Here is a 72,089-nt window from a genome sequence, read left to right as displayed (position 1 = left end):
TCAGCTGGAGTCAAGCTCCATTCAGAATACAGGGTATTACATATTCTTCCTTTTCAAGTCTTTTTTCTTTCATTGCTTCTTTGTTTGTTTGTTTTACCTTTTTCATTTTTGAGATTATTTTTTATGATTATTATTTTATTTATTTTTACACTCCAGATTTTATTCCCCTCCTGGTCCACCCCAGAGGGTTCCACATCCCATACCTCCTGTCTGCCCCTGCCCCCTGTACTACCCCTCCAAATGTCTCCACAAGGATGTCCCCACCCCACCCCTATCCCTACCAGACCTCTAAACTTCTTGGGGCCCCCAGTTTCTTGATGGTTAGGTGCATCTTCTCTGCCTGAACGCAGACCCGGGAGTCCTCTACTCTATAAGTATTGGAGGCCTCATCTCAAGCTGGTGCATGCTGCCTAGTTGGTGATTCAGTGTCGAAGAGATCTCAGGAGTCCAGATAAATTGATACTTCTAGTGCTCCTACAGGTTTAACCTCCTCAGCTTCCAGAGCTCTTCCCTTATTCAACCAGAGGGGCAGCAGCATCTGTTTATTGGTTGGGTGCACATATCTGCATCTGACCCTTTCGGCTGCTGGTTGGGTCTTTTGGAGAGCAGTCGGGGTAGGTCCTTTTTTTGAATGCAACATAGCTTTGTAATGGAGTCAGGTCTTAGGGTCTTCCCCTGAGCTGGATCCCACTTTGGACCTGTCATTGAACCTTCTTTTCCTGGGGCTCTTCTCCATTTCCATCCCTGCATTCTTTGAGATGAAAGAATTATGGGTAAGAGGTTTGGCTGTGGACTAGCATTTCCATCCCTCACTTGATGTCCTGTCTTTCTGCTGGACATGAGATTCAATAAGTTCCCTCTCCCTACTGTAGGGACTTTTTTCTAGGGTTTGATATCCAAGTCTTTATAATGTCCCTGTTTTTCTATCCTACTTCACACCCAATGAATTGAGTTTCAAAATATATTCGTCAAAATCAAATAGCAATTCTGTTTTAAGAGAATAGGATAATAGGCTTTCTTTTCTTTTTCTTTTTTAATTTTTATTTATTTATTGTTTATTTATTTATTTATATTTTTACTTTTGTGAGCGACCATGGCACCAAAACATGAATTCAAATTTTCTTAAATTGTATGGTCCCTAAATTTGCAATTAATGAAGAGGAATGGTAATATTTTTCATTGTTGTTTTGTCAGTTAACCAATTTATTTTTAGGGTTTAAAATATTATTTGATTATTTAACATCAAATAATCGAACATAATTGATGTATCTTTTTAAAAAATATTTTTATTATATATTTCTTTACATACATTTCAAAAGTTATTCCACTTCCCAGTTTCCTTTCCAGAAGCCCCATTCTCTCCCCTCCCCCATACGGGTGTTCCCCCTATACATCCCTTATTGCTCTGCCCCATAATCTTCTGCACTGGGGGTTCAACCTTGGCAAAAACAAGGACTTTCCACTGGTGCCCCAACAAGGCTAGTCTCTGCTACATATGCAGTTGGAGCCCTGGGTCAGTCCATGTATAGTCTTTTGGTAGTAGTTTAGTCCCTGGAAGCTCTTGTTGTTTTTATGGGGTTGCAAGCTCCTTCAACTCTTTCAATACTTCCTCTAATTCCCCCAAAGGAGTACTATTCTCAGTTTGGTGGTTTGCTGCTAGCATTGACCTCTGTATTGGACATGGCTCTGGATGTGTCTCTCAGGAGAGATTTATATCCCGTCCCTTTCCACATGCATTTTTTAGCTTTATCAATCTTATTTAGTTTTGGTGACTATATAGATATGGGCCACATGTATGTCAGGCTCTGAATGGCCATTCCTTGAGTCTCTGCTCTAAACTTTGTTTCCATATCCCTTCCTATGAATATTTTTACCCTTTTTAAGAATGAGTGGGAGCATCTGCATTTTGGTCATCCTTCTTCTTGAGTTTCCTTTGGTCTGTAGATTGCATCTTGGGTAATTTGAGTTTTTTTGGCTAATATCCATTTATCAATGAGTGTAAACCAAGTGTGTTTTTCTGTGATTGAGTAACCTCACTCAGAATGGTATTTTCTAGTTCCTTCCATTTCCCTATGAATTTCATGAAGTCATTGTTTTTGATAGCTGAGTAGTACTTCATTGTGTGGATATACCACATTTTTTTGAATCCATTCCTCTGTTGAAGGGCATCTGGGTTCTTTCCAGCTTCTGGCTATTATAAATAAGGCTGCTATGAACATAGTGGAGCATGTGTCTTTTTTATATGTTGGGGCATCTTTTGGGTATATGCCCAAGAGAGGTATAGCTGGGTCCTCAGGTAGTGTAATGTCCAATTTTCTGAGGAAATTCCAGATTTTCAGAGTGATTGTACCAGTTTTCAATCCCACCAACAATGGAGGAGTGTTCCTCTTTCTCCACATCCTTGCCAGCATCTGCTGTCACCTGAGTTTTTTATCTTAGCCATTCTCACTGGTGTGAGGTGGTAAAGGTGGCCATTGTGCCAAAAGCAATCTACAGATTCAGTGCAATCCCCATCAAAATTCCTACTCAGTTCCTTATAGAGATAGAAAGAACAATTTGCAAATTAATTTGGAATAACAAAAAACCCAGGACACTGAAAACTATACTCAACAATAAAAGAATATCTGGGAGAATCACCATCCCTAGGTTAAAGAAGTATTACAGAGCAATAGTGATAAGAACTGTGTGGTATTAGTACAGAGACAGGCAGGTAGATCAGTGGAACAGAACTGAAGACCCAGAAATGAACCCACACACCTATAGCTGCTTGATCTTTGACAAAGGAGCTAAAACTGTTCAATGGAAGAAAGATAGCATTTTCAACAAATGGTGCTGGTTCAACTGGAGGTCAGCATGTAGAAGAATGCAAATTGATCCATTCTTATCACCATGTACAAAGGTTATGTCCAAGTGGATCAAGGACCTCCACATCAAACCAGATACACTAATAGAAGAAAAAGTGGGGAAGAATCTCAAATACATGAGCACTGGGGGAATTTTCCTGAACAAAACACAAATGGTTTATGCTCTAAGATCAAGAATCGATACATGGCACCTCCTAAGACTGCAAAGCTTTTGTACAGCAAAAGACACTGTCATTAGGACAAATGGCAACCAACAGATTCGGAAAAGATCTTTACCAATCCTACATCTGATAAAGGATTAATATCCAAAATAAACAAAGAACTCAAAAAGTAAGGCTCCAAAGAGCCAAATCACCCTATTAAAAATGGGGTTAAGAGCTAAACAAAACATTCTCAGCTGAGGCTTATCAAATGGCCAAAAAGCACCTAAAGAAATGTTCAACATCCTTACTCATCAGGGAAATGCAAATCAATCAAAGCAACCCTGAGATTCCACCTCACACCATTCAGAATGAATGAAATACATACATTGTGAAGAATCAAATACATGCTTGAAAATTATTTTTCTTCTTTCGTGACAACTTTGATTCTATTTTTTGTACCATAACTCAGCTCTATTCATTCCTTTCACCTATATTTTCACCCTTTCAGTATGATGCATAGTCTATATCTATCAAACACAAATCTTATAGATAGTATAAAATACATGTTCACAAATTTCTATAAATTTTTACTGTAAAATTCTCATTCTTATGTGAATGTGTTTCACTCCTTTTATATTCCTCTTCCTTCTAGAATTTCTATAACATGTATATTAAAGATGTGCTATTTATATCGTATATGTTTGTCATATTGCATCTTTGTTTCATAAAGTATAACTACCTTAATTAGAACAATTATTGTTTCTGATCACAGGGTGGTCAACATATATATTGATATTTTTAAATGAAGTCATTAAATGTATATACAGTTTTCTTATATTTGTTAGGCAATCTTCATTAACTCAACTAGCATGGAGTTATGAAATATATAAAGGCTAATTAGATCAAAGTTATCTTCTGATTCCTTATCACCTTTTCTCAAGTGTTAGCTATTCACTTACTAAAAATTCTCCCTGAATTCATTATGCTCAAAGGCTGTTGTTCTGCAACTATTTTTCAAATATCTGTTTGTGAATTAGTTTTTTTTTTTTTTTTGTCTTCATAAGTCATCATCCAAGACTGAGACATCAAGCTATCTTCTGGCTTAGAAACCTGAACCTTAGCTTCAGGATTACTTCACAAATCATTTGTTAATTCTTCAATTAAATTAAAAAATGAGAAGTCTCCATTTATTTCTAGTATGTGAAGAAGCTCACAACTATCTACTGTAAATTGATTTTCTTCCTTTAAAGATTGTCTTTAATACCTCTGAAATCTGAGTTTGTCACTATTTTTTGCTCATTCTAATCATTGTTGAACATATTTTTACATTTCTTCAAAAATTCTACTTTATCAATGTTGTTAATTTTGATGTTTCCACATCAGGCCTGATGCCTTCTATATTCTGTCTTAAACATTTTTCAAGTAACACACAACTTTAAAAGTACATGAAAAAGATTCAAAAGCATCGACTTTTATTTTTTACTGAAACAGGACAACAAAAATTCTGCCTAAAATTTTAAAACACTTAATATACTATTGAGTGGTAAATTGTTCCAATATGGCCCAAGAACATGTTGCTATATTTCTTTCCAAAATTCATGAACACTTAGTCTTTGTTTGGGAATATCATTAAGTATATTTTTAAATGGATTTAAGTGTCAACATAATTGGAACATATAAATCTACCAGTTTAAATGTGGTGCTACCTACCTTTTGGAGAACTTAAAGTTATATAGTTATGGAGCAATTTATTAAAATAAAGTTTGATAAATTTTCAATGGAAAAAACTTAAGAAAGCATAGTAGAAGCTATTTGGAGTGCTAAGATATGTTAGAACTTATTATGTCAACATAAAAAATATAATTCTTGAACCTGCTATGCCTTTATTATTATTTCTGCATGACTCTAACAAAAAATAGGTAACAATTTAAAAATGTATTGTGTTCATAATTCAGACTTCTTTGTCATTGGTCCCATTGACCATGGCTTTGTGTATTAAAGTATAACAAGATATTATCAGTAGATTTGGTAGAGGAGCTTTACCACATTATGGATGGGAAGCAGAGAATGAGTAAGAGAACTGGGGACTTCTTATTATAATATACATAAATGTATATATTTATTTAAATAAATTTAGCATATACCCATAAAAAGCTTAGTCTCAAGTATCCTATTCCTCCACTATACCTCCATCCCCTAAAGTTTCCACTATCTTCCAAAATAGCACTACAAGTTGGAAAAAAAAAAAACGATTAAAAATACTGAACATATACAGAGTATATTCTATAATCAAATCATAACAAATATTAACAAATAATAATGCTCTTCAGTGTTTTACTAGGAACAATTTAATTAGGAGCAATACATGGAACAGTGAACTTTATTTCAAAGAGTGCATTTTCATGGTATTTCTCTGCGGTGATCTCTGGCATTGTTCTTGTTAACAGATCCTTCAAAAACATCAGGCTCCTTTTTGTCTTAATGTTTTACTGACTCAAAAATTGTGGGAAATGTGAATTCTTTAAAGAGTGTTTTAAATAAGGTAGATGTAAAGGACACTAATGAGGCACTGCACTCATTATGCAGCATGTGGACACTGGCTGGCGCTTCATTCACAGAGCGCTTTGGTCACTAGGTCAGTCAGCAAATACATTGAAAACTGCAAAAGATGTAGATGCTTGCTACATTCAGCTCTGGAGATTATAAAAATCAAAAGTGTTAAATAAGCTAAAGTGTCCTGACAGAGTAGACAATGGACATATTATTAAATGTGTTTGATAAATGTTATGGGACTGTGAACCAGCCATTTCCCACAAGATAATGGATTAGAGCAGATAACATTCCTAGCTCCAAGACTCTGGATGTGGACTGTTAATAAAGTATCCCAACACCAGGTCACAAAGGTAATTCCTTATAAATAATTTTAGAATTCAAAGAAGTTTCTCTGTGAATTGATTAATTACAAGTGCTGTTTTATGAAGTCTCCAATATGCAGACACAGCCATCATAAAACAAAGCCTTGCCACAAAATGCCATGATATCAAGGGATGATTTGCCATAAAAAGTTTGAAGAGCACAATTTTCAGTTCTTTCTGTGCCTCTATTCTTAACTCCAGCTCAGTTCAGTCAAGTTTACATTTACATTAGAAGTCTACAAAAGCCTGAACAGTAATATCTGCAGGTAGGTTTTGGCATAAACTATGCATTATAAACCCATGCATATACATACTACTATATTACTTTGACCTAAACAAACAAGTAACACACATGTCATAACACTATTACCATTGTCTTCTCATAACTATGAATAAAGTACTTGTCAGAAAGTACTTGATGGAGGAAAGGCTGATCATAGTGTTTCAGAGTCCACTGCTTGGCTTTATGCTCAAGGGCATGGTAACCCTAGTATGTACTTGGGTGGAAGACATAGAATCCAAGATAAGACCCAGTATAACTTTAATGTTTTTAATCCTTATTTTTAATGGGGGTTTTTAAATGCTTTAACCGCCCTTGTAGCCCATCACCCATGAGAGGTAGTAGAAAAGAAAGAATACAGGGGAAGTTGACCTGTTTAGAAAGTTTCTTTGAAACAACTCCTGTCTCTATGATCTGGAAACTGGCAGGTTAGTTCAGAGGTTAGCAGGCAGCAGCAGCTTGATCCACTCATAACACTTTATAGATACATTAGCAGTCCAGTTTGGTAGAGTCAGATAAAACAGCTGTGACATGAGCTAGCAGAGATAGGGAGGCTTCGGCCTCTACTCAAGTCAGCAGGAGGGACCACCTGAACAGTAGAAATTCTTGGCTGTGCCTCTCTCAAGGGAGCAAAGATGATCGACCCACAAGCATTGCATAGCTAGCTGTACTAGCAACCCAAGCTCTGTCTGCATCACTCCTTCGCATTCTATTTATACCCTCAAAACATCAAACATTGTCCACCTGCCTTTTCTCAGCATGTGTCTTGCTTTAGCATGTGTCTTGCTTCAGCATGGGCCTTGTGTTAGCACATGTCTTGTCTGAGTATGTACATCCAGGCACCCCGAGTGAATGGAGTCGTAAACATGGAGTTAAACTAAACAATATAAGGAGGACCAATATATGTGTGTTATTAGAAAAGAGTTCTTTATCTCATGTCCTTTCATGCTCTTGCTTTAGCAGAATATCCTCTCTCCTGTGTCTACTTCAGTAAAACTTTCCTTCTTGAGTCTGCCTTAGTCTTTCTCCTGTATCACTTTGGAAACATATCTCTTCATGAGTTTGTCCCAGCAAAACACCTTCCACCACAACTGACGCTCCAAATAACCCTTAAGTTTTCACTTCAACCCAGTCCCAAAGAGTTCTAGTGATCCCTTGCTTCTAGGTTACCATAACTCTGAGATATCCCCAAAGAAACTCATCTGCTGGGGAGAATTCTCTCAGTGTAGAAGCCATTAATGAATGTCTATTCCCTTCCATGGCACATCCTGAAGTTCCCCCCAAAAGACAAAATTTGATGAAATATTCTGTGTTCTATGTTGACATCTACACAATTCTGCCTTTTCATTGCTGAATTACAAACAAAAAAATATAATATATAGCATGCCCCTTATTTGCTTTTTCATTGCATTGAGTAATATTTCTTCAGAATCACAATGAATATATTTCTGTAACAAAGAAAAATTGAATAATACATAAAAATCTGACAGTCAAATGAATAAATAAATTCTGGTATTCTTTTTCAAAAGTAGAAAACCTAATAGCAATGGGAATAAATAAATGATTATTATGTACTGTGGCACGAACGGACCTCTAAAATATAATGTGGAGTGAAAGAAACCAAGCAAAATAGATGACATAGTTAAATTCTGTAGGCTTTATTTTTACATTAATGTGGCAAATATGCATAACAATATGATTTTAGAAGTCAGAAAGTTGAGCACCTCTTTATGCAGCAGTGTGAGCTCGGGAACAACTAGTCTTCTGTTTCTCAATATGAAAGCTAACAATGTACATGTGGAATATATGAAAAGCATTTGGTTTTAAGCTTTTATGTTGAACTTTAACTAAACTGTGCACTTAAAAATACTATCCAAAGTAAAGAGCAGAGAGTAACACAGAAGCAAAGCAAACATACTCTACCAAAAACATTTCCTCTAAGCCAAGAATTGCAGATGATTATGTCCCATCAGCCAAAATGCTCCTTGAAATACGTTATGAAAACAATTAAAGATGCTCTTCTGCCATAAATCACAGAAAGAAATAATAAAGTAATGTTTAAGATATCAAAAACAAAGTCAGAGAATAATTAACAATGAGCAAATAGTTGTTACTGGAGTGTATGTACCAAAAGAGACTAATTACACCAAGTATTTATGATTTGGAAGTTTAATAACATGCCAAGAATAAAGATTGTACAAAAGCGTTGAAAAGGAAAAATGAGAAGTATGGGTTCTAGTGAATTCATCAAAGATGTGCATGTTGTTTGAACAAATTAGGGAAATTTATTAACTTTAGACTACATGAATATATCTGTCAACATTAGTTGACCTAAGTAATAGAAATATGCAATTACTTGTGAATACAATAGAATGGGAAAGTAACATAAAGAAATACGGATATTGTATAGGAAGTCAGAAATAAGTCAAAGTTTGTTTTTAAAAAATTAAAAGTATAGAAATAAGTCCTAACTCCTGATTAATTAAAAACTTATTTGAGACCACAGATATTCAGTGTGGATAGGTGAAAGTATATTGTAAACATTATAAGCATATTTTGCAGAATTTGATAACAAAGTGTCAAAATGTTATAAAAATAATAAACATTAAATAAATACACAGAAACAAAAATATAGAAATTATTTTGGTCGGAGAATACACACAGAAAATACATGGCAACTAAAATAAGATTTAAAAAAGAATCTATTAATATGCTAAACATATAACTGAAAATTTAAAATACAGTTCTGGGTTGGGGATTTAGCTCAGTGGTAGAGCCCTTGCCTAGGAAGCGCAAGGCCCTGGGTTCGGTCCCCAGCTCCAAAAAAAAAAAAGAACCAAAAAAAAAAATACAGTTCTTCAAAAGTTATTATGTACTTAAATTGCAATCTTGAAATATATAATTTAAAAGAAATTGCAATCAGATTGAGAAAGTTCAATATATAATAAAAGATTTTATATTATTCTAGAATAAAGCAAAAGATCAAACAACAAAATGAGTTTTTCAAATATATGTCCTGTTACTATATTAGCATTTAATGATAATGGTCATTAAGAACCCTTATAGATAGACAGAATGCTAACATGTGCCTCCATGAACATTTCGTTTCACCAAACAATGTTATAAGAAATATATTATTAGTGTACGCATTTTACATATAAATCTGAGTCATTGAATTTAAATTATATCAAATATTGTTAAAATTATTAGTGATAAAAATAACTGATTAAAATAAAGCCTACTCAGAGGGGATGGAGTAGTGATATACTATTGGCTGCCATTCAAACAAGTATATAAAACTGGTTTTTAAGTAAGTATTCAGTAGTATTCAAGGCTTTGATGAAAGCGGTGATACCCAGATGACGTATAGTAACGAAAGCTAAAAATAAAATGAGCTTGCAAACGTTTATCAGAAGTGTACACACACACACACACACACACACACACACACACACACACACACACACAAACACACTTAAATACATGTAGGTGTGTATTTAATGTATGCTTCCAAAAGGAAAGGTACATGTATAAAAATGAGTCAACCCAAGAGCAAAGTTAAACAATATAAAAAAAAAAATAGAAAACACTAGCATGAAACCTTATCTCAAGTAGCATTATGATGCATGTTCGATGCCATGAAATATGCTTGAAACATAACCAAATATGAGAGAAGGAACACTTCTTCCTTATTATGTAATTCCACATAATATATGTCATTCCCTCTCAGTGATGAGCTAACACTTTCTCCTCCTTAATTGTAGGCTAAATTTGCCAACTCATTTTCCAAAGAGTAAAGGGGAACCTAGCAAGCAATGTTTCCCTTAAATGGCCACAGTTGCTGTATATTCCATTACTCTTCTACACCTCCGCAGACCAAGCACTGCTCTCACAGCCATAACTGCTCTAAGCCCAAGAAGAGAGTCAATCAACCCTAACTGAGAAAGAATCTACAAAACACTTAACTTGTGTTCAAGAAAAGTACCGAGGTGACCAAAAATGGGGAAAAATCCACAAGAAACAGACTCTGAAGTCTTGATGATGTGTGGAGTGTGACGTGATATCTGACAACAGTCACAGTCCAGAAAACGAACATGAATGGAAATTAGGTAAAATTCAAATAGAACGGATAATTGAGTTTCCAAGAATGTCCTTATATTTTTGTCTCAGTTTTGCAAAAGGCCTATAAACAAAGGTTGTTAATAATAAACGAAGCTGAGTGGCGCAATGCAGGTGTCCCCATCCTATTGATGTCCTCCATGCATTAGTGAAATTAACATTTTAAATAATCAATCATGACAATATCCCTCATGTAAAAAATAAAAGGATACAGTCCAAAGAGAATAAACTACCAAAATGAATGATATCTCATAAATATGAGGAAAGCACTATTAAATCCTTAAGAAACAAAGAAAAGCCAGAGATAGAATAAAATATCAGCATAAAATAACAAATCTCATTAGCTAGAATATTTTAAAATTTTTACAGAGCAAGAACATAGGTGATCTGACTAACAGAAAAAAATGAGCAAATGATGTTAAGTACAATAACTAAACTGTGATTTATTGTATAAGGAAATCATCTTATCTGACATTTGATTGTAATTTAAATGTCATGGTATTTTATTTATTAATTGGAAAATAATTAAAGTTATACATGTGTGGTTTGATGGGAAGAGAGTGGACATATTGGTTTTTGTTTGATAAATGTTTAAAAAGTTACATTTGTGTAAGTAAAAGATGTCTGCACTCACTGCCCTGAAGTGATCAGTGAACACATCTAAGCAGATCTACTGAGTGTCTTACCTAAGTCACAAAGAGATAGAAAACTATGTGTTTTATCAATTATTCTTGCCACTCAAAAACATCATGTGAGGCTGGGTTGCAGCTCAGTGGTAGAGTCCTTGCTTAGCATGAGAATGACCTTGTGTTCGATTCTTAGCACTATAAATTAATTATGAAGATGAATTTGAAAAAGAAGAAAGAAGAAGAGGAAAAAGGGAAGGAAGGAAAATAGGACTAAAATAAGAAGAAAAAGGAAGAGAAATATTCCATCAGCATCAAACAGATGTGAAAAATGTTGAATGTTCTTGCTATGTCCTTATAAGGGAGCACATATTCTGTAGAATGTATGCTAGGAAGTTATTAAAATGTTTTATATATATATATATATATATATATATATATATATATATATATAATTTTATAAATAGCATAAATGTTTGTGAAATAGTATAATTTCATTGATAAGCTGTCTTAAATAGGGTTTTACTGCGGTAAAGAGCATGACCAAGGCAACTCTCATAAGGATAACAGTTAATTGGAACTGGCTTACAAGTTCAGAGGTTCAGTCCATTGTCATCAAGGAGGGAACATGGTGGCATTCATGGCGAAGCGTCCATGGTGCAGCGTCCATGGTGCAGAAGGAGCTGAGAGTTCTACATTTTCATCTGAAGGCTACTAGAAGAAGACTAGCTTCCAGGCAGCTAGGATGAAGGTATAAACCCATGCCCACAGTGACACACCTCTGCCAGTAAGGCCACACTTACTCAAATAAAGCAACACCTCCTAAAAGTGACACTCCCTGGGCCAAGCCATCACCTAAAACAAGTAGCAAAAGTATTTAAACCTTCAAAAAACACCAAAGTAAATGACTAAGAATATAATTGATAGTGTCTTTATGATTGAAAAAGGCTGTTTTCAATGTAGTACGTAAATTCTTTTCTTATATAAAATATTTCAACAATTCAGTAATGTGCATTATGCCATCTGACTTGCTCCTTTTCCTTTTCTCAGTTTGCCTGCCTCTGAATCAGAAAGTTTAATTACAATAGGAAGACAAAATTAGAACAATGCATTCCATTTTGACTTACTCACATAAAACACAAACTCTGCCAATGTTCCTTTTTTTAGTTTACTCTTTGGGTTAAGTAAACACAATAACCAACTCTTCACACAGTTTGCAAAGGCCAAACAAATTCACTTGCTACTTGTATTTCTTTTTAAGGATTCAAAGGAAGTATCTTTAAGTCTCAAATGGTGTATTTTTTTATTGCAAATGAAATTTAAACACCATTACCAGTGAGTAATGGATCAAGAACAGTTGGTATAAAATATAACCAATTATGAGATTTCTTCTGTTTGTATAATATATAGATATGTTTATATATAAAAGCGAGACTTTAGTTTGTAAAGTATTTGCTGTTCTATGATTTATTTTAAGAGCTTTTTTGATTCTTCTATGTTTTACTGCTCATAAAACTTCAGGGCCAAGGCTATCTTTTTTACCCATTTATTTTTTGCTTCTCTGCCAGCAGGTGATAGATTATGTTGATTGCTAAGGTCAAACACTTACCCATAAGGGATAAAAAAGATCCTTCCAAGTCCAATGTCACCGTTTACAATACTTTTGAAATCCATACTACTCAATGCTGTACATGTGAGTGACACTTCTTGATATGGAGGTACAAAATACAATGATTCTCAGAGTATAAAAAAATGAGAGAATACAAAAGTAGACAGTTGTTGTTAAGGTAATCTTGTAAATACATGGACTTAGAAATAAATGAAAATTGACCATTCACAGTGTTTAAGTTATATCATCTCTGCCACTCATTTTTAACAGTGCACAACTTATATACTACAGATAGAAACCAGAAATTTCCTACAAGCTGTCAATGAAACAAAATGAAACAAACGCAAAAACAAAATAGTAACAAGAACAACTGAAACTTTCACTTAAAAGGAAATGATTATGAACTTATTCTGGTGCAATTTTTGAGTGAGTGTGGTCTGAAAACACATATTTTGGTTACCAAAAAAATTAATTTTTTAACGTGGAGACAATTTCATGAAGTTTTATAGTTTTACAGAACAAAAGAAGACATAACTCAAAGAAAGTTTAAAACCTATTGTTAGGTACACCAGAGAAGAAGTTACAGCAAGATAGGAAACTTACCTATGGCTCTAAGTTTTTGTCTGATGTCATTCTTAGACTTTGCGTTGTTGAAGGTCAATGGATCTGCTAGGTTAATAGATCCCAAAGATGTTTAACATAGTCATAGAATACTAGTGCTAAAAATAAGAGGGAAATAATCAGGAACTAGTTGTTCCAGGAGTTAAGGCTAGCCCAAGATATCGCAATTCACCTTTAGACTTGCAATATTCCAATGTCTCCGTAGAACTGTAGTTCAAATTTTTAAATGAGTATCTGCAGGCACAGCTTTCTTTTATGAATCCTAGTTTCACAGGCACAACAAATTTTCAATTGCTTATAATGATCATAACTTCTAGAGTGGAAACCACAATGGAACTGGACTTTCTGACTTGAATTTCAACTGTCTTGACTGTGGCTCTGGTGACCTTGAATGATAATGACACTCCAGGACCTGCTTATCCCACACCCATTTAAATGTGGAGGTTTGGTTTATAACTGTTATTGTTCTTTCTAGATCTAATTATGTGGGAAATTCCCCTATAGTAAATTACCTCAGAGAACATATGTGGGAAGTACAAGTAGCTAATGGTAATTGACTAATAAACATTTTTTGGCTTTTTGTAGTGATGAATGTCTTCAACATCTGTCTGCCTAGACAAATAAAATTATCCTTTATGCCACAGCTGCATATAAATACACAATCTTCCTATATGTCTGTCTTCTATCTCTCTATCACCATTACCAGTCAATCAATATCTAATCTATTATATTATATTATTATATTAATTATTATATTATGAAGCAATGACCTCATAAACTAATATTCAGTCTACTATTTATGAAAAATTGGATAGGTTCAATTATAATTTATCTTAATTGAAGAGAAACTTGGTTGTGTCCAACTAATCTGACTTCATGACCCTCTAGTTTAAGCTGGGTGCATTTTGAAGTACTTGCTCTCCAAGAAAATTGGTGTGATCATTTTTATACATATGTATTTACTTCAGCACAGTCGCCATCATTTTGCAATCAACATACATAGTCAAATACACACACACACACACACACACACACACACACACACACAAAGAGAGAGAGAGAGAGAGAGAGAGAGAGAGAGAGAGAGAGAGAGAGAGGGACTAAATGTTAAATGTTAAAAGACAGTCAAAAATATCTGCAAGATGTGAATTGAAAAGGTCAAATTCACATACATACATCTTTAAAAAAAGTTCATGTCAGAATAACCTATTTAATGACAAACTTGTAGATTAAAGCAGCTGTTTTCTCCACACTGTCTCTGTGTCTTACCCATGCTTCATAAACCAGATTCACCACAGTAATTATAATGGGTTCCAAGTATAATGTGGTGAGAATTATTCACTTAAATTGGAATCCCTCATTTATCATTAGTGTAATGTAATCAATATGAGAAAATAAAAGTAACAATATTTTAGTTCCATGTGTCATTTTGAAATTGAAATAACATGTTGCTATCACACTGTCTACTTTATTATTCCCCATGTAAAGGAGTCAGGACACAGGGACTAAAATCTGAGCATAATTGCTTTCTCCTCAAATTTGAGAAGATTTGAAAAGACACTTATTTCACATAGAAACAAAGATCTGAATAGACCTTGATCTGGTTTCAGAGCTCGTGCCTTAGCAGGGAAGTCAGTCCTGCCAGTCATGCCAGAACACAGTGTCTACTGCCTTTAGCCCTTATACAGTTTGGTCCAAGTAAGGTCCCCCTTGACAAGCCTTCTCTTCCATTTGCTTGCTTTGTTCTTTGTTCTTTCAATGAAGGATAATGGATGTCTTGTATCCATCAATTCTTCTAAACAACTGGGCATTTTAAAATTTGGGGATAGTACTCCTATGGACACGTATTTTGCCAACACCCCAAATTTCTGTTTTAGCTGGAGCCACATACAATTTGCTATATGGGTTTTTGTTGAATTATTGTGACAGCTTCACTGTCAAGCATAATTGTCAACTGCTTTCCACTAGGCTCCTGAATATTTGAGCAGGTTAACTATGGAGTCCTTGAAGGGGAAGTAAATGAAGTAAAATGCCAGAGTTTTCTCAATCACCTTGTTTTGTTTTTGGGCCTCAGTTTTCCTCAGATTAGGTATTTACTGGACAAGAATAATAAGGCAGTTAATGTTGTAGCATTCTGTCACAGGTGGCACATATGGAATTCCATTAATTTCTGTTGCACAGAATTATGCAGAAGCCAGAAATCACTACTTAATATCCCATCGATAGTGTAGCTATAACTTTACCATGGAGTCTCAGCTGCTGTTTATCATTAATGCTTTTCCTAACTTCTGTATATAGAGAAGACACAACTGTCCAGAAAGGAAAAGCATAATTCTGCTGTTGACAAAAGTAAAGGCAGAATATCTGTGGCTTTCTTGACGTAGAGAAAACTCTTGGGATCTTCATAAAAAGTGGATTGTAGAGGTTCACATGCAGTGTGGTTTCAGAAAGAATCGATTGTAAACAAACAAGCAAACAAGCAAACAAAAAACATTGTAATTCAACTATTCTCGTCATTGGGATGGGTCAGGTGATGCATGCCTCCATACGACTTCCTGGAGCCTGGAGATATATCTGTATTTGACATAAGAATTTTTACTTCTTTGATTGAGTTAGCAATATTGAAAATGGAAAATCATCTTGTTATCCAATGGGCCTCTAACTCCAATGGCAATATATGAGATTTTATGCAGTAATTTCTCTGGGATCTGTGTAATTATGGCAACAGAAATTGATGGAATCCCACATGTGCCACCTGTGACAAAATGCTACAACACAGGTTCCAGTGGCTTATATTCCTTCCCAGTGACAGCCAAAGTCTAATCTGAGGGACACTGAGGTAGAATGAATGGTAAAATATATGCCACACATACCTTGAAAATGTTATGGAACTGAGAGATGCAGCCACAAAGTAATAAATAATAGCATACAAAAAAGACATGCTTGCCTCTGTAGCTGAGAGAGAGAGAGAGAGAGAGAGAGAGAGAGAGAGAGATTATACCACACAAGACTTGATATCATAATCCCAATCTTTACAAATATTGAAGAACATGTGGCAGACACACACAACTAGAAATAATGTATTTCAGGATTTCCAGGACTATTATAGAAAATGTTGAAAATATTATTTGAAATGTATTTAATAATTAGTATTGAGTTTTAAACTGTACAATATTTTATTTCTCCTTAAATATTCAAATGTAACCTTTTATAAAGAATACTATCACATATTATAAATTATAAACATTCAAGGACTTTGATAGTTCATGTTTATATATATATATATATATATATATATATATATATATATATATATGCGTGTGTGTGTGTGTGTGTGTGTGTGTGTGTAGGTTGAATGCTCCAAGTAGTAAGAAGTTTAAATATATATACATTGAAAATATTTTTCTATAAACTTAAAAGAAATTATTAATTTTCCTTCTTGGGAAAGAATTTCTCGGGGTTGGGGATTTAGCTCAGTGGTAGAGCGCTTGCCTGGGAAAGAACTTCTCTCTCTTAATAGACAAATTAAGGTCTCTTATTTTTAGTAATAAAACACTGACAACAGGAAATAAATGATTGGTGTTGTTGAATGGCCACCCATTGAACTGTCCTCTATCAGCCTTTTGTACTTTACAAAATACTCTTAACTCACAAAAAATATCTGCAAGATGACAGTTTCTCCACTTTTTGATCAGAGGTTAGATACTCCAGAAAACAAAATCAATTTCTTAATTTTAAGCATCAAGCTTATACAAGAACAGAGTCCTAGTCTTTTTCTGGCTGACATTAGGATGCTTTGTGAAGCAATCTCATGCATGCGTCTTTATCTTCTTCCTTCTTTAGGGAACATCTGTAGTCTCACATGGGGTACCAGGTATATCCCAGCCCAAGAATAATTCACTGGAATGAGAGACACTGTCTCCTTTTCCTCTTGCCTAGGCAGAATTCACTCACAGGTTATGTGACAAATTCGTGCTCAGTAGTTAAGCCCTGCTGGGTTCTGATGTTTTACTTCCAATTGACATCATAAAATGAGCACTCTGTAAGTCATATGCTGTATGATAAAAATACAGAACACAGGATAAATTAATTGCTTACCAGACAACTATTCAGATGCTCCAACTATTACCACTTCTCCAGAATCAGATAGGAAAAAATACTGCACTCAGAAATCAAACTTCATTTTCCATTTGGCATTTAGGATCCAGATTCCTTAAATCTGGCTTTTGTACTAACTAACATAGTCTAACCATGTTACAATATTCTCGTCTTTTTCTAGGCCAGATTCTAGGTCCTCCCTTTCTCTACTTCTGATTCATGTAAGCAGGTCTGCTCTCATCTATGCATACTGTTAATGCCGAGGTGTCCCAAATATACCCTCATGCATTTTAGCCTGCAATATTACATTCTTCATTTTGATACAATATAGAATCATTTCATTGAAGGATTACCTAGAATATTTTAGCCTTGGGCATGACTCTGGGCACTCTTAACTATGTTAAGTGGCAGGATTTATCCTGAATGTGAGTAGCACCTACTATCAGTGAAAGCAAAGAGATCTCAAGGAAAGCTTTTAGCTTGCCTGTCTGTCCCCAGAGTCTGTTCCTGTTACCACACTTGCTGACCTCACAACTGCACTTTCTTTAGACTTTCCTTAAATTGGTATATAGCAAAGACCAGGTTACCCCCTAGGAATTCTCAAGACCCTTGGCACCATATTGCAACTGCCAAGGGATCCAGCTTTGTGAACTGAGCAACTACCAGATTTTCAGCCCCTTTAGTGTGAAATACATTATTCATCTACCAGACTGTCTCACCTAAGCCAATCTAATAAATCTTCTTTTGTTGTACATTCATACTATCAGTTCTGTTCCTCTTGACAAGAGCTTCCCAAATTGTGGGTTGCAAACTTTTGGCTCTCACATACCAGATAATTACATGAAGATTCAAAACATTATCAAAGTTCCAGTGAAGAAGTACCAATGAAATAATTCCATTGTTGGAGGTATTAAATGTATTAAAGGGTTGCAGGATTAGAAAGGTTGGGAACTCCAGCTCCAGTGAAATCTGAGTAATATGCTAAGTCAATAACCATCTGTTCACCATTGTCCATAAAATTGATACACTCTAATATGTCCATTACAGAAGACAAAGGATTCTTTATAAACTTTTGACATTTTTATAATCCCCAAAGAATCATATCATGTAAGGTTCAAAGCTTATGATAACACACACTTACTACTCATCAGTCAGTACCTCTTACATCTATTCAGCATTGGTAAACATCATCACTAGTATCACACTCATAAAAGCTAAAACATGGATCCAGTGTTTACCCTTTACCCTGTCTTATGTCCAAGTAACAAGATAATATGCAATTCCATTTACCTCACCACTTCCCTCTACATTTATTATTCTACACTTTTATCACATTCTGGTGCAAACCATTGCAGTTCTTCAACATAGAACAGCAAAACATGATTAAGATAAAATTGAACACCCAATGTTGTCCATCTGCATTCTTTCCCAACAGCGTTTGGAGTGCCCTTTTCCTCTTTAAAATGGGTAATCTAGCTGTGACAGTCTATCTGTGTTAAGAGTCTTCAACAGCTACCCTGAAGTCTTATTAAGATGTTTGTATCCAGCATGGAATGGCTTATGACCTTTGATACCTCTATTACTCTTGGAGTTGCATTTGTTAGCAGATGATTTCTTGCCACCTTTTACCAGTATAAAAATTCTCACCAGCCACATCTCAACTCAGTATCACCTTTGAAAAGAGTCCACTCAAGATTTATAGTCTATGTGGCATTTTCTGTCATGTGATCCTGTGGTACTTATGTTTTGATCTCATTTTTCTTAAGGATGTTCGTTAGTATATATGCAGGATCTATTTAGTAGTATTATGCCTCACATTCTCAGCCCCACATTTATTTACCTTGAGACAAAGTCTTAACATGTAATTCTTGCTGGGCTGGAACTTACAGAGATCTTGTGTGTTTCTACCACATGACTGTGTTCTCAATAAGTTCTATTAATAAAGCAAAACATTTCTTTTGACATATATTTCTTTATTAGTATCTTAGGAGTTAATATATTTATTCTGTAATCATTCTGAATTAATATATTCCCTGATAATACTTGTAAATAAATCAATACTCTGTTCACATCCCTCATATTACTGACTCTAATGCTTTGCAGACTCCTCAGATCTTCATTTTGTTCATAATTATTGACTACACACTATGCATTTTTAATAGTGTTATTAGTGTGTGTTGGCACCAATCTTAAATATTGGAGAAGAGTGAAACAATCATTGATAGCTGGGATTAAACTTACAAATGAATTCATCCATGCTTTCATGGTATTTATTTAGGTATAGCCTCCATTTTCTTCTTCTGTGTGACTCAATCATTATTTGTGTATTGCCATGTCTACTATATCTAAAACACTTACGTAATTTTTTGATTGTATAATACATATAGATACATATACACAATATTCCATATACACATAAACATGTATCAAGTACAAGAATATAAAGACTGATAAAAGATAATGTGAGGAAGATAAGATATTTTATCCAGACATTTTTGTTTTGCAATAGAAGAAAATAGATTCTAAACAAAATTCAGGCAGAAGATAAGGGTTAATTGTAGGTGTATTTTTTCACAACCCACTTTAAGGAAGGCACAACCTCTCCACTATCCCACCCCATTCCAAAGGGTTGGAAAAGAAATGTTATTAGGATATGGGAGAAGTGAACCTGTTTAGAAATAGTTTTTTGGGGTGATTCGAATCTTCACTAGTCTCAGTCCAGTCCACTAGCAATCACCAAACAGGAATTAACAGCTGCCGGCCAGTGAACTCAGCAGACACCACACGTGAATCAGAAAGGACAGTTCACTCCAGAAGAAACACAAGCATAGCCAATTGGCCCAAATTCTTGAAAGCTGCAGCAATCTCATAAGTTTCTCTCTATGAAGTCACTGCTGCATATCAAGTCACTGTAGGACTAAGCTAATCCTCTTCCTCAGCTAGGGCTACATATATGCAGGTGGTCAAGTTACAGCCCATGCTAGCTCCTTAGTTAGTGCTGCAGTCTCTGGAATTCCCCAAGGGTCCAGGTTCATTGGCTCTGTTGGTCGTTCTGTGGAGTCACTCCTCTTCAGGTTGCTCCTTCCCTCAACTCTTAAAGAGACTCCTTGAATTCGATCTAATGATTGGCTGTGATTCTCTATCTGTTTTTCTTTTGCTGTTGTTGTTGTTGTTGTTGTTGTTTTTGTTGTTGTTTTGTTTTGTTTTGGGGGGGGTTGGCTGCTGGGTGGAGCCTCTCAGGGAACAATAATACCAGACTCTTCTCTACAAGCATAACAGACTATCTTTAATAGTATCAAGGATTGCTTCTTGCTCATGAGGTGAGTTTCAATATTGGATAATCATTGGTTGGCCATTCCTCCATCTCGGTTCCTTGTCTGTGTATGTCTTATAAGGAAGGCATATTTAGAGTTAAAGGTTTTGTGGGAAGCTTGCTGTCCTTATCTCTTCCCTGGGAGTTCTGCTTGGCTACAGGAAGTTGCCTCTTAAGGATCCATATCCTCCACTGCTGGAAGTCCCATCTGGAGTAACTCTCACAACACCCTGGGGCTTCCACCCGTGCTGAGGTCTGTGGTGTACCCTAGAGATTCCCCCACTGGCCCCACATATTTCTATTCTATTGAACCTATTCTTTCTACACCTGATTCCCCCTGGCCCTCTTACATTTCTCCTCCTACCCAGTTCCCTCTATACACTTTCAATATCGATTTTTATTTCCCTTTCTGGGAATGATTCAAGCATTCTCCCTTGGACCTTCCTTCTTATTTGACTTCTTTGGGTCTCTTGATCATAGCCTGTTTATCCTATATTTTATGGCTAATATCAGCTTCTAAATGAATATGTATTATACATGTCCTTTTGACTCTGGGTTATGTCCCTCAGTATGATATTTTCTAGTTTAATCTATTTTCCTGCAAAAGTTGTGATGTACTTGCTTTATAATAGGTGAGTAGAATTCTTCTGGGTAAATAAAGCACATGCACATTTTCTTTATCCATTCATCAGCTGAGACACAGCTAATTGTTTTCAGTTTCCGGCTATTATGAATAAAGCTGCTGTGGACATAGATGAGCACGTGCCCTTGTAGAGCCATTCAAGATTCTTTTTTTTTTGTAAATTCTCTGTTAAATGCTGTACCCCACTTTAATTGGGATATTTAGAATTTCAGAGGTTACTTTCTTGAGTTCTTTATATATTTTGGATATTAGGTCTCAGTCAGATGTAGTTAGTGAATTTTTTTCCCAATCCATAGGTTGTCGATTTGTCCTATTGAGAGTGTCTTTCACCATACAGAAGCCTTTGATTTTCATGAGGTCCCATTTAATCAATTGTTAATCTTAGAGCCTGAGCCATTGGTCTTCTGTTCAGGAAATTTTCTCCTGTATTTCTGATTTTGTTTATTTGGATATGCTCTCTGTGTCCTCTGGTTAGTCTGGCTAAGAATTTATCTTGTTGAATTTCTCAAAGAAACATCTAAGACCAGCCTTAGGCCATGGTGATCAGACAGGATGCATGAGATTATTTCAGTTCTCTTGTATCTCTTGAGGCCTTTTTTGTAATCGATTATATGTTCAATTTTGGAGAAGGTGCTATGAGGTGCTGAGAAGAAGGTATATTCTTTTGTTTTAGGATGAAATGTTCTATAAATATCTGTTAAATCCATTTGGTTCATAACTTCTGTTAGCATCTCTATTTCTCTGTTTAGATTCTGTTTCCATGATCTGTCCTTTGGTGATGAAATCTTCCCCTATTTTTGTGTTAGATGTAATGTGTGCTTTGAGTTTTAGTAAATTTTCCTCTATGAATATAGGTGCCCTTGCATTTGGAGCATAGATATTCATGATTGAAAGTTCTTCTTGTTGGATTTTTCCTTTGATGTATATGAAGTGTCCTCTCTTATCTTTTTTGGTTAAAAAGTTAATTTTATTCGATATGAGAATGACTGCTCCAGCTTGTGTCTTGGGACCATTTGCTTGGAAAATTGTTTCAAGCCTTTTACAATGAGGGAATGTCTGTCTTTATCACTGAAGTGTGTTTCTTGTATACAGCAAAATGTCTGGCCTCTTTATGTATCCAGTCTGTTAGTCTATGTCATTTTACTGTGGAATACAGTCCATTGATCTTTTGAGATAGTAAGGAATAGTGATTGTTTTTTTCCTATTATTTTTGTTTTTACAGGTGGAATTATGTTTTTTTTGTCTCTCTTCTTTTGGGTTTGTTGCAAGAAGAATAATTTCTTGATTTTTCTAGGGTATAGTTTCCCTCCTTGTGTTGAAGTTTTCCATCTAGTATCCTTTGTAGCACTGGATTTGTGGAAGATATTGTGCAAATTTGTTTTTGTCATGGAATATTTTGGTTTCTCCATCTATGTTAATTGAGAGTTTTGCTGGATATTGTAGCCTTGGCCGGCATTTGTGTTCTCTTAGGGTCTGTATGACATCTGCCCAGGATCTTCTGGCTTCGCAGTCTCTGGTGAGAAGTCTGGTGTAATTCTCATAGATCTACCTTTATATGTTACTTGACATTTTCCCCTTACTGCTTTTAAGATTCTGTTATTGTTTTATGCATTCGGTGTTTTGACTATTATGTGGTGGGAGGAATTTCTTTTCTGGTTCAATCTGTTTGGAGTTCTGTAGGCTTCTTGTATATTTATGGGCGTCTCTTTCTATAGTTTAGTGCAGATTACTTCTATAATCTCGTTGAAGATATTTGCTGGCTCTTTATGTTGGTAATCTTTGCTCTCTTCTATACCTATTATCAGTAGGTTTGATCTTCTCACTGTGTCTTAAATTTCCTGGATGTTTTGGGTTAGGAGCTTTTTGTGTTTTGCATTTTCTTTGACAGTTGTATCAATGTTTTCTATGGTATCTTTTTTGTTCTTTTTTTTTTCCTTTTGATTCCCAGGATGGAACAGGCACAAAGCTACCCACTGGGCTTGGTCCTGAAACATTTTAAAGACATTCTCCAAGTCAAAGACTCTAGTCTAGATATTAGTCCCTGAAAACTAACCATCTCTTGCAAGATGTCCCACCTATTAAGTAGATTGACTGAGGGGATGACTTTTCATACCCCCATCATTTACAGGGTGACGTATGAATTTATGAGGCCTGGAACCACACAGAACCAAGTGTCATATATCACCATGTGGCAATTCCTGGTTGAGAAACTCCCTATTTGGATGAGAGCTTTTTTGGTTGTTGTGTGGCCTCCTGATATGTCTCCAAGATTCTAAATAGGGGTCTCAGTGAAGCTGCCAGATGGCCCACAAATTTATTTAATGTGAGGAGGTAATGCAGGGAAAAATGAGAGCACCAGAGAATACCTAGAAAGACTTTTTGAAGCCTTGAGCCAAACAACACCATCAGTCGTAGACATGGTCTTATTAACCAAACTGTCCCTGGCATCATTTAGAAGTTTCAGCCACTGAATGGCTTTGCAGCTTGCCTTTGGCCCCCAAAAGCCAGCCTCTATTTGGATGACAAGATTTGGAAAGAGACTTCAAGGAACAACTGACATGGACTCATTTGCCTCAAGGATTCAAGAATTCACGCAGTAGCTTTGAAACTGCTTGAGGACATGGATGAGTACCAGTGAGCCCACTGCTCCACTATGGAGATGACATCTTGATTGCAGTTCAACAACTTGGAGATATAGCAGGAGGCTACACAAGACCTGGTGTAGAAGAAGCTGGCTGCAGTCAACTTGGCTACTGAATGTCTATTAAGAAAGCCCAGCTTTGTCATCTTGAGGTCACTGACCTGGGGTACATGTTCAAAGGGGTTGGGTCAATGCATGCCGTTGGATACCCAGAAGCAATCCATCCTTAGCATCACAGTTCTATCAACCTAAAGGCTACCTGAGCCATCCTTAGATGTGTAGCATGATTTCTCTATAGTCATGGGGCATGTCCAGAACTTCATGCCAGACTTTACTGACTTGCCCTGGTCAGATATGGAATGTATACACTTCATGGATGGGAGCAGTTTAATCCAGAATGGTACCAGCTATGCAGGGGCAGCAGTAGTTGGGTGGTGGACTTGGACTCTGTTATTTGCGCCACTGCTTTGCTGCAAGGAACTTCAGCCCAGAAAGCTGAACTAAAGAACCTAAACTCAAGCTTTAATGCTGTCAAAAGGACCATAGCTAATATCTACATACAGCAGATATGCCTTTGCTACAGGTCATGAACATAACCATCTTTTGTCATAATTAACTCAGCAAAGATGCTGTCCTCAGCAAGCTAGAGGGAGAATAGCCATGGGCTGCTGAGATACATGACCTCCTTGTAGTGATGTTTAGGACAACTATGAAGCTATAATGAAGTATTGAGATTTTAGTTTAGTTATTCATGGATGTACAGTGTTTCATTTATTCTAAAAATGACCTCCTATGACAACTTCTGGAATCTAGTTACTTTAAGAAGAGTGTTTTTAAAAAGACTAATGTTTTAAACTCTAGAACTTCATTCTCTGTTCTGATTTTAAAGTCCAAAAATTCTGGATATATTTTCTATTCAAAGTAGCAAATGATGCGTCATTTTAACCTTAATATTCTAATACTTTTTGATAAAACTTACATCAAGAGAATTTCAAGGGTTTTTAAGTTCAAAAGAACATATAATTAAAAAGATGTTTATGAGCAGTTATTAGAAAACTTAATCCATCTATCAGCTGACAATGCTGTAGAAAAACAAGAGAGTTCTCTTAAGAAGAGCTAGAATTTCTGTCTCTGTGTTCTTCATCACCTAACATCCCTATCTACCAAACTTTCCTACCTATAATGCCTCTTCCAAACACTCATAACAATGAACACATTAGTTTGCTTACTAGAGTAAAATCATATAAGACTCAATAATAGGGAACATTGGGTGGGCACAGTAGCACATCCATGGAATCCTGGAGGCTGGACATTGGTGCCAGGAAATTCAAAGGTCAAGACTAGACTTGTTTCCATATCTGATACTTCTTTTTAAAATGTAATTGTCTTCATGTCAAAGAAGATGAAAAGGATGTTATTTTGTTGTAAAAATACTATATATTCAACAGTAAAAACCATATATAAGTATCATGTTAATATTACTGAATATTGTTTCCAGGCATTTAGTTTTGTAAAAATTGAACTTTTACTTATTAATTCAAACACATACATATCTGTTAATATAATTTTGAATGATAGCTTGAATATGGGAGCAGATTAAGCACTTTTATATCTGAGTTATGTCTTCTATTACATAAAGTTGGACCCAGTGCTATCATTCCACTTTTATAAAATAATGAACTATATGGCTGTTCTAAGTAACATTAATTAGCCATTGGTTTAACAGACAACTTTGTAAAGCAATTAGATAGTAAATGAAATAAACGATTAATAATAAAAACCAAGGGAGCCTGAAAGAACAGCCATTGATGAATAGCATGCACATCTAAAATGTATCTTAGAGGCTTCTTTATAACTGGCAATGTTTAGGACTTTTGCACCATTTTCACTGCCTATAATTATATACATGACACTGAGAGATGAAAATCCCCCACTATATAAGTCTATCTGGAAAAACACTACAAGTTTGTTCTCACCCTGTGTTCTGCCAGTCATTCCTCAGTCCCAGGTCAGTACTGTGAATTAGCAGTAGGAAGCCATGTATTGGCTAGACCCTGAATGGTTGTAAGTCTAATCAACAATAGGATTTTCTGATTTTCAAACACTATGCTCCCTACTACTACAGAAATACTCCCAGGGAAATCATACCCATTCATCCACACTGTTGGAGAGATTTTTTATATTGGGGTCACCTGTATAGCCCCATGGGTTCATATGCAAGATAATGTTTTCTTTTGCTAAATCCTGTCAAGGTCATGCAGTGATTAAAGACAGGCTATACTTGTGAAAACTATAACCAGAAAAAAAAAGGAACTTTACTCTAAAGGAAATGTCATGTTTTGAAGATTCCTCAGAGGAGAAGTTTTCTGTAGCTCATCTCTTGATATAAGACAAAAGGAAAAAAATGTTAGAACAGGGATTAAAAGTGTTGAAGGCACTGATGTGGGAACTGAACTCAGAGAAGTAATAGAAAAGTGGTGTGGGAATATTTGTCTCAGTTGAGAACCAGGGTTGTTGCTCCATCCTTCCAAGAGTGGAGGTGCTGGCTAGGAAGAAGAGAATTTGAAATAGGCAGGAATACATAAATAATAAAAGGCAATTTGGTAATAATAAAAGACCACTAATAAAATTGATATCATTATTATAAATACTCTTAATATTATGTTTATATACACTAAAGAAACAGAAGTAATATAACAAAATTCTTGTGTGAAAAAATGCTTCAATGTGGTACGTCTGCATTTACCAGAGAACAATAACAATTCCCATTATCTGTGTCATTGTTATTTTAGCTAGCTTAAAGATGAAGTGACTACAGTCATGGTCATGGTTTATGAAATTAATAGTAATTCAGTATTTATTAGGCACTTACTTTAGTTGCAGCAGATGCCAGATAAGTGCTTCAAAAGCATTAGTCAATGTTCTAGTAGCTCAGGGACCTGCTGCTAGCATGTCCACATGCAGATTAGATCTTGAGGTACAGCTAAGTGGAATTCACTAAGGTTTTAATTGGCAGAGAAAGTGAAGATGAAATACTGTACTTGAGATCCTATATGCTCTTGGTAGTATTTCAGAATATGTTCTTTGCTGCATAGTAACAAAAGAACATTTGATTCATACTTTATTTTATTATGTTCTACCTTTTTCTGAAGTCCACTTGAGAGATAGATTCTTTAGTCAAAGAAACTTATAAATATCAGTCAAGCTTCTAGAGCCGTCTGAAGAGACCATCCACTGAAATTGGCATCAGAGACTGTCTTTGTTAGGGTTTTACTGCTGTGAGTAGACACTGTGACAAAGGCAACTCGTATAAGAACAGCATTTAATTGAGGCTGGCTTACAGGTTCAGCAGTTCAGTCCAGTATCATCAAGTCAAGAACACGGAAGCATCCAGACATGCATGGTAGAGGAGGAGCTCGACGATCTACATCTTCATCTGAAGGCTGCTAGTAGAATATTCCACCCAGACAGCTAGGGTAAGGGTCTTAACCCTACATCCACAATACCATGCCTACTCCAACAAGCCCACACCTTCTAATAGTGTCACTCCCTGACGGAGCATATACAAACTATCATATAGGCTAAGTTTGAAATAAATAGTAGACCATCCATTTGTTTCTTGAAAGTCAAACATGACTATATTTGGGTATAGAAATGTATATATGGGATAAAGTTAAATATATTGAAATTATAGTTGCATTTAAAGTGAGTTCTTGGTGTAAGAAGGATTTTCAGAATGCACTTGACTTGGAACCTTTTTCAAAAATCTATCTGCAGTTATACTATGATAATGAGTGTGCACAGCTTCTGTGGCTGTTGCTATGACTCAAGTAAAAACAATCCCATGAGTGTGGGAAGGAATCACAAGAGTAGCAGAATCACTTTGGAAGTTTATGAAAAACCACAACATTCTTCACAGCATAGATGTTAACCCACTTCTGAGCTACCATGGGATGATAAGATCTCAGGGACAAGGAGAATTTCTGGTAATCTCAGAAACCATAATTGTAATAATTTAATACTCAATAACTTTTCATGTTACTAAGTCTTCTTGGTTTCTGATGTCACCTTTCACACCCATCAAGATGAATTTTTCTTATATCATGCCATCCTTTCATTGTGATTTGTAAGTTAAGCAGAATTTGAAAGTCCACCTCTGTTTTACAAATCAGCATAGCCTATGTTAAATCACGTGTTACATTTTTTGTAAGAAATGTGTATGAATTATTTCCAACAGGAAAGTATGGCTGTGCATTAGGTATGCAGCTCAAAAGTAACAGAAATAACAACTGTCTAGGTGCCATTCATTCCCATAGCTACATGAGATGTTTTGTGCTGAAATTCTGATATGAAATGACTTAGGGCACTCCATCCTACCAGTTTCCTGTGTTTCCAATCTTCTGTGAAATCCCAGGCCTGCAGTGTATCTTAATCTGAAGACATGAAGACATGAAGATGCTTTTAGGCATTAAGTGAGTTAAATGATACCCTGAAGTAAGGCATTATCTCATTTGGCTTGAGGTCCTTATACGAATAATAGATCTATCTCTGGATCTTGTATTTCCCTTCTCTGCCTCCTCTTTTACTCCCCTCTCTTTCTCTTTGCCCTCTCCCTCTTTCTCTACCCTTATCCTCCTCTCTCCCCCTTACCTGCCTCCTTCTTTATATCCAGCCCAAAGGTCTTCTGTACTCATAGAGAGAAGGAAGCACAGCTTTCTTTGTTATGATGTGTACCTTACTAAGTTTTGATAGCTCTGATGACAGACAGCTCCTTTTTAGACCTCTAAGAGGTAAATCTTTCTATCCTTATGGAAGAAGACTCCGATATTAACTGCTTTCTCCTTTCTTTTTTTTTTTTTTCCGGAGCTGGGGACCGAACCCAGGCCCTCACATTTGCTAGGCAAGTGCTCTACCACTGAGCTAAATCCCCAACCCTTTGCTTTCTCCTTTCATTGCTTACAAACTGTTGTCTATCCTCTTCATGCTTCAGTTTCCTCACTTCAGTGTTTTGGATAAAAGACACTACAATTTTAGGATATTTACAACACAGAATGCCAAAGAGAAAAGTAAGTGATTATTTAATCCCTTTTCCCAGTTGTAGAAAAACTGTCTCAATATTCAATGAAACAGGTGGTTCCTTTCTCATTTTTTCAGCATACATGAAAGAGGGGAATAACTGTTCCTCTTCTGCATTGTTTCCCTTCCTCTTCCTTTTATGTGTTACTGGATGAGTCATTTTTTGGAGACATTTTTCCCCAATAGCTCAAGAAGTTTTTATGAGGCATGCCATCTCAAGAATGATCCTTCATGAGAAAACTTAAAGGAAAGCACATTCACAGGCTAAGGCTCTTTTCAGGAGAGTATATTAACTAGGCAGTGTGCTCACATGAAATATTTAAGGAGAAACAATCCCTTGGGGATGGACCAGGAGCATCTATTATGTTAGACATAGAAAATTTTTTAAAGAACTGGAATAATTTTGAAGATTCGGTTTGAACGATCTCAGATATCACAATGAAATTCATTATATTTGTATAACATGTAGACTTTGCCTGAGATATTTCCTCCTGATAGCTTATTTGATACAGTAATCAGATCACAATGTGTCTACTTTGGCAAGTTAAAGGCTTTCAATTTAGATCTACTTAAACAATATGCTTGAATGGTGGTTCATTGATGGACCAGGCTTTCCTTGAATTAGTATGCTACCCAGTAGCCCCACCTATGAACTTCTGTAAAGTTAAAAGCAAAACTCATAAGATAAATGACATAGTAACGGAAGAAAGAGTAAGCATGGCATCACATTTTACCTGCTGGCCAGCTGATGATGAGGACTATGTGCAGACTGTGTCTGAACTAGAAGAATACGGATTGCTGGTAAATACATTTTTCATACTTATGCCAAACATTTCAAATTTGGAATCTTTAACACTTAAAAAAACTACCAAACTTATATTTCAAAGAGTGTTTCTACACGTATACTAAATTAATTAATTTCCATAAATAAATTGCCTGAGACTTTTGAGTCTAATTAACTCAAGAAAGCTTATAGAGCTTCCCAGGAAAACTTGGAAATATATGTAAAGACAAAGAAAATAATTCATCAAACATAAGTTTCTAAAACTTACAGATTGACAACCAAGCTATTATTAAAATGCAAAATGAATCTCTATAATAAGATACATGGAAGTATGTAGAGGAAAAAATAATATTTTTCTTTAGTTGTCTTATTAAAAATACAGAAATAAAACTTTAACAGAACAAGTGATGTCATCATTTATGCCATTTTCACTAGGGAGTGGCTTTTTCTGGGAAAGAAAGCATAGATCATGAGAAATAAAGAAACCTACATTGTCAGCATGATCAGAAAGGAAAGTTCAACCAAATAAAATTTGAAATATACTTCATGAGCAGCAACCAAACATATGAAACATTAAATGATAAGGGGAAATACAGCATGTATCTTTGGTCAACACTAAGTGTAAGTGAGATAAACAGGAAGTTCTAGCAGGATATAGATAAATGGAAGATGCAGAAAGTTCAATTCAATAAAATTCAATAAAATAAATGTATTGCAAAATTAAATAGTAATTCGTAATATAGGGATTTTAAAGTATAAGCATTAAAGATGAGATCAAAACTTGGAAAATAAATAACATTTGAATGTCTTATTAATTCTCAGCAAACACAAATCACTAGGAAAATCTCCATAAGTGTTCAAAAATAAGAGTACAACATTAGGGAGCTATGCAGTATAGAATGTGTCAGAAATATACATTTAAAATTAGGACAATGTATTTTGAAATATAAACTATACCCGGAAAACCTGAAGAACCTGTAAAATAATATATAGTAAGAGGTTGCAAAATTAACTTCAAGATGTTTAAAATCAAAATTAATAACAAAACACTAACCTGAACCATAAAATCAAATGATAAAGGCTTACCAGGTGTTGTTGTAAAAATATAAAAATAAAAAAGTATTGGTCTTTTACCCCTCTAGGTCCAGCACCTTAGTGCTCCAAGATATCTGCTAGATATCTTGGCGGAAACACATCCCAGCCGCACACTTTCCTACACCCAAACCCTCACATAAAAGAACACACAGCAAAATAATCTTAGATCCAATTGATAACAACAGATGGTGAACCAATGTGATGGGCAAGAATCCACTAGTAATCTAAGAGTTGAGAAAAAGTTTTTATTTTCTAAGAGGAGGCCGGCACCATGTTAAGTCATGTGATATCTTAAGGGCGAGAATTTAACAAAGAAATGGGGAAGCAGCCTGGGCTGGCAGGCTGTAGGTTCACCACTGTGTGAGAAGTAATGGCAGCTCAGACAGTTAGAGATTAAAAGCTGTTTTTTAAAAAAAGTTGTTAGAAAGTCTTTCAGGATACTCATATTCTTTTTAATGTGTGCTCCACAGGAATTTTGGGTTGAAATCCTAGTTAGACAAGCTACTTCTTTTTTTTTTTAATTTATTTAATACTTAATAATAATTCTTTGGTTTCCGGGCAAACATCCCCCTCCCCCCTCCCCTTCCTTATGGGTGTTCCCCTCCCAACCCTCCCCCCATTGCCGCCCTCCCCCCAACAGTCTAGTTCACTGGGGGTTCAGTCTTAGCAGGACCCGGGGCTTCCCCTTCCACTGGTGCTCTTACTAGGATATTCATTGCTACCTATGAGGTCAGAGTCCAGGGTCAGTCCATGTTTAGTCTTTAGGTAGTGGCTTAGTCCCTGGAAGCTCTGGTTGCTTGGCATTATTGTACATATGGGGTCTCGAGCCCCTTCAAGCTCTTCCAGTTCTTTCTCTGATTCCTTCAACGGGGGTCCTGTTCTCAGTTCAGTGGTTTGCTGCTGGCATTCGCCTCTGTATTTGCTGTATTCTGGCTGTGTCTCTCAGGAGCGATCTACATCCGGCTCCTGTTGGCCTTCACTTCTTTGCTTCATCCATCTTGTCTAATTGGGTGGCTGTATATGTATGGGCCACATGTGGGGCAGGCTCTGAATGGGTGTTCCTTCACTTAATTACAGGTTTTATTAAAAGGTGATTAAGTTTGTTTTTAGAAAGAAGAGAGTAAAAAGATTACCTGAATCAAGTAGGGATTTTCATCCATGGTTCGGAACTTACATAGGGAAAACTTAGTCACTATCTCCAAGTAGAGAGTTGTGATGAAGGACTGTAACACCAGGGAGAGTGAATGCAGACATATATTATAGAAGTTACTAAGGTTAAAGAAAAATCTGTGACTCCGGGTAGAGAGTTTAAGATGGATATATTTTGGGCTGAAGTCCTGAGTTTTAAGTTGCTTACTGGTTTTAGAATTGATAGAAGGTGTTTACGTTTGTTTTAAGGAGAGTAAAGAGATTACCCAAATCACGTGGGTATTTTCATCAATGGTTCAGAACTTAGGGAAAAATTAGTCACTACCTTCAAGTAGAGAGTTGTGATGAATGTCTGTAACACCAGGGAGAGTGAATGCATACATATATTATAGAAGTAATTAAGGTTAAAGAAAAATCCGTGGATCTGGGTAGAGAGCTTAACAAATTGAGATATTTTGGGCTAAAGTCCTGGTTTGATATGTTGCTTATTGATATTGGAATTGATAGAAAGTATTTGGTTTGTTTTAGGAGTTACCCCCGCTAAAGGCCATATGGCTCATTGATGCCGGCTAGTGAGGGTTTGTGGTTGCTTTTGGTATTTACCACAACAGGAAGCTCAGATACTCTTTTTTTTTTTCTTTTTTTTTTTATTTTATTTTTTTTTATTTTTTTTTATTAACTTGAGTATTTCTTATATACATTTCAAGTGTTATTCCCTTTCCCGGTTTCCGGGCAAAATCCCCCTCCCCCCTCCCCTTCCTTATGGGTGTTCCCCTCCCAACCCTCCCCCGATTGCCGCCCTCCCCCCATAGTCTAGTTCACTGGGGGTTCAGTCTTAGCAGGACCCAGGGCTTCCCCTTCCACTGGTGCTCTTACTAGGATATTCATTGCTACCTATGGGGTCAGAGTCCAGGGTCAGTCCATATATAGTCTTTAGGTAGTGCTTAGTCCCTGGAAGCTCTGGTTGCTTGACATTGTTGTACTTTTGGGGTCTCGAGCCCCTTCAAGCTCTTCCAGTTCTTTCTCTGATTCCTTCAACGGGGGACCTATTCTCAGCTCAGTGGTTTGCTGCTGGCATTCACCTCTGTATTTGCTGTATTCTGGCTGTGTCTCTCAGGAACGATCTACATCCGGCTCCTGTCGGTCTGCACTTCTTTGCTTCATCCATCTTGTCCAATTGGGTGGCTGTATATGTATGGGCCACCTGTGGGGCAGGCTCTGAATGGGTGTTCCTTCAGTCTCTGTTTTAATCTTTGCCTCTCCCTTCCCAGCCAAGGGTATTCTTTTTCCTCATTTAAAGAAGGAGTGAAGCATTCACATTTTGATCATCCGTCTTGAGTTTCGTTTGTTCTAGGGATCTAGGGTAATTCAAGCATTTGGGCTAATAGCCACTTATCAATGAGTGCATACCATGTATGTCTTTCTGTGATTGGGTTAGCTCACTCAGGATGATATTTTCCAGTTCCAACCATTTGCCTACGAATGTCATAGACTCGTTGTTTTTTATAGCTGAGTAATATTCCATTGTGTAGATGTACCACATTTTCTGTATCCATTCCTCTGTTGAAGGGCATCTCGGTTCTTTCCATTTTCTGGCTATTATAAATAAGGCTGCGATGAACATAGTGGAGCACGTGTCTCTTTTATATGTTGAGGCATCTTTTGGGTATATGCCCAAGAGAGGTATAGCTGGATCCTCAGGCAGTTCAATGTCCAATTTTCTGAGGAACCTCCAGACTGATTTCCAGAATGGTTTTACCAGTCTGCAATCCCACCAACAATGGAGGAGTGTTCCTCTTTCTCCACATCCTCGCCAGCATCTGCTGTCACCTGAGTTTTTGATCTTAGCCATTCTAACTGGTGTGAGGTGAAATCTCAGGGTTGTTTTGATTTGCATTTCACTTATGACTAAAGATGTTGAACATTACTTTAGGTGTTTCTCAGCCATTCGGCATTCCTCAGCTGTGAATTCTTTGTTTAGCTCTGAACCCCATTTTTTAATAGGGTTATTTGTTTCCCTGCGGTCTAACTTCTTGAGTTCTTTGTATATTTTGGATATAAGGCCTCTATCTGTTGTAGGATTGGTAAAGATCTTTTCCCAATCTGTTGGTTGCCGTTTTGTCCTAACAACCGTGTCCTTTGCCTTACAGAAGCTTTGCAGTTTTATGAGATCCCATTTGTCGATTCTTGATCTTAGAGCATAAGCCATTGGTGTTTTGTTCAGGAAATTTTTTCCAGTGCCCATGTGTTCCAGATGCTTCCCTAGTTTTTCTTCTATTAGTTTGAGTGTGTCTGGTTTGATGTGGAGGTCCTTGATCCACTTGGACTTAAGCTTTGTACAGGGTGATAAGCATGGATCGATCTGCATTCTTCTACATGTTGCCCTCCAGTTGAACCAGCACCATTTGCTGAAAATGCTATCTTTTTTCCATTGGATGGTTTTGGCTCCTTTGTCAAAAATCAAGTGACCATAGGTGTGTGGGTTCATTTCTGGGTCTTCAATTCTATTCCATTGGTCTATCTGTCTGTCTCTGTACCAATACCATGCAGTTTTTATCACTATTGCTCTGTAATACTGCTTGAGTTCAGGGATAGTGATTCCCCCTGAAGTCCTTTTATTGTTGAGGATAGCTTTAGCTATCCTGGGTTTTTTGTTATTCCAGATGAATTTGTAAATTGTTCTGCCTAACTCTTTGAAGAATTGGATTGGTATTTTGATGGGGATTGCATTGAATCTGTAGATTGCTTTTGGTAAAATGGCCATTTTTACTATATTAATCCTGCCAATCCATGAGCATGGGAGATCTTTCCATCTTCTGAGGTCTTCTTCAATTTCTTTCCTCAGTGTCTTGAAGTTCTTATTGTACAGATCTTTTACTTGCTTGGTTAAAGTCACACCGAGGTACTTTATATTATTTGGGTCTATTATGAAGGGTGTCGTTTCCCTAATTTCTTTCTCTGCTTGTTTCTCTTTTGTATAGAGGAAGGCAACTGATTTATTTGAGTTAATTTTATACCCAGCCACTTTGCTGAAGTTGTTTATCAGCTTTAGTAGTTCTCTGGTGGAACTTTTGGGATCACTTAAATATACTATCATGTCATCTGCAAATAGTGATATTTTGACTTCTTCTTTTCCGATCTGTATCCCCTTGATCTCCTTTTGTTGTCTGATTTCTCTGGCTAGAACTTCAAGAACTATATTGAATAAGTAGGGAGAGAGTGGGCAGCCTTGTCTAGTCCCTGATTTTAGTGGGATTGCTTCGAGTTTCTCTCCATTTAGTTTAATGTTAGCAACTGGTTTGCTGTATATGGCTTTTACTATGTTTAGGTATGGGCCTTGAATTCCTATTCTTTCCAGGACTTTTATCATGAAGGGGTGTTGAATTTTGTCAAATGCTTTCTCAGCATCTAATGAAATGATCATGTGGTTTTGTTCTTTCAGTTTGTTTATATGATGGATCACGTTGATGATCTCTTAATGTGTGCTCCGCGGGAACTTTAGGTTAATTTCCTGATATCACAGAGTACAAAAGCCTATCAGGCTCATTGTTTAACTTACTTCCTTTTTTAAAAATTGTTTAATCTTCATGATGGGTGTGACTTTGAGTTTTATGGTTTTATTGTTACTCTGGGAGAGATTGCAAGGTACAAGCTTTTCTGGTTTCAGACTAAGGAACACAGTATTTTGGGAGAAAGATTTTTGTCTTTGTGTTTTTAAAAAGTGTGATTAGGCTCTGGAAACCTCACAGAACCATACTGATCAGATTTGATAGAGTTAGACTGCCTGAAAAATTTATTCAGGAGAATCAAACAAAAAGATATCTCGATTCTAAACTTCTGTCTTAAGAGTTGTATTTTACAGAGTATGCCTACTTGGAATCCTGGTCTCAAGGACTTTCAGCTGAGTCCAGTCAGGACACATCGGCTACAGCATTTGCTTCATTCTTCCTACCCCCTGACCCCCAAGGATATCTCAATGCCCATGTACAGCTTGAAGAAGGTATAGAGGAGTCATTGTCCCAATTCCTTGGACTTTGGGGTCTGAAAGTGGTTATTCTAAAGTTGTTTGTATGAGGAATTTAGAAATGGTTGTAATTTAACAGGGAGGAATTAGGTAGATTGAGTTATACAGTCATAATCTCATTTGTTAACTAAGCTAAAATCATATCTTTGCTTTGATATAGAATTTATTTGTTAGAAGTTTAAAAGTACAAGGTTTAGAGCCAGTCCTTCTATTGATGTTATTACAAACTTCTGAGTTGATTACACATGTGAGTTAAGGGCTAAATAGCAAACATATTGCTGAGTATGAGAGTACTTTCAAGATATTATTAAGATATAAAGACAACAGTACAGATTGTCTTATATAGGTAGATGGTTTTCAAAAATGTCAGAAATCCACAAAATTTGAGATTTATAGTTATTTATCTTTTGTTGAGACATATCTGCTCCTAACAGTTCCCCTTTGGTGGATTTAATGAAGAATTTGAACATCTCTACCTCCAGACGAGCCAATACTTTGTGGCTAGGCAGCCACTGGACAAAACTGCCTGTTTCATCTGCAGACTAATACTGTCCAGAAAAGGACAAATTATGCAGAATAGTTGACTGATAAACCCTGCCAAGACAGGGTGATCAGCCCTTCAAAATCTGCATTTCAAGAGTCTGTCAGTTGATTTTGGGCCAGAAGGCTGAAGACTTGCGCGCACATGTTGCTAAGAGGGGACTGTGCTAGTGGAGATTTGTCTGTACAACCTCTCAGTTCTGGAAGCCATGTTAGGCTTCCTATGTGTCTTGATATTTGGTCATTCCCAGATTTCTGCTGGGGTTGAAGACTGATTATAATCTCATAGACTATCAGGCTGTATAACTATAAATATACATAAATTATTGGATAGATATCAGATAGTATACAAGCTAGCCAAGATACAATATAGATTTTAAGCCTTTCATTAAGCTGGAATGGATAACTAAATGTTCTGTTTAACTGATATAGTGGTGGACTGGGTGTTGAGTATGTCGTATGCTTTATAAATTGTAGAATGGTAATAATTGTACCCAATTTATATATAAGTGAAAAGGCTTTTTAACTGCACAAAAAGGAGGGAATGTTGTGGTTTGCCCTGAAGTTATTTGTATTTTGATCCTGGTTTTCTGTATATTGCTTTTACTATGTACAGGTATTGTTCTTGAATTCCTGATCTTTCCAAGATTGTTAACACGAAGGGGTGTTGAATTTTGTCAAATGATTTCTAAGCATCTAATGAATGTGGATATTTTCTTTGCGTTTGATTATAGAGTGGATTATGTCAATGTATTTCCTTATACTGAACCATCCCTGTATCCCTGAGATGAACCCTTTTTGAATATGATGGATGATCATTTTGTCGTGTTCTTGGAATTGGTTTGTGAGAAATTTTGAGTATTTTTGCATAGATAATCATTTGAGAAATTGGTCTGAAGTTCTCTTCCTATGTTGGGTTTTTGTGTGGTTTAGGTATAAGCATAATTGTGTCTTCATAGAAGGAAATAGGCAGTGTTCTTTCTGTTTTTATTTTGTGGAATAGTTTGGACAGTATTGCTATTAGGTCCTTTATGAAGTTCTGATACAATTCTGCACTAAAACCACCTGGTCCTGTGCTTTTTTTTTCTGTTGGGAGACTTTTAATAATTGCTCCTACTTCTTCAAGAGTTATGGGACTGTTGATCCTGATTTAACATTGGTAACTGGTATCTGTTTAGAAAATTGTACATTTAACCCTGATGTTCAATTTTGTTGAATATAGGCTTTTGTAGTAGGATCTGAGGATTTTTTAATTTCCTCAGGGTCGGTTGTTTTGTCTACATCTTTCTTTCTGATTCCGTTAATTTGGATCCCTTCTCTATGACCTCTGGTTAGTCTGGCTAAGGGTTTATCTATCCTTTTGATTTTCTCAAAGAACCAGATCCTGGTTTTGTTGATTCTTTGTGTAGTTCTTTTTGTTTCTACTTGCATGATTTCAGACCTGAGTTTGATTATTTCTTGCTCTGTACTCATCTTGAGTGTATCTGCTTCTTTATATTCTAGAGCTTTTAGGTGTGCTGTCAAGCTGCTGTATATGCTCTCTTCCATTTCGTTTTGGAGGCACTCAGAGATATGAGTTTTCCTCTTATCACTGCTTTCATTGTGTCCCATAAGTTTGGGTATGTTGTGCCTTCATTTTCATTAAATTCTAAAAGGTCTTTAATTTCTTTATTTCTTCATTAACCAAGTTATCATTGAGAAGAGTGTTGTTCACTTACCATGTGTATGTAGGCTTTTTTTTTTCATTTTTTTTGTTATTGAAGACCAGCCTTAGTGAGTGGTGAAAGAGGTCAAATCTGCAAGAAGTTAGTATCCAAATGCGCCCAAACATCACCATCATTTTTGTATAACAGACATTTTTAGTTATATGACTTAATCCTTTATTTCCATGCGCAGAAATTTAAAAAGAGTTTTTGGGCTTCATGATCTTTACACCAGAAGCTGTAATTTATTGAGAGATGAAAAACTGGTTTAAAATGTGAAACTCAATTGTATTCATAAGATAATTAAAGTGAAGATGCATCTACCATACTCATGGATACAACTGATATATAATCACTGTATAGGAAAATGGCTTAACAAAATAGTGAATAAGGGATCATCCCCTGTCTGGCAAAAGATTCCTAAAAAGTAAATATTTGTAGAGCGGCAATGAGACAAAATAGTTCATTCTCATCCCTTCACTTTGATAAATAGTTGATATATGTTAAAGCAAAGGAAATTAAATGGTAACTTAATACTAGGTCTGATGGGTACATATTAGTAAAGTTTAGAAAAATGAGGCAGAGAGTATCTCTTTGAAAAAGAATGGTCTGAAATGTACGAAGGAGAGAGGCGAAGAAGCATCTACGATTAAAGGATTCTATTTATGTAAAAGGTACAATACATGCAGACTGCTAGAGGTTACCATTTCCTGTGCTGGATTTAGGAAGATGAGGACAGTGTACAACAGTTCTTACACTAAGTGCTTACAGTACTAACCTAACAACCATAGTAAAATCTTACTACATCAGAGTCATTTTTATTGGGAATGGTCTAGATATAATAACTTAAAATAAAGATTTCCATATTTGATTACAAATCAAAACTTAAGAACAGGTTTTTAAGAAGTTCACATTAAACAGGAAGGTTAATAGGGTTTAAGTCAAAGAGATAAAGAATGATTTACTTATTATATTAACACTGACCGAAGGAAGACTAAATCAGTGACATTATCTTCAGTCTAGACTACTTCACAACAAGCAACAATACCAGTGTTCAAAAAAAGCTGAGCATAATGATAAATTTACAAAATCAATTATCGTATGAAATAGGAAATTCTAAACAGGCCTGAAACTAATAATGGAAAATAGGAATCCATGAGGTAAAACTAAGAAAACTGAGACTGCAAATAGTCAACTTTATCATTACATTTGAAATCTTCAACAGCCTTAACTAAGTAATTGATGAACCAGGCAGGGTAAAAATCAATAAGATGTACCCAGGTTGACCTTAATTAACAATCCACTTGGTCTAATGACATTCCCCAAATTTGCTATCCAACAATAGTGGAAGTCAGGTTCTTCTCAAGTAAACATGGCATACATACAAAAAAAGGACTTTCCTAAGATGTTAAATACATTTCAGGATATTTGAGGAAATAGAAAGGTTAACAAATACATTCTCAAATTATAGTAAAACAACAGCAAAAAAATAACTGTGCAATTCTCCATGGTTGCATATTAAACTGTACCCCCTTCCATGAATCAAAGGATACAATCTCTAACTATTTTTAATCAACTAAAGATACTATCAAAATTGTGAATTATAAATATAAATAGCAATTATAGAAGGAATCTGTCCTATGACAGGATATTTAATGGCAAAACCCTTGTGAGAGATTTTGCTTTGACTGAAGGCCTACTACATAAAACAGAAGCAATTGTTCACACTCCTTAGGTGACCAGGAACCTAAGACTAGCTGCCCAAGAGACCAAGGGTGAAAGCAATTACTACTGTTCCTTAAAAAATAAATAGCAATAAAATAATTCCTACTGGTATTCTGCTATATTTATCAGAGCCTTGCTCAGCCAACATCAGAGAAGATTCCTCCTGCAGCAGACGGAAACAAACACAGAGATCCACAATCACATCTTATGCAGATAAAGAAAAGCCCAGTAGAATAATCAGAACTATGCTTCATGTCTCCATCAAATCCCTCTACTCACAGCTCAGGGAGCCTGCAGAAGAGAAAGCATGAAAGGTGTAAGAGCCATAGTGTATGGAAGACTCAATGGACACTAGGCCCTCTACATTCTCAAGATCCATGCACATAGGAACAAAAAGACTGACTGCAACATGCACAGGGTCTGCACAGGTCTCTACCAGGTCCTCTACATATATATTATGTGTTCCAGTTTAGTTTCTATGGATTCCTGGTGTGGGAATGAGTAAGTTTCTATGTTTGTCCCTTCCTTTGGGGTTTTTCCTTCTGTTTGGGTGTTTTATTCGATTCCAATGTTTTAGTTTTTGTTCTTATCACATGGTGTATTGTATTGTATTGTATTGTATTGTATTGTATTGTATTGTATTGTATTGTATTGTATTGTATTGTAATATATTGTATTGTTATCCCTTAGAAACCTGTTTGTTTCCTAATGAGAGACACAAAGGGAACTGATCCAAATGGGAGGACATGTAGAGTGTAAATGAAGGATTAGAAAAAAAAGAGAATTGTAATTAGAATTTTTCAGAGAAATGAATTTTCAATAAAAGAGGGGATTACTCCACTAAGAAGCCAATGATCACCTGGTGGCTACATGGAGGACCAATAACTTGTAGAGAGGATTAACATCACTGAACAGTTGACAAATGCAGGAGGAAATATGTCAGATCAACCTATTGACCTGAAGAATTAAACTGAATAAATATAATAACTCCTGTTGTGGGAAGTGGAAAAACGGAGATTGTCAACTGCAGCTCATGTGACCATAGACACAACTAAGGGCTGTGGCTGCAGTTGGTAGGTGGAGGAAGTTAATTCTGCATTGGTTTTTTTCATCTGCAAGGGTTGCTTGTTAGTACTTTGAGGTGGAGGACTAGTTGTGAGTCACACCATCAAGGTGTGCCGAGGCAGGGTTGTTTGGAAGCCAGATTTCGAATGTTAGAAATTGTGACTGGAATTGCATCAGAGGTAATGGGACCTCATCACATGTCAAGCAGTTGCTGATTTTTGTGGTTCAGAAACCTAGATACAAGGTGAACGTTCGAGAATGATGTTTAATGCAGGTAGATCTCAAAATGAAATGACTGGAGAATCCAGAATCAAGTGGCTTGATCATCTGTGTTCCTTGGCACAAATGGTGTTTCCTTGCGATATGGAATTCCCTTGCAGAATTTTAAAGTGTCAAAAATGCATGATAGGCCTTTGCTAGAAAAAGTCCACTAGAGGCCAATGTTTGTTCTGCTGCCTATCACCTTGTCATCAAAGACTACTAAGTTTTCCTTCAGCTCACACTGAAAAATAGAAAAGAAAGAGCCATTAAAGAAACTATCAATGGGCCTACTACTAGAATACCAGAGAAGACAACATGGTAACATGTCACCAGCTACTCACTCAGTGCTCCTAAACTGCCCCTCAAGTAGCCTAAAGAATATTAGAACTATTACAGCCATTCATTGGCCAATCTAAGGTTTCCCTCTAGGTTCAATCATAGTCATTAAGATTTGCCTGTTAGTTGAATCATGGCAGTGCCATTTGTCAAAGCTTCTCCTCCAGCAGAACTACCTCTTCTCTGACCACGGTGAGAATTATGTGAGAATTTTCAAAGATCTTGTTGTTAGGTCTTATAAACAATCCTGAGTGTGCTGTGCCTGGGGTATCCAGGGTGAACAGCTGTCGTCTTGCAGAGCTATTTCAAGGTATCTTTTGGAGCTTCTAGACTGCTGTTTCTGACATTAGGATGGTTAAGTGGGCTGTTTAACTGTTGGTCCCTTTGTTCTAGATTGTTCCAGCAATACAGTATAAGAAAAAGACTGATAAAAGGGTATTCAAATTCTTCCTTCCTGTGTTCTTCCTTATTTATGGAAAATTGAGTAGGAATGCATTAATTATAATAGAAACTTTGTCATTTATCCTTAACTCTGCTACTATTTTACAGTGTTTTAAGAATCCTTTTTACCATCCTGGTACCCGGGAAGGTGTGGGGCTCATGTCTCAAAGAAATCCTTCTCTTTGTGCCTCAAACCAGGAAATGCCTTGACAGGTGTTTCCAAATGGCATTCCAAATAGTCCCCTGTCACTCAACTAGAAATGAAATATAATATGCCCTCATTAATGTATACCAGCCCGAGGCCACAAATGCATAAGTTCTCTTCATGATAGAAGTTACATTTTTCCCTTCTGTTCAAAATACTTCCATTGAAGTTATTATTACCAAGGAAATATATTGTATAAAACACCCACAGTAGTGGTTTATATCTTTTTGTTATGTAATAAAGTGTGTTACAAATGAAATTCTACATAAATGCCAAGTATATAAAATGGGGAATGAAGCAGACTCCTTTTAGCTGATGTGTATCCTGAGTCACAGACTCCTAGAATCTCCTGCAGAATGACTTAAAATTTTTCCCAAGGTATCACCATGGAAACACTGTGTTACATAGGCCGCCACAATTTTCAAACCAATGTTCTCCAACCTTTTCCAGATTTCTATCTGCCATGGGTCAGACCCAGAATTGCTCTCAAATAATGTGAAGCATACAGAAACAACCAAGGGTTGAAATCACAGGTCTCCAAGGTGAAGGTCACCTGTAATGTCTTGCCTCCTCCCAATCTCTAGTATTGTTAAAAAGCAGATGATTGCATGCATTGTTATTTCAAGAGTGAATCTGCATATCTTAATACAATGTCAAAGCACTTTTATTTCCCTTCTATTTCTAACCAACCTTCATCCCCATTTTCTTTATCCTTGGTCTAAAAATATCGAATAAATATCAAATTTAAGCCAATACACATGATCCGAGACATTTTCCAGCTCTTTAGAAAGAAGTTCATCTCCATTTTTGTTAACTTTCTTCTACACAAAATGGTAGTTTTATTTATTAATTGATCAAAGTGTGAAGTTGTACCCACAAAAAAGTATTATTTTTAATTGTTTTATGATTTGTGTGTGTGTGTATGTGTGCGTGTGTGTGTGTGCATGCACGCACACACCCAGAGGCAAGAAGAGATCTGACCTTGCAGAGCTGAGTTTCTGTTATTTATAGCAATTGCCTGTTATTCCACCTCTAGGGAATATGACTCCTCAGTCCCCTTAAGGCAGGCACCTGTATTCACTGTACATACAAATACATGATTTAATATACATGATTTGTACCCATTTAGCATATATACATATTCATAGAAACTTTATTTTCAGTACAGCACAAATACATTTGTCCAAGGAAATAAGTTTAACACAATAGAGAGTTTCTGAACCCCTTTCACCTATATTTATATCTCTTTTTAATGGATAGTGTAACTTCTTTGGGCTCACTGCTCATATTTATGTCTTTTTCAAGTACTTTTGTGGATATTAAGTGAGAAAGTTGTTTTCTTGGAGTCATTCTAACACTCTTGCAATTATTTTGGAAAAAGGAGTAAAAATTTAATACATTTAACAGCTATCTTTCCAGTTAGGCGTCAGTGACCACAGATTAAGTGCTTGAAACCATTAAGATAGTTCCTCACAATTCTAGAGGCCTGAGATTGAAGACAAGGGTAACTCTCCATTTGATGTCTGGTATAGGTAGTCTTCTTGGCTGGCAGACATCAGCCACTGAGTTGTCCACAAGTAGTCAGACTTCTTGGTGTCTGAATGTGCACACAAAGAACTGTTACCCTTATCTTATAAGAACAATGAATTCATTAGACTAGTATCCACTGACATAATTTTAATTAAACTCACAGCTAAAGTCCTGAACTTCAATTGCAGCCAATTTAGCATTTAAAACTTACACATAAATTCAGTCCATTTGATAGTGTTAAAAACAAACATTTAAAACATTCCCATTTTTTAAATGTTATTTATTTACATTCTACTTGGTGCCCCCAGATTCTCTCCCACAGTTCCCTAGCCCATTTTTCCCCCTTGCTTCTGAGAAAGCACTTCCCTCCCTGCAGCAAGCATTCCCCTCAATTCTCTGAGGATTATGCTCATCTTCTTTCACTGAGGTCGTACCAGGCAGACCTTTGCAACATAAGTGCCAGAAGCATTGGACCAGTCTATGTATGCTCCTGGCTGGTGGCTGTCTCGGGGAGCTCCCTGGAGTCTGGCTTAGTTGAGACTGTTGGTGTTCTTATAGGGTAGCTCTTCTTTTTAGCTTCTTCAATCCTTCCCATAACTAAACCATATGGATCTCTGACTTCAGTCCAATGTTGGGTATAAGCATCTGCTTCTATCTCAGTCAACTACTGGTAAGAGCTCTCAGAGGACAGCCATGCCAAGCTTCTATCTGTAAGCACATCATACCATAGTACTATCAGTCCTTTGTGTGCCCCCATGAGATGGATCCCAAGTTGGGCCAGTCATTGGACTGCCTTCCCTTCAGGTTCTTCTACATTTTTGTCCCTCCAGTTGTTTTAGAAGAACAATTCTGGGTGTCAGGAATTTTGACTATAGGTTAGTAACTGACTCTCCACTTGGAGGCTTGACTGTTTCCTGGAGGTGGACTCTTCAAGTTCAGTTTCCCCAGTATTGGATATTTTGCCTAATTTCACCCCCAATGAGTCCTAAAAGTGTCTCATCTCCCTGGTCACTGGTACTTTCTAGAGGGTTCCCCCACATCCCACTACCTAAGATTGCATATTTCCATTCATTTTCTTGACCCACTGGGCTTCTCTCCTGTCCCCTGCCCCAATATCTGAATATGTTCCCCTTTTCCCTTCCCCCTTTCACCTAGGTCCATGCCTCCTGTGATAATGCCCCTTCTAAGTGGAATTGAAGCCTCTTCAATTGAACATTTTTGCTTGTTACACTTCTTATGCTATGTAGGTATTCTGTACATTTTGGCTAATATCCGCGTATCAGTGGGTGCCAAAAATGCTGTCATTTGAGTTTTTGATCAGTGGATATTTCATGCATATCTTTTACTGAGCAAAAGGGTGGCTGCTGCTGTGGCCAGGAGTAGCTGGTATCAACTTGGTGCCCCACATTCATTATTTAATATTTCCTGCTACAGGTGCAAACCAATGTGTTAGGTAAGAATCGAAGAAAAATTGAAGATTATCAGCCTGAGAGTTAGAGTTTTATTTTATAACCGAGAGAAGGGTGACACAGAGAGTAGTCACATGGTCTCAAGTGCAGGAACCTTGAAATAAAGAGACACCAGGGGCGGGGGAGTCTTGGCTCACAGAGTCTAGGTCTCCTGCTGTGAAAAGAGTCAGGCTGCTCTGGGTCAAAGAGCCAAGAGGGTGACTTAATTCAAAGATTGTTTAATTGGCTTATAGAATAGATTTATATACAGAATTTGTCCAAATCACATGGGGAATTTCACCCACAATTCAGAACTAAGATAGAAATAAGAGAAGTCTGCAGCACCAGGCAGAGTGCACAACAGACGTATATTATAGAAGTTGCTAATAAGTGGGGGTCTGATGCTCCAGGTAAAGAGCTTAACAGATAGACAGTAGAAAGATATAATGCTCTATCTAATAAGTCTAACAGGATACTCATTCTTTATAATATTCCACTGAAATTTTGGGTTAATATCCTGGCATGACAAATTAGGACAGCTCTAGAAATAGGTTCAAACAGTATTGTTTAGTTTACTTCATTTATTTTGAATAGTTTTAATCTTCAAAATGGGTTTGATTTTGGGTTTTGTGATAATATTTTTTTCTCTGGCAGAGGATACATGATAAAAGCTTTTCTGGTTGTCGACTAAAGGATATGCTGATTTGGGAAATGGGTTTTGTCTTTGCATTTTTAGAAAAGATAATAAGGCGTTGGACATCTTCCAGAGCTATATGGATCAGATTTGATAGAGGGAGACCCTAGACAAACTAGATTAAAGAGAATAAAAGTAAATAAAAAAGAAAAGTATTTCATCCTAACCAGTCTATATACCCTACGCAGACTGATAAAATCCATACAGATATCTTGAGGATACTAAAATTTTGTTTTGAGATTTATATACTACACAATGTAAAGCTTTGGTGAGTCTCATCATCAGACATGCTGACCTGACCTGCTTGAACTCCTGACCTCGGGAACTTTCAGTTGGATTCATTCAGGATAGAAGACAGAGAATGCAGCAATCATTGGGTGGCCTTCTTAAGTCCAAACAACTCCCCCATTTTCCCTACTCCCACCCCTTCAAGATATCTCAATGCACATATTCAGCCTGAAGTTGTGAAGAGTAGCCAACCCAATGTCCTGGAGTGGGGGGTCTGAGGATGATTGCTCTGAGGTTGTATTTCTGGGGATTTAGAAATGATCATAATTTAACAGGGAGAAATTAGAGAGAATTGATTGTGCAGCCATAATCTCATTTGGTAGAAATCCTTATATTTGTAATTAAATTGAAGTTATAATCTCTTACATGGGTACAGAATTTATTTGATACGAATTTAAGGTTTTCAATGGTATGACTTTCTTATTGATATGAAACTTGGATTAATATTGTTACTCTCATATAGGTATTGTGCCTATACAACACTTTTAAAAATATAAGGCTTAGAACCAGTCCTATAAATGCTATTATAAAATGTTTTTTTTTAGATGATTAAGCATATGAATTAAGGGCCAAATAGCAAATTCACGGCTCTGAGTCTACTGTTAAGATGTTTTCAAGATATTTACTAGAAATGTCTAAGTATTCTTAACATTAACAGCAACAGTCCAGATTACTTTACATAGACGGTTTTCAAAAACGTTAGAAATCCACAAAATATGGCATTTAATGTTATTTATTCTTTTGTTGTTGGGACATATCTTTTCCTAGCATCTCCCCTTTTGTTGATTCAAAGAAAAAATTTAGTGTCTCTACTTCCAGGTGAGGTAATGGTGTGGAAAAATTAATTAAAAAGTTCCTTTTAACAACTTCAATAGAGCTGACACCATAGTGCCACATGGCATCTGTTGGCTATCTTCATCTCAGTCAGCAAAGTGTCTCACCCGCTTTGCTCTATCCCATATCACACTGCCAATCGCTATTCTCTGAGCCTGGCAACAATCTCTCTACCTATCTCTACCTATCTATTCTTGCAGGTTGCCACCATGCAAGACACACACACATCCCAATTCTGTGGTGGCCCAGTGTGTCCAGCCACCACACACTCTCTTGAACTCAGTTAAATAGCCACATAGAAGAACACACAACACAATAACCTCTGGTCTAATTGATAAGATATAATTTGCTCATCTAGACATACAAAGCCCTGTCTGCATCCATCCCTTAAGAATATTCATAACAACTTCTAAATATGCAGACAGGAATCTTAACATCCACCTCCATGTTCTCTCCGCTGCTTCTCTCTCCTCTCCTCTAGTCTTGTTCTCCCCTCAAACTTTCCTCCCACCCATCCTTCCTTCTTGTTCAATAGCAGGTCTCATTATATCCTGTACCTGCCTTCACATAATGATATCATCCTACAAGGTAATACATTCTGGCTAGGTAACCAGTAACCACTGGGCAGAAATCACCTATTTCATCTATAGAAAAAATACTGTCCAGAAAAGGATACACTATACAGAATAGTCAACTGATAATCTGCCAAATCAGAATAACCAGTCTTTGAAAATTCTGTGGTACAAAGGTCTGTCAGATGGTCCTGGGACAGAAGGCTGAAGACTGATGATCTTATGTATTGCGAACAGGGGATTGTATATGTTGCATGTAGGATGTGTATAGTTGTCTCAACAATTTGACTTCGTTCTGGAAGCCATGTAAGGCTTCTGATATTTTCAGACAGTATTGGTCATTTATATTTCTGATAGGGTTGAAGACTAATTATAGTCTCATAGCCCACACAGGCTATTTAACTTTGAGAAAATATACTTAAATAGAAAGTTTTCATATGTTATGCAAGTATCCTTGCTAGCCAGGACATAAAATATGGACTTTTAGCCTTTCTTAAGTTAGATTAGATAACAGAATGTTCTATTTTATTGACAAAAATGATGGACTGAGTGTTAGGTGTATTTTATACTTTGTAAATTATAGAATGGTAATCTTATATCTGAAAGAAAAGTTTTTTTTAATTAGAGAGAAATGGTGAAATGAAGATTGATGTCTATATACAGGTGATGGCTGTCACAAGAAAGACAATACCTTTGATTGGGCAGTGAAAAAGGAAGGTGGGCACAGAGGTTTGGAGATATGAGAGAGACAGGAGGAGAAAAAGAAGGAAGATGGAGGAGAAGAAGGATGGCCCATCCCTGCTTGGCTTTGTTAGCCATAGTTAGTCATGAATATCATATAAGGGTCAGGACAATTTGTTTTCTCTATGTGGTCAGTTTTTATCAATATAGAATAGAGATATATCAATATATCAATAGAGATATATCAATATATCAATTATATCAATAGAGAATAGCAGGAGGTAGCATGGTATGATACATAGTGATGAGCATCATTTATTTAATATTTATTGAAACACTTCACTCAGGATATTTCCTAGTTCCATCCACTTTTTTCTACAAAATTCATGCTGTCCTCATCTTTTAATAGTTAAATAGTATTCCATTGTATAAATTAACTGCATTTTCTGTATCCATTCTTTGTTTGAGGGACATCTGAGTTGTTTCCAGTTTCTGGCTATAACAAGTAAGGCTACTGTGAACATGGTGGAGCAAGTGTCTTTGTGGTATGGTGGGTCATCTTATATATATATATATATATATATATATATATATATATATATATATATATACATATATATATATATATATATATATATTTAAGTGTGGTATAGTTGTATCTTCAGGTATATCTATTTCTAATTTTCTGAGATGCCACCAGATATATTTCTAGAATCATTGTATCAGTTTGAAATACCACAAGCAATGGAAGAGAGTTCCTCTTTCCTTGAGCATGTGTTGTTACTTGAGGTTTTGATCTTAACAATTCTGATTGATGTGCATTGGACTCAGGGTCATTTTGATTGGCATTTCCCTGATGACAAAGGATTTTAACATTTATGTGCTTCTCAGGATTTCAAGATTCCTCTGAGGTAAATTCTCTGTTTAATTCTATACCCCATTTTTGGATTGGGTTGTTTGGTTTTGTGGAGGTTAGCTTCTTGAGTTCTTTATATATTCCAGATAATAGTTCTCTATTGGATCTGTGGTTAGTGAAGATTTCCCCCCCCCAATCTATAGGTTGCTGATTTGTCTTATTAACTGTGTCCTTTGCCTTCCAGAAGCTTTTCAGTTTCATGAAGTTCCATTTGTCAATACTTGGTCTTAGATCCTGAGTCACTGGAGTTCTGTTGAACCTGTAGATTCCTATTAGAAAGATGACAATGTTCACTATGTTAGTCATATCAATCAATGAGCATAGTGGAACAAGTGCCACTGTAACATGGTGGGGCTAAAAGCAGCTATATGCCCCAAAAGTGGCTATATGCCCAAGGGTGGTATAGCTGGATGTTCAGGAAGATCTATTTCCAGTTTTCTAAGGAATCTCCAGGTTAATTTCCAGAGAGGTTATACAAGTTTGCAATCCCACCAGCAATGGAGGAGTGTTCTCCTTTATCCACATTCTCGCCCTCATGTGTCTCACATGAGGTTTTGATCTTAGCTATTCTGATTGGTGTAAGGTAGAATCTCAGGGTCATTTTGATTTGTGTTACCCTGGTGACTAAGGACTTTGAACATTACTTTAAGTGCTTCTCATCCATTTGAATTCCCTCTATTATGAATTTTCTGTCTAGTTTTATACCCCATTTTTTGATTGGATTGTTTGAGATTTTGGAGGTTAGCTTCTTGAAGTCTTTTTATATTTCAGATATTAACTCCCTGTCAGATATGGAGTTAGTGAAGAGGTTTTTCCAAGCCTATCTGTTGCTGTCCTCTTGACTATATCCTTTGCCTTACAGAAGATTTTCAGTTTCATGAGGTCCCATTTTTCAATTCTTTAGCTCAAAGTCTGAGATCCCTGTGCTCTATTTAGAAAATTTCCCCCTGTGCCAATGAGTTCAAGGTTCTTTCCTACATTCTCTTTTCAGAGTATGTGATCTTATGATGAGGGCTTTGATCCACTTGGACTTGAGACTCGACAAATATGAATTTATTTTCATTGTTCTACATATAAACTGCCAGTAAAACCAGACCCATTTATTGTAGATACTTTTTTTCATTGCATATTTTGGCTTCTTTGTCAATGATCCAGTGTCCATAAGTGTGGTTTTATATATTTCTTGACCTTTTTCCCTTGAAGCTTTTAATATTCTTTCTTTGTTCTGTGCGTTTAGTGTTTTGATTATTATGTTACAAAGGGATTTTTTTCTGGTCCCATTTGTTTGGTGTTCTGTAGGCTTCTTGTACCTTTATGGCCATCTCTTTCTTTAGGTTGAGAAGTTTTCTTCTGTGATTTTGTTGAAGATATTTTCAGATCCTTTGAGCTAGGAAACTTTGCTTTCCTCTATTCCTATCATTCTTAGATTTGGTCTTTTCATTATGTCCTGGATTTCCTGGAAGTTTTGGGCTAGAAGGTATTTTTTTGTTTTGAATTTTCTGTGGCACTTGTGTCAGTCTCTTCTAACGTATCTTCTACACCTGAGATTTTTTCTTCTATCTCTTGTTTTCAGTTGGTGATGTTTATATCTATAATTCCTGACCTCTTTCCTAGCTAGGTTTTCCATTTCCAGGGTTGCCTCCGTTTGTGTTTTCTTCATTGTTTCTATTTCTACTATTAGGTCTTGTACTGCTTTATTCATTTACTTCACCTGTTTGACTGTAATTCTTTAAGAAATTTGTTTCCTCTTTAAGGGCTTTTACCTGTTTACCTCTGTTTTCCTGTATTTCTTTCAGTGAGTTATTTATATCCTCCTTAAAGGATCTATTTCCTTCATGAGATAGGATTTTAGATCAGCTCCCTAATTTTAAGGTGTATTGTTGTGTTCAGGAGTTGCTGTGGCAGGAGAGCTGGGCTCTACTGTTGCCCACCTATATTGACTTCTGTTTTTTTTTTTTTATGTTCTTGTGCTTGCCTCTCACTATCTGGTCATCCCTGGCGTTTGCTGGTCTAGGTGTCTCTTTCTGGAGCCTGCCTCTTTTGCTTATGGTTTCTTTCAGGTCTTCTGGTAGACCTATAGCCCTGGCTGTAGCTGATCTTCTGTGGGGACTTCATACTGTGGGGTCTGCAGAGGAGCAGAAGAGCTGCTAGTTTGCTGCCTTGGGTGCAGCAGACCTCCTGGGAGACCTTCAGATAGTTCAGTCTTCCAAGGAGCAGTCAAGCTGTTGCCCTGTTTATAGATGTTCACCAGGGAGGCCTATGGTCTATGATTTCTCTTTCCCTGTTTGCAGCAGAATGACAGGGAGGCTTTCAGACTTTTGTCTCAGTAACCCTGCATACCAGTGAGCCCCTGGGAGGTCTTCAGACTGTGGTTTCAGGTGCCCAGTTGCCTGTGTGCATAGGAACTTCTGGGAATCCATCAGGTTGTTGTGTCTTCAGGGGAACAGACTAGCTGGCAATCTACTGAGGCAGAAAGAGCCAGCCAGAAGAGGAATGGAATATGGAGACAGATGATTTCAGGGGTAATAGGCCCAGAGACCACTGGGCTCCCAGTGTTGGCTGTGAGCCTTTGAGAGGGTTCTACCAGTTGCCCTTTGTGCAGTGGACCTCCTGGGATGCTCCCAGGCTGTATCTTCAGGGGAGCAGACTAGCAGGCCATCTGCTGTGGCAGAAGGAGCCGGCAGGAAGAGGCTGTTTATCATTTATATAAAGGAAAACAACTGATTCATTTAAGTTATTTTTATATTCTGACACATTGCTGAAATCTGCTGTAGTGGTCCTCTGGTGGAGTTTTTGGGGTCACTTATTTATACTATCATATTATCTACAGATAGTGATACTTTGAGTTTTTACTTTCCAAATTATATTCCCTTGATCTCCTTTTGTTGTCTAACCACTTCAGTTAGACCTTGAATTAAATAAATAGGGAGAGAGTGAACAACCTTGTCTCTTCCCTGATTTTAGTGGGATTGTTTCAGTTTCTTGCCATTTTGTTTGATATTAGCTGTTTGTTATTTATTTCTTTTATTATGTGTTAGTAAGTGCCATAAATACTTCGTCTCCAAGACTTCAAACATGATGGGGTTTTCTATTTGTAGATAGCTTTTTCAGCATCTAATGTGATGATGATGTGGGATTTTTTCCTTGAGTTTTTTTTTTCATGTAGTTGATTATCATATGTTTAATCATACCTGCATTCCTAGGATGAAACCTACTTGACTGTGGTGAATGATGATTTTGATATGGTCTTAGACTAGGTTTGCAAAAATTTTGAGTATTTTTGCACTGATATTCATAAGCAAGATTGCTATGAGGTTCTCTTTCTTTGTTGGGGCTTTGTGTGGTTTAGCTATCAGAGTAACTGTGGTTTAATAGAATGAATTAAGTAGTGTTTCTTCTGTTTATATTCTGGGAAATAATTTGAGGAGTATTGGTACTAGCTCTTCTTCGAAGGTCTGGTAGAATTCTGCACTAAAAGCATCTAGTTCTGGGCTTTTCTTTAGTTGGGAGGTTTTTGATGACTTTTTCTATTTCCTTAGGGGTTATGGGGTGGTTTAGATAGTTTACCTGATTTTGATTGAACTTTGAGATATCTAGAAAATCATCCATTTCATATAAATTTTGCAGTGTGTAGAGTATAGGCTTTTGTAGTAGGTTCTGATGACTTTTTGAATTCCCTCAGGTTCTGTTAGGTCTATGTTTTCATTTGTGTTTTTATTAATTTGGATAAGGTCTCTGTGCCCTTTAGTTAATTTGGCTCTGGGTTTATCTATCTTGCTTTGTTTCTAAAAACAAAACAAAAGAAAACAAAGATAAACAAACAAAAAACAGCTCTTGCTTTTGTTGATTCTTTTTATCATTCTCATTGTTCTAACTGCTTGTTATCAGTCCTGAGTTTGACTATTTCTTGTCTTCTACTCCTCTTCGATATGTTTGCTTTTTTCTATAATAGAGCTATCATGTGTTGTATTAAGTTGCTTGTTTGGAATCTCTCCAATTTCCTTATGAAGACACTTAGTGCTGTGAATTTTTCTATTAATGTTTGTTTCATTGTGTCTTTCATAACCATAAGTTTGGTCATGACGTGTCTTCATTTTCACATTGTTTAAAGTATTTGACTTCTTTCTTTCTTCCCTGTCCAAGTTATTATTGAGCGGAGAGGTGGTCAGTTTTCATGAGTCTGTGGGCTTTCTGTTGTTTTTCTTGTTATTGAAGTCTAACCTTAGCCTATTGTGATCTGATAAGATGCATGGGATTTTTCTTATCATTTTGTGTATGTTGAAGCCTGTTTTATGTCTGATTATATTGTCAATTTTGGAAACGGTTCCAGGGCATGCTGAAAAAAAAAGTTATAATCTCTTGTTTGGGGGTGAAATATTCTGTAGACATCTGTTAAATCCATTCAGTTCATAACTTCTGTTGTTTTACTGTGTCTCTATTTAGTTTCTGTTTCAATGAACTGTCCTTTAGTGAGAGTGGGGTCTTGGAGACTCCCACTGTTTTTGTGTGGTGCTCAATGTGAATTTTGAGCTTTATTAAAGTAACTTACAAATGTGGGTGTCCTTACCTTGAGATCATAGATGTTCAGGATGAAGACTGTCTATTGATGGATTTTCCATTTGTGGAATATGTAGTAGTCTTCTCCATCTTGGTTTCTAACTTTGGGTTACTGAGGACCCCCTGTGCCCTTGATTACTGTGGACCTCCTGGGATTCTCACAGACTATAACTTTTAATCTGTTATAGGGTGACTGTTCTGGCCTGGGTGGGAAATTGGAACAGAAGGGAGGTGGAGTTCATGGGGGTGGGTGAAGTCCATATTTGTTGTACTGAAGGAATATTCCAGCTGCCATGGGTATTTGGGGAAAATTCTCATCTGTATCCTGGGTCACGTAGGACTTCCTGGGAATCATGTAGGCTGTAGTGTTTGGGTGGGTATAGACCATGCAGTTAATTTGGCCCAGGTGCAGAAGTGGGCTGGAAGGAAGGCCCACATCCCCATTTTTTATATAGGAATGTATTTAGCAATGTTTTGAGTCAGTACTTGAAGAGAGTTATTGATGTTACTTGAAAAATGTAAATCATGGTTATTTCTGGTGGTGAAATCACTTTTTAGTTATTTCTTTCTCTCCTGTTTTAGTTTTGTTTCTTCTTCATTCTGGTTACTTAAAAATACGAAGACATATAAAACATTGATAATATAAACAATATATTATAAAAACATCACTACCAATGAAAGGTCTATTGTGTCAACTCTATGTAAAATATTTTGTGTATTTTGCTTTGGAGAAAATTGGACAAAGTACCTGCTCTCCTAGAACATTCAAAGAGTGAGAAAATACAAGTAAAGTCAAGATATACAACAGTAAAGCAAGAACTTCACCAAGCCCTGATGAAGACAAATAATGGTGAGGCAGAGAAGGATTGCAAAAGACAGCCAATTTAAATAAAGAGAAGGAACAAATTATTAGTCTGATGGCTTTGCTGTAAATAATTAAAAAGAGGTTTCCAGGGAGGAATAGAACAAGAAAGTTATAGACAACTTTGAAGCTGTGCAACCCTAAGGAAGTCTGGTTCATGGGGGAACTGTTAGAGTTGAAACTAAGTAGATTGAAAATGTCATAACATAAAAGGTTAGATTTGACAGAAAAATATTGCTATGCTTATATAAGAAAGTGACTATTGAAAGAGGCCATATAAAAGCAAATAGAGTCATTTGAAAAATACTAAAAGTATGAGATGTGTGTTTGTCAGTCTGATGTATTCATAATGTAATAGAAGACTGAAGAATGAAACTAAAGAACTTTAGAGAAGAAATGAAGATGGCCCAGATGAGTCCAGATATTCTTTTCATATCAGGCAAGTGCTGGATCGATGCCTAATGACAGAATTGATATGAAGGTGCAGAGGAAAAGAAAGACATTTCCTATTCAGGTTCTGCTTTGATTAACTGAGAAACAGAATGGTTTGGGGAGGGAGAGAAAGAAGGAAAAAGGAAACAGAATAAAAAGAATAAAAGGAAGAGGAGGAGGAGGAGGAAAAAGAGAAAGAAGAAGGAGGAGGAAGAGGAGGAGGAGGAGGAGGAGGAGGAGGAGGAGGAGGAGAAGAAGAAGAAGAAGAAGAAGAAGAAGAAGAAGAAGAAGAAGAAGAAGAAGAAGAAGAAGAAGAAGAAGAAGAAGAAGAAGAAGAAGAAGAAGAAGTGGAGCAATAATAGAGGATATAGAGGATACAGGAGTCTGATGGTAGCTGTCAATAGCAAAAATCTCAGAGAAATTTAAGTTCAACATTAGTGAATGAGCCTTGAGAAGTGTGTTGCAGGGGAACCTGAGCTGCAAATTTTAAGAAACACCTGATTCTGTGTCATTCCCAAGGTCTACATCTTATTTCCCATTGATTTTACTTCTATAAAATGATAAGCACAGGGCCCATAGCCAGCAGTCTTTAGCCACGGGATTTTTCTCTCACCTCTCTGTGGTTTGATAGAAGCAATAAGCAAGGAGACGTATGTGACTCTTCTTTAGCTAGTAGTTTTGACTGATGGAGCCTTCAGCCAAGCCAGGAACAGGAGGTGTCTGCCCAAGAATACCCCATCTGTAAGTGCCTTTTGACAAACTGTAATGAATAGCATTGAGAAGTGCACGGCTCAGTGTGCCTTCGTGCACTATCCTTGGAATGCAACGAGTAAGTGGATGTTTATTCATTCATGAAAACTCATTTATTTTACGATGAATTCCAAAATAGAGTTCCTTTCATAGCTGACAGTTTCTGATGATGAGAATGTGGCTTTATTTTCTTTTTGGTATACCGGTATTCTGCAAAATACAAGAAGCTCACAGAGCAGAGCTCTTGACCTTCAGACTTGGCTCTTGGAAAATGTAAGCTCTGAAACTGAGGAGCTTAAAACAGAACCCAAACTTCTCCTATAGCTATCCTCACTTAAATGTATCTGGCAGTACTCATTCAGGATTATGCAGCTGTTAGTGCTAAAAACAGAATAAATGCCAGACATGCCCAAGAACAATACATAGGGTTTGCTGCCACATGCTGCCTCAGGACTTAAACATGACATAATGTACTAGTAAGGACTAACTATTAATATAGAAAAGGGAATTTTACAGTAAAACACATCTTCACATTCCTACATTGAAAAAATATCATTAGGCAAGGAACTGGAGCGTTGAAATGCATGAAAGTACTGGCTTTACTTGGTAGAATTCTGTCATTTTCCCATCTTCCTTCTTTGACTATTTTCCATGTTTTAGTATTTGTCCTGTTGTCTTTAACATTAACAAATCTACATGCTGAATGTGATTTAAAAAAAAGGCATCCAGACCTATCCAGGAGGAGGCCAACCATTCGAAGCACACAGTCTAGACTGAATCAGACACCTTGCCTTCAATCACAAGAGTGTATAAAACCTGGACCCAGGCTTAGCCTGTTGGATAAAAGGGTCAGACATAAATTTTTTTATTGAGAAATGAGTATTTGATGATACTGTGAATATTGTCTATGCATTATTTGTCAAGAGAAACAACACATTGTGCTATCAAATATAAACTCTGTTTCTGTGTATGCTGCTTTAGGCTTTGTCTATTCAGATTTAGTGTTCACTCCACTGTATCCTTATAGAGATTATGTTCTGCAGCCAATGAAATCGCTTGGTTAGAGTATTTTTTCTATATATATTTTCATTCTTTTGTACTTATTAAAGTATATTGTGTGTATGAATTAAAAAAAAAACAAAAGGAAAGGAGATCATGACCGCTTCTAGGTATGGTGGTGGGTGAAAGTTCATTATAGATATATGGGAGAGCATAGCTAGGAGCAGAGAAATCTGGGAGAGTCAAGAGTGGATATGACCAAACATCTGGGCCATGTCCAAGGAGGAGATAGGGATGGGAAGGAAGGAGGCGAGAAAGAAATGAAGTGTAGCAGCCAAGAGGACAAAGGTTTAAAGGGAAAGAGTAACCAAAATGGTTGGATTATGTAGGAAAGAGTTGCCCAGCCATCTGGGCTGGATAGTGCAGGGTAGGGGGCAGGGTATGGAAACCTGGAGGACCCTGTAACAGTAGATGCTGATGTCATTTTGATATGTTAAATAGGCACTTCAGGCATTTGTTTCAGGGTTTGAGGTTAACATTATACACTAATTAGTATATTCTATATATTAACAATCTTTTAATGTTTTTTTTCTTTTAAACTTGTAGTTTTCTGTGTTCTTTTTAAAATATGTCCTGGTAACTGAGGCTGAGAGATAACTATTTGTTTCCGTTCATGTGATACAGATGAACAATATTTCCACTCTAAAACTTTCTAGAAAAAATAAAAAGACTTTCCTGGGATGTTTCTCTTCCCTTTTCCCTTTCCCCTTTTCTTTGCCTAGCTTCTGTAAAGAGGACTCAGAAAATTAACACTTACAAAGCTATTATTGCATGTTAGAATAGCATGTTTTTGATCCTAGAACTCTTTTAAATATGTATTTTTATTTAATTTTGAAACGCATCACCTCTCTTGGAAGAATTATAAATCTCTCCAGGCTCACTAATTCTTTGAATTTAAATACACTCAGTTCCATTTCTCCTTTGAAAATGTGTCATCCAGTACTAGCCTATAGCACAAGAATATGGGATAAAATTCTGACCACTCAGAGGAAAGCAGAAGATCCCTTTGCATTAGAAATATAAAAGGCAAAGGGTCTATCTTGATTTCCACATTGTACTCTACAGACCCCAAAAATCTAAACAGGAAGGCTCAAGCAAGGATGCTTGACTCTCACTTAGAAAGCAGAATAAAATAGGCCTAAGAGGCAGATGGAGGGAGGGATTTGGAAGAGAGAGGGGATGTGGAGGAAAATTCAATGGCAGGGGAAGGGGGTGGTGTTCAGTATCCAATGTGGGAAGAGACAGGACAGTGGGCCAGAGGGACATGAGAGTGGATGGAGATCTGGGGCTGTCAGGTGTTGGAGGGGTGGCGGTCCATCTCTGAGACATACCAGAGACCTGGGGTGGGGGAGATACCCAAGAGTCTATGGGGTGACTTTAGCTGAGATTGATAGCAGAGAGGATATGGAACCTGAAGAGGCCACCTCCTGTAACCTGTAAACCGGAATTCTAGTGGTGGGATAAGGATACCAAACCACCCACAAAACTTTATACGTGAAATTTGTCCCGTCTCCAAGAAATGCAGGAATAAAGATGGAGCAGAAACTGAGGGGATAGCCAGTCAATAACTGTGCCAACATGAGAACAGCCCATGGGCAAGCACCATTCCCTGACACAATTAATGATATTCTGCTATGGTTGCGGACAGGAGCCTAGCATGACTGTCCTTTGAGAGATTCCAACCAGCAGCTGACTGAAATAGATGCAAGAGACACACAGCCAAACATTGGGTGCAGGTTGGAGATTCTTATGAAGAGGCACGGGAAGGATTTCTAAGGGTCCATGATTTGCTAAAGAATGATACTCCGGACTCCAATAGTATAGAAAAGCAAAGAGCATTGCCTTTTATTTTGTGGAAGTTCAGCAGGCAGCGGGTGGGAGGTCTACCACTTACCAAAATGGTGATGCCCAGGGGAGCTTGCAGGACCAATTTAAAGCAGAATTTCAGGAAGGGGTAGGTTTTCTTGATTGGTTGGCTTTGCCTCTAGGGATATGGGAAATTTTTGGCATTGGCTTGGGCTCTGGGGACATTTTAGAACCCTTGCTGGGGTAACCTGGAAACTGTTGCTGACTCACTGCTCATGCCTCAGACCAGGTAAACATGCAGGTTCTTATTAGAGCTGCCTGCAGCCCATGGCTTTTCCTGTAACTGACTTGCCTGGACTAACCAAGTTCTGAGAAATGAAAACTTAGGTCTAGTCTCCTGGATTTCCAGTTTGAATCCTGCGTTAGGCCTCTCAGATGAGAGCTGAATAGGATAGAATCTCCACAGGAATATTTTTTTCTGTTTTTTCTTTATCAACTCGAGTATTTCTTATTTACATTTTGAATATTATTCCCTTTCCCGGTTTCCAGGCCAACATCCCCCTAATCCCTCCCCCTCCCCTTCTATATGGGTGTTCCCCTCCCCATCCTCCCCCCATTACTACCCTCCCCCCAACAATCACGTTCACTGGGGGTTCAGTCTTGGCAGGACCAAGGGCTTCCCCTTCCACTGGTGCCCTGACGAGGATATTAATGGAGTCAACTAACATGTAGCTTTGGAGGCTCTCAAAGACTGAACCACCAACCAAAGAACATACATGGGATAGACATAGGCTCTCCAAAAATATGTAACAGATCTAGAACTCACTCCCAGCAACTGGCACAGGGACTGATCTTAAGCTGTTGCATGTAGGTAGACTGTGTTCCCCTGCCTGGGATTCCTTACCTGCACTCAGCGGGAGAGGATTTGCCTAGCTCTGCGGACTTGATATGCCAGGGTACCCAGAGGGCTGGTGGAGAGAGCTCCACCCTCTCAGAGGAGAAGGAGATGGGGAGATGGGCAAGGGACTGTGGTGGGTGGGAGAGGTTTTGGGGGGAGGGAGTGGGGCATTGATACCAGGATATAAACTGAATATATACATTAACTAATAGAAAAAAAGAGAGAATATCAGAAGAAAAAAGAAACAAAATGCACAAGAATGGGGATTCTTGAGCATATCTAAAAATCTCTTGCACAAATATTTTTTTGCCTTGCCAAAATACCTTGGATTGTGTAGTCATTATCTTCAGACCCCAGATACATTTACGCAATTACCCGCGGATTTCCAATGGACAATGATGTTAATTTAGACACCTCTATAACTCACAGAAGATTGTTGGACCTGAATAAACATAACATTCACAAAGCAAGTGCAGATTATGACAATATCAGACATAATTTTAATTCTTAGTTATTCATAAGCATATGTGGGGCTTGGCTAAGGCCTTTCTTCCTTTATTTCCCATCTTTATCTGAATAAGGATGCCAAAGAAATCTTTCTTTTAGAAAATCTAATTCCAGTAAAAATTTTCTTTTGCCTCTAAAACATGAGATATCTAAAACCTTGTGTATATATTTCATGCTCTAATGCTTACCATACTAGGTGTTGAATATGCTTTGCATATTAAACATACACTTCTGTGTACAATTTCCCAAAGTTAAAGAGACAGCAGAGTTATTATATAGCTCATCCTTGGCCTGAAGTAGTTTGCTCCTTCATGACCGTTGTGAGACTAGTCAGCTTTAAAGAGACAGGAATCTATGATGGTTTCCCCTATCAGACTTTTCTAGATTTTTTATTGTAATTGTTACGTATTACTTCAACTAGAAAAGGAACAGATAAAACTACTGTTCAGGAACCCAAGCAAATAGGACTAAATCTGACATCATGACCTTCTTCAGCGACACTGGAGATGTCAAGACAGTCTTAGCAGGATTTAATTCATACCAAAATACAGCCTTCCTCACTTACTCTAACCTAGAAATATTCCTTCATGGACCTCAAGTATAACTTGTGGCTTTTACTGGTAAAAAGAATGAGCAATGTGGATTCCACTTCACTCTTGAGAACTCTCAGAAAACCAGTGCTCTGGTCAGTAAAGAGCACGGTAGGGACTGTAGTGCAAGCATCTAAGTAACATTGATAATTGGTAATATTATTTCAAATAATAGTTAGTTGGGATCTGTCCCTACTCCTCAAAAGCTCTGGTCTGTACCTGGGGTCTGCTGGGAAGTGGTATAGTCTAATGGGAGACCCTGAGACAATTGAGGTCATATCCTTATAAATGATGAGATTTCAGTCACTCTTATTTCCTGAACTTTCTGCTTAGGAGCCATGAGGTGAGTAGTTTTACCTGACATCAGAGTCCTAAAGCATAGAAAAAATCATCATGGACTGAAATCTCAAAACCTATGAGCCAAGATAAATGTGTACATCTTATTAGTTGCTAGTTTTTATACATTCTTCTACCAGGATCCCAAACCCTGCCACCTCCTGCTGAGTTTATTCAGTGCAGATATTGCCATATGACATATTTAGATTTATTTGCCCTCTGCTTTTGTTTTTACCAAATAGAACCCAGACTTTATGACCATCAATTGCATAACACATGCTTTGTCCACTGTTCTACTCCCACATTTGTACTAGAAACTGACCTTCATATGTGTTGTCAAAATCACCAGCACCAATAATGCTGAAATGTAAGTGATACAGGGAGATCGGGGGTTTTCCCAGAGTAATCCCACTCTGCAAGGCACCTAGAACTCTGTGGAAAAAATAATCGGCACTAATTTGATTATTTTTTTTAAGGTGAGCAAGTTTTTTTTTTAAGTTTATTGCTATCTTGCACTGTTTTGACATTTCATTTTTATTTTTATTTTCATGTAATATGCATGGGTATTTTTTTTGCCTGTATGTATGTCTCTGTACCATGTATGTGCTTCATGCCCCATAGAAGCTAAAAGAGAACTGCAGATCCAACTGGACAGTTAAAAGCTGCCATTTGGGGACTGGGAGTCAAAATTATTTCTCCTGAAAGAACATCCAGCATTCTTAACTCTGAGCCATCTCTAGAGAGACCCCTAATGTGACTTTTATTTAATGAAAGTTTAAACATATAAGCAAGGAAACTAAATACAAAATATCCCTTCAACAGTCATAGATAGAGAGGACGTTGGTTTTTGTTTTATTTGTTTCAGTTTCCTTTTTTTTTCTATCAGAGATAGGAAACTTCAGTGACAGCTGGTACACCTACCAAGGACAGCCATGACAATGGATCAGCCATGCTCTACAGGGCATGATCTATAATCTAGCCCTTCATTCAAGCTTGACATTTTACAATTTAATTAGTATCCATGCACAGCTAGAAGGCAGCTATTTTTAACCTATTTTTGGGGAAAATAAGCTAAAGACACGGAATTAAGATTAATGAGTTCCTTAATATCATAAAACTAACAAGTAAACTACAGCCCAGTCCTTTTAGAGACAATTTTTGTAATAGAAGACAGACGGAAAAGACTATTTTAAGAATGGAAACATTTCCCTTTTAAGAGAAAACTAATACTATTTTTTGAAGATTTATTTATCTTCTTTTTACATATTTTTTTCCTGCATAAATGTCTTTGTACCATTTGAATGCCTGCCAGAAGAGGGCACCGGGGTCTCTGGAAACTGAAGTTACAGTCTGTGGTAAGATATCCTGCATGCCCTAGGAATAAAAATATGGTCTTCTGGAAGATCAGTCACTAGTCTAATGGCTGAGCAAGCTCTATAGCCACTACTATGTATGTTTTCATTCTTATTATTGACATTTTTTGAGACAATTATCTCTATATATCTCTCTGACTTACATGGAACTCACAAGAAAGACATGATTGATTTCAAATTCTGGAATTAAAAGTGTGTGTCACCAAGCCCCACAAACCCTACTGTTTTTAATTAGAAAATATATCATGTACACAATTGCCTTATTTTTTGTATACTAGCTGTAAAAATTTGCCAAAGCTCATGGTTTAGAAAATTTGCTAAGTTATAAAGCAAACTTAATGGTTTATATGTCCATTAAAAATAGAAAACATTAAAAAACATAGTCATAAAATAAACATACTCTAGAAATAAAAAAATATTAGAAATTGTGTACTTGTCCATATACAGTTTTCCACTACAAAGCTTGATTTTAACTTTCTAAAGTAGCTATAAAGACAGGGATGTTTTAAAACACAAGCTTTGATTGGTTAGAGTCAATGCTTTACTTGGATTATTCCTATGGATAGTCCCTAGTAAGAAGACATTTGCTGGTTTTTAATTTCTTTCATTTTTTTTATTTGATCTTTTTATAGTTCAAATTTTACCCTGCTCCCTGTCCACCCTCTGACTGTTCCATACCCCACTCCTCCTCCTGTTTCCCTGAGGATGTTTCCATCCCTCCACCCCCTTCCCCACTTGATCTCCTAATTTCTTAAACTTATTTCACTTCTATGCCCACCTGGCATATAGTAGCCTAGCCTAATTGGTGAATTCCAGAAGGTGAAAAACCCTGTCTTAAAGGGAAGAATGAAAAGAAACAAAAAATAAAGTAATGTGGGTACCACTTGATAATAAAACTTGAAGTTTTCCCCACCTACACAAACACACACACAGACACACACAGACACACACACAGACACACACACACACACACACACACACACGTAAACATGCATAATTAATACAAACACTTAAGGAAACAAAAAGGAAATACTGTCTTTGGATTAAGTGGAACACCATTTCCACTCCTGCTAAAGAAGCTGCTTCATAATCAGTGGTTTGGATCCATTACTGATGCTGCATGGTGAGGTTGCATACTATTTTTTTAATTAATTAATTTATTTATATTACATCTCAATCAAAACTTCCTCTGCCTCCTCTCTAGCTAATCACTCTCTCTCACCTCCCTTCCTTCATTCCCCTCAAAGGAGAGGCCTCCATTGCATGTCAATCCACCTTGGCATATCAAGTTGCAGTAGTATCCATCTCATCTTCACCTATTGAGGCAAGCCTAGACAGCCCAGTTAGAGGAAAGCTGTGCAAGGGCAGGCAACAGAGTCAAAGACAGCCCCAGTTCTTGAGGGTCTCACATAAAGAGGAAAATGTCTACCTGTTATACATGTGTTGGGGTAGGTTCTTTGATTGGTGGTTCAGGGCCCAAGTTAGTTGATTCTGTAGGTGTTCTTTTGGGGTCCTTTGTTGGTGATTGATTCTAATACTTTGATTTAAGCAGGAATGTGTATGTACAAACACTGATGATCCTTGTCTATAATTGGTTTTTGATTGATCAATAATGCAGGAGAGAATTCAGGAGAGGGGACAGGAAGAAAATTGCCCTATTTCAGAGGGAGATGAATCAGATTTAGAGCTGCATAAGGAAAATCATCTGAAATGTAGGTGAGAAAGAATTCGGGCCCTGGAAGGACTGCCCAGAAGTGTCTTGAACACAAAGGTCTAGGGGGCTCCCCAAAAGGAACCGGGCAGCAAAGATAGATCATAGATTTAGAGAGTGTTGAGTCAGGAGTACAAGAGAAATCTATGATAGTAGGACAAATTATTAGATCTGCCCATACTTTAAGCTAGCTAAGGCATTTTGAAAAAAATAAGCTGATTGTGTGTGTGCGTGTGTGTGTGTGTGTGTGTCTTTCATTTGGGGATCCAAGAGTTTCTGGGTTGGTGGCTGAAAGTGCATGACCCACCAGGAGACAAAGTGGTATAGTTAAACTCAAGGCTATAGTCGTCTACCCTTCTGGCTCCTTCGTTCCTTCCCCTGCCCCTGCCTAATGTTTGTCTGTGGGTCTCTGCTTCTCTATTGCTGGTGAGTGTGCAGACTTGTATAAGCACCATGGAAATGATTTAAGTAGATGTAGAGAAAACTAGGAACAGTTCTATGTCAAGACCCAGCTATAACATTCTTGGCATATATCCAAAAGAATATTCCCCAGAAACTATCTGGGAGAGGCTAGTTAGACTTCTAGCAATTGAGGTCAGGTAATCTGAACTAGCCAACTCCAATAACTAGACAACGTTCCCGTTGAGCGATGTGGACACCAATACTTTCTGAGTGAGGTTTAAGCATCCTCACTTTGGACCTCCTTCGTATCTATCTTCTTTGGGTCTGTGGATAGTAGAATAGTTAGTCTGTACTTTATGGCTAATTTCTACTTACAAGTGAGTATGTACCGTCTTTGACTCTCTGGGTATGAGTTACCTCACTCAGGATGATAGTTTGAGTTCTATTTCTTTGCCTGAAACTTATCTTTATTTTTGATAGCTGAGTAATACTCCATTGTGTAAATGTACAATTTCTTTATCCATTCTTCTGTTGAGGGGCAGATATATTGTTTCCAGCTCCTGGTGATTAATAATGAAGCTTGTATTAACACAGTTAGACAAATGTCTTTGTGGGATGGTGGAATATCTTTTGGATATATGCCCAGGATAGTATAGCTGAGTCTTGAGGAAGAACTATACCCATTTTTCAGAGAAACCACCAAATTGATTTTCAAACTGGTTGTACAAGTTTGCACTCCCAGTAGCAATAAAAAGTGCTCTCCTTCTTGTACATCTTTGCCTCCATGTGCCATTTCTTCAGCCTTTGAGGTTAGCCATTCTGATAGATGTATGATTGATTCTCAGAGTAGTTTTGACTTGCATTTCTCTGATGACTAAGAATTTTGAACATTTCCTCTTCGCTGTTAAATATTTCTCTGTTATGAATTCTGTTTAGCTCTATACCTCATTTTTAAATTGGATTATTTGGTTTGTTGATGTTTAATTTTGGATGTTAGTCCTCTGTCAGATGAAGGGTTGGTGAAGATATTTTCCCATTCCATAGGCTGCCATTTTCTTCTATTGAAGGTATCATTCACCTTACAGAAGCTTTGCAGTTTTATGAAGTCACATTTATTAATTGTTTGTCTCAGTGTGTAGGTTGTTTGTGCTCTGTTTAGAAAATTGTCACCTTGTATTAAAGTCTATTCTCCAATTTGGCTTCTATCAGGTTTACGGTATCTGTTTTATGTTAAGGTCTTTGATCCACTTCGACTTGAGTTTTGTTTTTGAGGGTAATAGTTATGGATCTATTTGCCTTCTTCTACATGTAGACATAGAGTTAGATCAGCTCCATTTGTGGAATATTCAACCCCTTCTCTACAGTACACTTTTGAATTCTTCGTCAAAAATCAAGTGTCCGCAGGTATTTGGATTTATCTCTGGGTCTTTGACTTAATTCCTTTGATCTACCTGTCATTTCCACAATGATACTATTAAATTTTTATTGTTATTGCTCTGTAATATAGCTTGAAATCAGGGATGGTGATGTTCTTTTATTGTACAATATTGCTTTAGCTATCCTGAGTTTTTGTTTTTCAATATGAAGTTGAGTGTTGTTCTTACAAGGTCTAAAGAATTTTGAAGGAAATTGGATTGAATTTGAATTCTGCTTTTGGTAAGACGTACATTATTATAGAATAATGCTTCTGTCCATGAGCACAAAAGATTTTTTCCATTTCGTGATATTTCCTTCAATTTCTTTTTTTCTAAGACTTGATGTTCTTGCCATATAGGTCTCTTACTTGCTCGGTTAGCATTACACTAAGATATTTCGTATTATTTGTAACTATCATACAAAGTTTTCTTTCCCTAACTTCTTTCTTAGCCCATTTATTGTTTGTATAGAAGGGGTTACCAATTGTTTCTTAAATTCTAGATTTTCACAACTTCATCTGATTTTGACTAATTCTAAAATTAAATGAAGGAAAAAATATTACATCTTCCTAGTTTGAGGATTAGTTAAATGTATAGTCGTAAAGTCATTGTGCTGAAAATTTCATGCCATTAGCAGCTGACCACTGAGATACTCCAGAAAGCCTTGTTCTAGTATTACTTACTATCCTAAACTGAGTATTTTCTCATTTTAATTATGCACAAAACAAAGTCAAAAGAAGTGTCTGATCATTTTAGAAATAAAATTAAATTGAATTTTGTAATTTAAATGTTATATTTATTTATTTACATTCATTATTCAGCAAATGAAACACTGAAGGTAAGAGATTTTTATCTTCTCTGTAGAATTGAAGAGGGGGAGCTGAGTTGAATGTGGTGACTGGGAAGAACCCTAAACTTCCACTTCTATTACACGAGCATTAGGCAGCGTTTTATTGTTTGCTCCTTTCAGTAGCTGCTAAAATCGTGAAGTTCTCTCTTCTATGTTATTAAACAGAAAAGTTTGAGTAACTTTCAATAGCTAAAATGATATGTTAAATTAAGAAATATACACACATACACACGTGTGGTTTTTTTTTTTTGTGTGTGTGTGTGTCTGTACATGTGTGTGTGTGTGTGTGTGTGTTTCTATAAATCCAAGGAAGGTGTTTTTTCCCACATAACAAAACAGCAAAGCCGAAATGAGGGGAGCAATGTAAAGTGGATCCAGTCGGAAGCCTGCAAGAGAAGTTATTTAGGAGCCCAATCAATGGCAAGTGGCCTCCTCAGCTTCTGATGGCCCTTATGCATTCAGTGAGCATCTACCTGGTCCTCAAACACTGTGTTGATGAAATGTCAAGTGTACTCATTGATGGAAAAGAGTTCACAGGATTAGTGCAGCATCTGTGCAGTCCCAGGGCACGTACTGCGGGAGAGGTTTATCCGAAATGCCACATTTTGCAAATGCAGAATTGAGGATTTATAAAGCGTGAGAATGTTTAGGAAATTTTCAAGACCTGAGGGCAATAATAATCCAAAAATGATTAATAATTCATCTACTTTGCAATGAAGTTCACTGTTTAGTTTAATCCAAAGAATTACATTTCTGCTCCTTGCATGTCGCAAACCTTTAAGCAATAGTTGTAACACAGCTCAAAATGCCATATGCACTTTCCACTGGGAACATGTATACACAAATCCTTACTAACAGCAGCAAGTGAGGCCCATGTTTTGATTTATTTTCTGAGTAAAATAAAACTTTTACCATTAGCTATCTATATTTCAAAATTTAAACTCTGGAGAAACGTTATATACTATGAGTTGTGTAAAACACAACACATTCAAAGGTCAAATTTAATTGAAGTTGTATGGTTTTGTATCTTTATAATAGTCACATGGAAAGATGAAATTTATTTTTTCTCTGCCACCAAAAAAATCATTTTGTGATAATAAATGCAGCTATAATCCCTATGAACTGTAACAGTGTAATAGAACTAAGATTTCACTTGTAGTAGGAAGTTAATAGTAATTTTTAAAAAAATCAATAGTTATTTCTTTTACATTTTTATATATTTGTCTTTTGGCTGTATTTGGTTGCCTACATAAATAATATATTTTCTTAAGAGAAATCTAATCATGTGCCTGATGGTAATTATAACAATGACATAATGCCTGCCAAAACATATACCCTAGTCTGACAGTGACTAGCAGGCAGCTATACCATGCTTAACTTTGATGCAGAGAATAGAGTCCTATCCTGAGCACTGTAAACTACTATTACACCTAGTCCTCAGAGTACCACAAGAAAATAGATTTTACAGGTTACAATGTTGGTGTGTAGAGGCACAGAGATGAAACAATGTGTTCTGATTCTCATACCTGTTGATAGATGAAGCCCAAAGCAGCTTAATCCAATCAAATGATAGAGGGCTATTTCAGCAAGGCTGCATATGTCCACAACGTGTAGAGTTTATTAAACTTCCAATTTTAATAAGCAGAAATGGATAAGCAAATATATATGCAGACAAATGCAAGCAGCAGAGAGAGAGAGTTAGAAAGGGTGATTAGAGAGCACATGCTTATCTGATAGAGGATCTAAGCTAAGAAATTGTTAATCTGCCTGCCCTTATTTATCTTTGTTCTGGTTGTTTTGTTGCCAACTTGGCAGAAATTTAGACATATCTGAAAAGAGGGATGCCAACTCTGGGCATGTGGTGTTCTCTAGTAAGAAAGCATGCTGATAAATTCTGTAAGAGCCAAACCAGTAAAGCAGCTCCCTTCCATGAGTTCTGTCCCCAGGTTCCTGCCATGCTTGAGTTCTTGGCTTGACTTTACTGGATGATGAAATACAATACTTAAGACAAAAATCAAGCTTTTCCTTCCCATGTTACTTTCTATCATTCTGTTTTATCAAAGAAATAGAAACTCGAATTGTGAGAGAAAATGGTACCACTCTTGCTCTGATGGATCTCCCCTGTTGGTGGAGGATAGGACCTGTGAAGACTTTAGAATCTTGGGAGAGAAAAAGCAAGAGTGTTCAGAGCTTAATGAGCAGTTACAAGAAGTAGAAGATAATGCTGACAGTAATGTAGATGGTAGTGGCCTGGATGGTAAAGTTTTAGAAGGAAATAAATACGCTTGGGGACTGTTCAATATTTTGAATTAAGAATCTACGGTTCTGGTCGGTTGAAACTGAAGAATTAGCTGAATTAACAAAAGACCAGAACCATTAAAGTGAAAGCTTTGCTTTGCTTGGACTATCAGGGCTGGTCTGTTGAAGCTGAAAAATTAGTAGTGATTAAAAAGATACCAGTATCCCGGAACTGAAATGTTTTGGAAAATGTTCTTCGGAGTCAGCACAGAAAAACTTTGGTACTTGTGCTGGACCTTGTGCTGCACTTTGACTGTACTTAATTGTGTTAGAGTTTCATAGGTGCTAGTGGCTTTGAAGGCATAGAAAATCTCAGGATTGTCCTCAGGAGAGGCCACTGGTGAAAGGTCAGCCTGAGTTGGATCCAAAGCCCAGGAATTGAAGAGGTTATGAAGAGAAGTTGAGACTTGACATCATGTGACAGAGTCCAGGAAGAGAGCCCAGGAGAGGCTATTGGTGAAGGTGTAGCCCAGCTTGAGTGGAGATCCCAAAATATCAGGGATGCCAATAGCAGGGAGGGACTATCAGCAATAGCCATGTCTGTGGAGTGTATCCCAGCAAGAGCCTATAAAATAAACTGTTGTAGGCTGTGAGTAACAGAGCTGGATAATTGGAGAACTTCACAGCTCAGAGGATAAGATTGAGAGTGGGTCCCAGATCGCTCAACCATTAGCACTGCTGGGTTTTCGTCTTTCTTTGATTTGATGGTGGAAAAATAAAGTATATGGCATTGTTTGTTTCGTAAGTGCCTACAGTTGAAAGTCTGTGGGATTTTTAAATTATGCATGTTTTGGAGCTTTTCGAAGTGAATGATAAAGGAAGGGTTATGAATTAATAAGTATTGCATTTGTGTATCAAGTTATACAAATGGTAATTGTGCTGCTTTTGTGTCACCTTGACACACACCTAGACATGTCTCTGAAGTCAGATCATTTAATAAGAAAATTCCTCTATAAGATTGGCTTGTAGTCAAGTCCATGGTGGGTGGGGAGGGGTAGTTACTCAATGATTGAAGTGAGATGGTCCAGTCCATTGTGGATAGTACCCAGTGTATTGCACCACTGATCTTGAATGGTATAGGAACCAGGCTGAACAATTTATAAGGAGCTAACCCAGTAAGTAGCATTCCTTCATGACTTTGGTTTCAGTTCCTTTCTCTGGGTTCCAAATCTACTTGAACCCCTGCCCTGAATTTCATTTCCTTCCTAAGTTACTTTCCATCCTGATGGTTTCTCACAGCAATAGAACCCCTAAGATAATCTCCATCTTATTTATGGCTTTATTTGTATTTATGTATATATAGGACTAAAACCCAAGATTTTACTTGAGAGCCTTACTTTTCTTTTCAGTCACAGTAGCCACTAGTGAATGAGATTCACGAAAACATTCCACCCCTAGTTCTGTCCCAAAATGATCATCTGATTTCATAGGGCTTTTTCAAAAAACAACTGTTTTCTAATCACTGTGATTATACAATTTGCTGTTTTTTTTTTTTTATAGCAGTCGTGGTTCACCTGGGAAAAATATTCAAAAGCAGATGAAGATGCTTGTAAATGACTTGAAATGTAATTGGATTTGGGTCTGTGTCCGAGTCTAGCCCTGCCTTAGCTGATGCCACTCTGGTACTGCGCTAGCCATTCTGATCGTTTCTGCGTCCTGCTGTCTCCTCTCTGCCCTCTTTTGATCTCTGTACACCATTCCCCTTAATCCCGGAGGCTCTCCTACTTGGACTCAGCTTTGCTAACTGCATGTCTTCCGCAACTCCTGTTGACTCTCTGTTACTACCTGACAATTACGCTCTTGAGTTTTGCTTTTCATGCACAGATAAAAGATTATTTAGAATGGTTGGATTGTCCTTGATTTATTAATCTTATAAATTTAAAAAAGCCATTTGGCTTTTGAAATTTCAAAATTTGGAATTGCTGTACTTCTCTGTATACACTGAGGCCAAAAAGAAAAGACATCTTTACCTCTCTTTGTAATCCTGCTCATTTAACCAAAAATGAGCATATCAAATTAGCTTAAAAACGTCTAAGTCTTGGTAACTAAATTTGCTTTAATATATTGAACTATAGTTTTAAATTTAGGTGTTCATATTACTGGTATCACAAGAATGAAATGTTAAACTTATATATTCAACTCCTGATCTTCAAAAGCATGCAAATAGGTTTTGTATATGTAATGTTATTTGCTTATTTTCATTGTAAAGAGTGTACTCTATATACATTGAAACACACTGCTCAGAGTAATCCTTAATACAGCTCGGGGAAAGGTAATATATAAACCAATCAAACACAAAAACCATTTTATACCCCAGAATGTTACTTTGTATTAAATTGCTGAAAAAAAAACACTTAAGTTTGAATCAAAAACAATATGCAACACTGTTGTTAAATTTGTTATATCTATGCTTATTATTTATATGGAAAAATTACTCTCTAATGTAACTCTTCTTTATTCAAAATAATTTTACCTGCAGAGTTAAGTTTGGCAAAATATGAAAAAATGTTTTGGCTATCACAACCACAGCCATGTGATTAGGATCCTAAAGGACAATGGTACTTACTATTAAGTATCCTACAATACACAAGTGTACAATTTTACCTCAAGAAAGAATTGTCAACCACAAATATTAATGATGCTGATACTGAACAAATCTATTCTAAAAGATACCACGTAACCATCTGAAAATGGTTGTGAACAAATTAGTATGTATGTATGTATGTATGTATGTATGTATGTATGTTTGTATGTTTTATGTATGTATATATATATACAATTTAACATAGAAGTTGCTTAAATCACTTTAGAAATTAAGTATGAGTATGTCCATGCTACTTGTAGATGTTGAATATTTTCAAAGTTCCATACTCAATGGTTTAATGAGCAAAGTAGTACATCTGTGTGGTTGTCCAACCTTTATGATTTGTGAGCCAAAAGAAACATTTTCTTTGTGAAGGTTGTTTCTGAAATTCTGCTGAAATTCTGTTATAATGATGAAAAG

This window comes from Rattus norvegicus, chromosome 14, assembly GCF_036323735.1.
Source record: "Rattus norvegicus strain BN/NHsdMcwi chromosome 14, GRCr8, whole genome shotgun sequence".
NCBI classification, from domain to species: Eukaryota; Metazoa; Chordata; class Mammalia; order Rodentia; family Muridae; genus Rattus; species Rattus norvegicus.
This window is presented reverse-complemented; position numbering follows the sequence as displayed.